General features: G+C 40.5%; 3 protein-coding genes across 3 annotated transcripts; 2 read left to right on the top strand and 1 right to left on the bottom strand.

Annotated features, from left to right (window-relative positions):
• Positions 1 to 2,492: 2,492 nt before the first annotated feature.
• On the top strand, positions 2,493 to 8,761 carry gtpbp10 (GTP-binding protein 10 (putative); the record flags this gene model as incomplete). Its single annotated transcript, XM_079227669.1, has 10 exons — positions 2,493 to 2,525; positions 3,324 to 3,517; positions 3,661 to 3,752; positions 3,981 to 4,125; positions 4,234 to 4,307; positions 4,451 to 4,503; positions 4,595 to 4,702; positions 4,821 to 4,898; positions 5,132 to 5,255; positions 7,015 to 8,761. 10 exons carry the CDS (start codon positions 2,493 to 2,495, stop codon positions 7,215 to 7,217), a joined length of 1,104 nt encoding a protein of 367 aa, XP_079083795.1. The 3' UTR covers positions 7,218 to 8,761.
• A 1,819-nt stretch (positions 8,762 to 10,580) lies between these two features.
• adam22 (ADAM metallopeptidase domain 22) lies at positions 10,581 to 60,716 on the bottom strand (the record flags this gene model as incomplete). Its single annotated transcript, XM_079227304.1, has 32 exons — positions 10,581 to 10,613; positions 10,740 to 10,863; positions 13,031 to 13,117; positions 14,142 to 14,208; positions 14,371 to 14,471; positions 14,914 to 15,114; positions 15,654 to 15,707; positions 15,883 to 15,973; positions 16,707 to 16,818; positions 17,211 to 17,379; positions 17,561 to 17,680; positions 17,774 to 17,879; positions 17,987 to 18,050; positions 18,133 to 18,183; positions 18,270 to 18,350; positions 18,913 to 19,005; positions 19,314 to 19,385; positions 19,668 to 19,767; positions 23,269 to 23,320; positions 23,437 to 23,527; positions 24,178 to 24,262; positions 24,354 to 24,520; positions 26,326 to 26,397; positions 26,655 to 26,729; positions 27,343 to 27,419; positions 27,507 to 27,573; positions 37,069 to 37,132; positions 41,035 to 41,117; positions 45,361 to 45,427; positions 57,040 to 57,116; positions 60,173 to 60,333; positions 60,620 to 60,716. The coding sequence occupies 32 exons, from the start codon at positions 60,714 to 60,716 to the stop codon at positions 10,581 to 10,583; spliced, it is 2,961 nt and encodes a 986-aa protein (XP_079083430.1).
• Positions 29,375 to 31,661, top strand: cldn12 (claudin 12; the record flags this gene model as incomplete). Its single annotated transcript, XM_079227914.1, has 2 exons — positions 29,375 to 29,593; positions 29,688 to 31,661. The coding sequence occupies 2 exons, from the start codon at positions 29,375 to 29,377 to the stop codon at positions 30,516 to 30,518; spliced, it is 1,050 nt and encodes a 349-aa protein (XP_079084040.1). The 3' UTR covers positions 30,519 to 31,661.
• Positions 60,717 to 60,948: the final 232 nt, after the last annotated feature.

Raw genomic sequence — 60,948 nt, forward strand, 5'->3', positions numbered from 1 at the left:
CTTTGGTCGTTGGGTTGTTTACCCTTTTCATTGAAAGCACTGGGATTCCACACATTGCCCTGCATCGAGAATGCTGTGCCCCTAGTTGGCAGGCTGATACTGGTATTTCCATGCTACTGGTCAATTTAACAAAGCCCACAGTCATAACAGTTATTTTTGCTTAAATTGTTAGTAATTTTAACTGCCCACCTATAAATCTGTGTGTAAAATAAAAGTATTTTAGTCTAAGTGAATTTTAGGAGATCCCATCTAATCCACAATAATTCAAATTTGAAATTAGACTGTTATTTGACTATTTTCCACCTTTAAACAGTATGGCAAGAATATGTATCATACAACTATAATTTAAATGACCAACTATTTGGCTGTGGGAGTTATAACGGCATACTGTGTCTCAATCAACAAATGGAACATTATTATGTATTCACACAGCAATAGTGTCTGTTTATGTTGTTACTCATGCCCTGAACATGCAGCTCTATCAGCCTGAGTTGGATTGTTACGTACATCAGTTACTGTTGTTGCATCAAGTGCCATAAATTTAGTGCATGATACCGGTGACTGTTAATACTGTTGTAGCACCATGTTATTTCACAATAAGATTTAATATATTTGAGATAATGGTGACAGTTGCAGGATACATTCATTTGCATAATTCTGTGTACTTGTGTTTTTTTTTATTTTGTGTTTACACAGTAATAGACAGTTGCATGACATATCATCGATCTGCTTGGGAGGAAACCCCAATACAATTGCATGGGACTGCCTGCAGGTCAGTTACAAAACTTCAAACCGGCTATACAATAAACCTGTGTGTGGTTGTTGCGGCAGTACTGCTGGAGAATGATAGCAGTCTGTTACCGCGTCATACAAATCATCCTTGATGTAAAAACCTCTCATCATGTACTCCTGACTCCTGAGGAGCGGTCCTTGCCGACTGCATCCAATAATGCACAAGGAGCACATGCGACAAGCAGCAATACCATCATTGCATAATTTAGGTCAAACGCACATTCACGGACACTCACTCGTCCAAAACATGTTCTCTTACCTCGTTGTGATGTATCTCTTTATGTCCCAGTTGCGTCCTGTTATCACGACCCACGGCTGCGTTTGTATAAATAGACAGACACCGGTGGGAGGAACTCTCCGGGCTCTTTCATGAGATAATAAGCCAACCTCTCTATCTCGTCATCTCACACAGACACACACACGCACACACACACAGATACACACTCACCTCTGTGCAGTTAAATCCGAGCCGACCTGGTTTATTCAGGTCTGACCAGCATGTAAATGCCGCCTCAGAAGAGATATTGTCTGCCGTGATAGCAGAGTGTGAGGGAGAGAGAAACCGGGTGTTTTTGTCGTCTCATGCGCATCTCTGCTACGGCAGGCGTGCGCACGTTCTCGGAAAGACGGAACATCAGAGCATCCTCACAGCGCTGTCTACACTCTGCTGTTCAATGAGTGGGCTTGACGGTGCAGAGTTTTATTGTTAAGAAATGCATTGCCCAAATCTAGTGATGCTCAGGACAATATTGTGTCTGCCCGTATTTAATGTATGCCCTGCTAGCTGATATGCTTTTCATCTCACAATATTAAAGTTAACAACACATGATGTTGCTGTTCTCAGAAGAGGTATGATGCTAAAGCTAAATACATTAATGACACCACCTGCTTCATCAGCCAGGTAATAGTAAATCAAAAGATTGACTGAACACGTGTTAAGATTCAGAGGTGAGTTTTCTACTCATGGAAATCTGTCAAACCTGCGTCGCTCATCTTAAAATAGTTATAGTGGTTGCAATGTTATTGCACCATGATGCAGTTGCATGATGATATTTTAAGGTTAATTTGAACTGAGTTGCCTATTTAAAATATTTTCATATCAAAGTGCTTTGAATGTTTTCATCATATACAGCCTCTTTGGGAAACTTACAAGTTTATGTTTGTGTACGTAAGTCATGTCGTTTGTTGAGGCTTTGTCCCAATGTCTCTTCATTAATTTACCTTGTGTTGTTTGCTGCAGTAAAGACACATTTCCACATTGTGGACCATTACGTTTGTAACTAACTTAACATTAGCAGTACGATATAGGAAAGAAAGTGCCAAGTGAACAAAATAACCTACCTTTTAGTTAATTTAGATATTTCACAACTCCTTTAAATCACTTGTATTTGTTGAGTAGCAGCTGATACACGCAATTTGTAGCCATATATTAAAAAAATGAAGGAAAAGTGCTGTTAATCTCGGTATTCTGAATTAGCAGGGGCTACAACCTCACGTTTTGGTATAAACTCTTTGTCTGTAGGCAAAAAAGGACCAGGGTCCCAGCAGCTGTCACACACCCCTGCGGAGTCCCGCCCCTTTATCTCATGGGCCAATGAACTGAGAGGAATCCACCGTTTCCGGTCCTTCACACAAACACATGTCGACTAGCAGTTAGCTCAGTCGGCAACACAAGAAAGTGGCAATAAACAGCATTGAAGATGGTCCAGTTGAGTAGAATTTGCTTTCGGAAAGTAAGTACTGAAGCGGACATCATTTTATTCTCATGAGAACATCTCAACACTGTCTGTTTTTTAAAACCGTGATGGTGACATTGGGTGACAAGCTAGCTAGCTGGTCAAAACATCAACACTGATCTCAGCTGGTGAACTCTTGATGTGATGAACGAGCGTTAATTTAACGACGTGTTCAAAGTGGTATGTCATGTAAAAGGCGTGCACAACTAGGATACATCTTTAAGCACAAAACATTATTTAATTTTATGAATAATAACATTTACACGTTTGTGTCATTACTGACATTTGGTTAAGTAATGATTTAACACATCCAAGTTTTCCATAACACAATTAGACGTCCTTTTAAATTGTAGTAGTTACCTATTGTTTTAAGGTCACCTAGGTTGAAAATCATATCTGTATTAAATGCAATGTTTGTATTTAACCTAGGCGAGCGACACCAGCTCTATTTTGGTGGGTATTAGTCTCCCAACCCTATAAGAGTGGGCTGACACGTATCCCACTGAGTTGAAGTTGTATGGTTTAAGCCTGTTGCAATTGTTTTTGCCTCCATTGTGTTCAAACACAGTAAAATTTAGGTTAGGTAATATAGGAAAAACATCTAAGACATTTTACTACAGAACCAATGACTGATGATGAAGATATTTATAGACAATGCTGCGTAATGAAGCACAAGCAATCATTGATTCACCATTGGATGGAGAGATGAAAAGAAAAACACATTATCAAATGTAGTCATTTATCTTTTTCCCAGTCTTCTCTCCATCGCTAACCACTCTTTTCTGCCTCCTGCAGTATGGTAACTTTGTGGATAACCTCCGTCTGTACGTCCGTGGAGGCAGTGGGGGCATGGGTCTACCCCGTCTTGGGGGAAGGGGCGGGAACGGGGGAGATGTTTGGGTGGTGGCTACAAAGAACATGACCTTGAAGAGGGTCAAGGACAAGTACCCCCAGAAACGATTTATAGGGGGAGCAGGAGCCAACAGCAGGTCAGAATATCTGTTATTATGAATGGTTATTGTTGGCTATCATCCACATGAGTTATTGTTTTACGTTTGTCTCACACATTATGTATAACGGATACTAAGCACTGTTTTGTGTATAAGTGTGTGTGCATTTTATTTATCCACAGTGTCCGAGCACTGAAAGGAGAGAAGGGGAAGGACGAGGAGATCTTGGCTCCCGTTGGTATCACAGTCACCACTGATGATGGCCAAATAGTTGGTATGCCAAACTTCTTTTGAAATACCTCCCCAATTGTGTGCAATGCATGGTCAGCATAGTCAGAGTTGCAGTTTATTTTCTTTGAGAAGTCTTTGAGGTTGTATGTTTATGGGTTTAAGTACATCATGTGGGGCATAGTATGTGGAGTATCTGTAATCAAATGGGAGAAGCATAGCCAACTGATGTTGAAGTAGAAACTCAAATCTTTTCAACCCCTCTTCCTCCAAGGTGACATGAATACTGAGGGTGACCGTCTGATGGTGGTGAAAGGAGGACCAGGAGGCTCCTTCCACTCTGCGTTTGAGCCCAGTAAGGGCCAGATCAAACACATAAGGCTGGACCTCAAACTTATCGCTGACCTGGGCTTTGTTGGGTGAGAGCAGAAACACACGTAAACGTGATGGTTCTTTTTAGTGGAGACTCGAATTGGCACAAATGTTTTTCTTAAATATCTGATATCTTGATGCTGATTCACCATCAGGTTCCCAAATGCAGGAAAGTCTTCTCTTCTGACTGCCATGTCTAATGCCACACCTCAGATTGCCAACTACGCTTGTGAGTAAATAATGCAACACACACGTGTATAAACTGTGATTTTGTGATCATATTTTTGCGTTTATTGCTGTCTGAATTGTGTTCTGGTATGCTGTGATATGTGTTTTTAAATCAGTGGCCTTTCTCAAATCTTTATTTCACAGTCACAACTTTGAAGCCAGAGATCGGTAAACTGATGTATGAAGATTACAAACAGGTATTGGAATGCATTTTAGTGTATTTTCCTTTAACTGTCCATTGAATTGGTTTCCCCTTATTGAGTGTGTTCTAATCTTTACTTTTGATAGATTTCTGTTGCTGATCTGCCAGGCCTGATCGAGGGAGCTCACATAAACAAAGGCATGGGTCACAAGTTCCTAAAACATGTTGAGAGGACCAAGCAACTTTTGTTTGTGGTACGTAGTCACAGAAAGTACATAAGCTGACACCAACAATATGCGTTTGATTGCAGTCAGAATACCTAGCTGATGATGTTGATGCAGTTTGATTTGGTTGTGCTTTGTCTGGCTGCAGGTAGATGTTTGTGGTTTCCAGCTGGCAAGTAAAACACCGTTTAGGTCGCCTTTTGAAGCTGTTCAACTTCTCACCAAGGTGAGAGTGATATCGGGAAAGACTCAAAATGTATCATATGATTTTCTCATTAAAGTTCTAATTTGAGCTGTTCATACATATATATATATATATATATATATATATATATATATATATATATATATATATATATATATATATATATATATATATATATATATATATATATATCTTACCATTCTTCTCTTTGACTTATTTACCTTCTCAATCTCTTCTCTCTCCGTGGCCTCAAGGAATTGGAGTTGTACAAAGAGGAGCTTGTATCGAAGCCTGCTTTACTGGTGGTGAACAAAATGGACCTGCCTGATGCTGAGGACAAGCTAGCAGAGCTGAAGGAGCAACTACAAAACCCAGATGGTAAATCTAATGCGTTCTTCACTATTTTATTCATTACCTTTTTATATAAGTTTTAACATATTTATGATGCAAATTAAATCATGTATTTAAAGATGGACTCTTTAACAGTAAACCATGTCTAAACCCCATGAACTCGCCTGCATTTAAGCAAAAGCTTTTTCAATTTGTATACACACACACACACACACACACACACACACACACACACACACACTTGGTTGACATCAGTACCAAGGTTAAAATGACCCATGATTTTGCTTCGCGTTTGACTTCTAAAACTTATTGCCAAATCATACTTAAGGTTCTCCCTGCAAAGAAAAAAAAAGTGTTTCTCTCATTCAGTCGCTTGCTCTTTTCAGAATAGATTTATAACCCAGAGAAATGTCCTTAATAACCTTTGTGCATATTGACATTCAATGGTACCCCAGGGTATGTAAAAAGGCAAAGAAAACACCTATCTGTCCTAAGCCCCGCCCACCAGATATGCATGCATTTCATACAGTAACCTATACAGGTACCAGTCATTCATTTCAAGCATCCTCCCGAGTCTAATCCGAGTGTGGTATAGCTGCAATTCTATGAGAATTACCCTCCTGTTTTCTTTGTAAACTTGTGAATTGCTTTTAGTATTTATATTGTGTTTCAAGGCTCTAGCTAACTACACTATCGTTTCAGAGAGAGCGAGAGAGAAAATGTATATAAACAGTGAAGCCTTTTTTTTATGATACATTCATGACATACACATTTTTTCTATTTTTATGGCAAACTACACTTTGACTTATTTTTCTGGGTTGTCCGTCCCATATTTGTGAACATGATATATCAGGAATGCCTCGAGGAAATACGTTACATTTGCACAAATGTTTATTAGGACTCAAGATTGTTTTTGGTAAATTTTGTGGTCAAAATTCAGGGTCACTGTGACCTCACATCCGTTTCATTCTGGGGAATCTGATATCTGCAGAGCGCCTGGAGAATATTTCATGACATAACATTTGGCACAATCGTCCACTTGGACTCAAGGGTTTTTAGTAGTGATGTGTCCTTTCGTGTCGAGGCTTCGATGCGCGTGTCGAGTAATCCAGGTAGATTTTGGTGAAGCGCGTATCGAGGCTTGTGTCGATGACGTATGTGGTGACGTTCGAAGCCTCGCGAGCCGGCCGTACCACGTGACTGATTCAGAAAATGGTTCGTGGGTTTGCCGTGCGATTTGAAGATATATATATATATATATATATATATATATATATATATATATATATATATATATATATATATTTATTTGTATTATTGTGGCAAATTTAAAGAAAACGTCATAGTATACTATGAAATTGTTTTGGCAAACTATAGTATATTTTTTATGACTTGGTAACTTTGCTATGACCTTTTTATGATTTTTCATAGTAAATTAACTTGTACTTGTGCCGTGCTTTTCTAGTGTTTCAAAAGCTTCAAAGCGCTCTTACACTCCATGTTATCGACTTATTCTACCACACGCAGGGAGCAATTCGGGGTTGTCTTGCCCAAGGACACACCGACATGGGCGAGCAGAGGGAAGCGTCGATCCTCTGATTAAAGGACAACCCGCTCTAACACTGAGCCACAGTTGCCCCCACATTCTTTTTTGTACCCATCAATTACATTTTAATGGCATACCATAATATGATAGAGTTCTTTTATTACATACTATTGTATAACGTATTACTTTTTATGTTGCAAGGAAGTAATACATATTGGACTATTGTTTTCCTTTCTGCAGAGTTCTCTCATCTGTTGCCTGATGACATGATACCGAAAAGCTGCATTACCTTCAGACACATTATTCCTGTCTCTGCATCCACTGGGTTTGGTGTCGACCGTTTGAAAAGGTGCATCCGGGAATCGCTTGATGAAGATGCAGCAGTGGTAACTAAAGCCATCCATCAAGACAGACTGCAGGCTCTGAGGGGCTACTCGCATTAGCATTTGTGATGTACACGGACAACATGCATTTCTTCGAGACCTACAGTGTACGATGCTGGATGACACAACATTAAAAGTAGTTGAACTTTAATGGCTGGTCAAAAGCATCCACTGAGAAACACTTGTGAAAACAAAAACTGCAAATAAGGCCCCATGGAGGACGTCGCAAACGGAGGGACTTCGCCTTTCTATTGTAATGCAAAACAATTAATAAGACCAGTTTTCTGAAGTTATTAGAAATGTCACCATAGACGGATGTGTTGATGAAAGTTTTATTTTATATTAAATATATTACAATACTGAATGATTAAAAGGAAAAAATATGGGGATTGATTTTTGCATCATCAGTCTGTACAGCATTCAGGCGAAATTAAAAAATAAAGATAAAAAAGACAGCAACTGCAGTATTTAGATTTGAACTAGTACATGTGGGTTCCTGCAGCAGAGTGCTGATGTGTCTGGCAGAATGGGACCACATGGTTGAGACTGGGTGGTACATGAATACATTCACGTCTCTGGCCAGGTAGAGCCGGACAGCTCATCTGAGGGGACGTTTTGCCAGAGTGGTCCGGTTATGATCCGTCAGTCCAACCGCGCGCAGGCAGACACAGCAGATATGTTCGGAGGATTGACTGCAGTCCACGTGGTCCCATCCTGAGCGGAGAGTCCTCAGAATGTCGTATAGTGCAATGTCGATAAGACCAGGAGAAATGTTTTGCTGTTGCACAGTATTATGATGTTAAAAATATTACTCGAAGCTCTGAGATGATGCTCTCCGCGAGCCTTGGTGTAGCCCAGGAAGATGACTGGGCCACGAGACACTGACAAATACTTTCAGAAGACCAGAGCAAATAAGAACGCTCTGGTAGAAGGCAAATCATGAGCCCATATAGATCTCACTTACAACATTACGTGTGTCCAAACCTTATATGATACAGATTAGCACATACCAGAGGGACGGCTGCTTCTATTGGCAAATGTGTTTAAAAAAAACGGTCTCCATTCAAACTCATCAACCCACATAATTACAATAATGCACTTAATTACTGTTTGAATTGTTGCTGTACATAACGCTGAGAAAAAAGTGAACATTACAAAGGTACTTAATAAAAAAAGATACTAGTAGCAACATTAGTCCAATACTGTGAAGATCTTATTAACTAAACAGTCCTAACGCACATGAATTACAAACGAATAAGTGCTCACACTGGAACAAAGACTGAACAGTAAAGAACAGTAAAATGACAAACAGGAGGCCTTAAGACAACCATTTCTACACAAGGTAGAACAGTGAGTTGTAACTGTACAAATTACTTGCTTTTGGGGAGTGAGATGGTAGTAGTTTTTTCCAAGAAAATCAACCTTAATAGCTACACTGGCATCACACTAGCACTAAAATCCCATTCTGAATCATTTTTTAACATCCTGCCAAAAAATTGCCCTAACTTTGTAGTCTGTGAAACAGAAACCAATTTAGACAACAGCAAATAGGTAATGAGGGGAACGAGTCTTTTAGTGACATGCTTGTTTCCCGTTATGGTCTCACAAATAGCCTGCCAGAGAAATAAAATCATTTGATTATAGAACTGTCATGCTGTTGGTCTTCACAAGCTCAAACAGCAAGCACTGTACAGCATAGTTAATCATTTACAAGGCTAAATATCTCAATCATTACAACTAAATCCAAAATGCACATTTCAATCAGTTTCCAGATTCCTCGCCCAAGTGAGGTCATCAACTGCACTCACGTTATTCTTATGCTCACATTCATGAGAGACTGAGACTTCATGTGCTGCCACAGTGAAAACGGGAGCACACTGGTCCCCAACAGCGAATGTAGAATCAAGGGGGAACTAACATCTTAATATTATCAATTTCGAATTTCCCAAAACCTCCATGAGTGAAAAGTGGCACGTCTACAACTACACCAAACACATCCCTGACATTTCACTCAGGAATATCACATAAAACTATTCAAGTTTTCCTAAATAATACTCATCAACAACCGCTTCCAGCATCATTCTTAATGTGCCACAATCAACAGTTTTATCAATACTTCCCCCAGTCATCACTGGATGTCTGTGTATTTCTCCCAGAAATGGATGGAAACTAGTGTTAAGATAATTTAAAAACACTTGTACATTCTGCTGTGGATGGAAAAAGCTATAGAGGTCACAGTCACACAGGAAAAAGCCAGAGGGAGGGGGAAAAAATGGCCGAAAAATAGAAACACAGACAGAAAACGACTGCGGGTTCTCCTACGCTTATCTACAGAGATCCGCTTCTGTCTACAACACAATACAACAGGAAGAGACTCTTTTCCTCTTTCAAAGTAAAAGCAGAAACATACTCTGTGTGTATTTTTACTGTACATATTTACACACGCACAAACATACTGAAGGGAGAAAGGGCAGGACGGGGTCAGGTTGGGTCCATGTCATGGGTTATGGGTAATAACTGGTGATACAATATGGGTTACCTATAGTAGAGAGAAAGCATCTAAGCCTCACTGCCCCCTCGCATGCTTTCTTCTCAGATTGGACAACTGTTCTTCTTGTCTTTTCATTAGGAGGAGGTTGCTGATAAACAGGGTTGTCTCATGCATACAGTGTTGGAGTTTCTACAGTGATTCACGTGCGTCAAATTGATCCAACAAATCCAGAGATGCAGTGTGATACGATGACCTGCTCCTGGCTCCACTGTTTCTTCTCGCTAGAAACAAGGAGAGGGGGGGGGAGGGGATGACGTCTATCAAGAGAAGACGTAAAGGTTGAGTAGATGTTTGAGGACAGGTACGGGGGTTAGAGTAGAGGGGGTTTCCAGTCCTATAGTTGAGGCCTGAGCAGACAGGAACAGCTCAGTCTGAGCTCCAGCTGGTCTGGAGTGGATGTGGAGATGGTTTCTCCGCCGGCATTCAGTCTGCATCGTCTTGTAGAGATCTGCTGAATGACGCCGCCTGGCAAGACAGCCTCGGTGATGCGTGTACACACTCACTCACACACACCTTTGTCGATTTCCACTCCAGTAGGGGGGCTCTCTCTCTCTCTCTCTCTCTTAAATCACTTAGAGTCAATTTTGTTTCATTTTTATGTTTTTCACTCATAGAAAATGAGAGACGCGTGTAGTTCCTTGAGGACTGGGTGGGCAAGAAGACTGTTATATTGAAGTCTCCCACAGCTGAGGAGATGAAGAAGAAGGGAGAAGCACAGAAAAGAGAAAGGGAGAAAATGAAAGAAAAGACTTTAGTCACTTGACTTTCTGTTTACATAGATTTGCTTCTTTAAATCATGATCTTCATCAGCAGTATTTTAGTAACCTTCGTTGTTCATAGTTTTGACTTTATAAAGCCATGAACACACTCCACTAGTCTTTCAGACCAGACGTTAACGGCCCAACCTGACAGACGAGGGTGTGACCGTAATTCATTTAAACCTCATGTAGTGTGTCATAGTAGAAGACAACTGATGCAGCATCTTGGCAACCAACTACAACTCTATAACCTATAGTCTGATTGATACTTGCCCTGGCGCTCTGCCTGTTGGCTTTCCTCTGGTCATCGGGGAGAGGGGGCATGGGGTACGGGTATCTCCTGCTGGATGCGATAGATCCTGTAGAGGAAGTGGGAGACTTGGCAGGGGATAGCGTCCTGAGGAAAAAGAGGAGGGGACATTATTAAAATATTGCCTCTTATGTTGGTTGGTCTGGTTGGTTTGGGATTCAGTTGGCCAAAGACACAGATGGATAATAAGGCGAAATTCAGGAACATTATGTTAGATTTGTGACTTTGGGCAACATCCTCCTCCAGCTGCTCAAACTATTCACCTTCCGACAGACCTCTGTACCTCTGCACGCAGTATGTACCTCTGCACACAGTATGTACCTCTGTACACAGCATGTACCTCTGTACACAGCATGTACCTCTGTACACAGCATGTACTTCTGTACACAGCATGTACCTCTGTACACAGCATGTACTTCTGTACACAGCATGTACTTCTGTACACAGCAGTACACGATTCCCTGCTGCGGTGTGGGCATCGTCACAGTTCCCTAACACTCACATGCTATATCCTGCCACAGCATTACTTTGTCTTCATCATTGGGCTCTGGCACACAAACAGACTATAATTTGGAGAAAATCACCTTTAGCCACTATTAAAAACACATGCTGCTAAAGGTAACTTCTGCTGAACTTCCGGTGTGTGGTCTTGAAAAATTGGTGTGTGCATGTTTAAATGAGGAATGCTGGGTGCAGTGAGTATGATGGGGTGACTGGGACGGCAGACCAGACCGGAGCTGGGTGAGAACGACAGACTGAGAGAATCAGAGGGACAGTTCCTGTCCGGTAGCCACAGAGAGCCTGCTCTATGTACATTTCTGGTTAACACCGCTACTGTGTGGTGATCAGGAATATCCGGATAGCTCAAAGTAGTGACGGGAGCGGATGGACCAAGTCCCTCAAGCATTTTTTTCTCACGATGAATTCCCACATTCAAAATTGTTTTCAATATTACTTAAGAGTTTCCTGCAAATAATGAAGTGATTCACTTAAATGCTTTGGCTAACATTTTCTAAGTAATGCAGCTTTTTTTAGGCATTGGCTCAATGGATGGCAGTCCACCACTTTGGTCAAGGCCATATATATATATATATATATATATATATATATATATATATATATATATATATATATATATATAAATAAAACACATTGGATAAATTAAGATTGGATAGATTAAGACAAATTGTATACACACATTCATGTCCTACAGACTTTGGTGATCCCCGGACCTTTCCTCTTTGGTTTACATTTGTGGTTTGAGTGAGAGGATCATTGGAATGATTGCCTGTACAAACATTAATGTCCAACTCATCAGGTAAACATTACATTTTGTCCAATTGGTTTATGACCAAATAGCTTAAAACTAGACTCAGTTGTTTTTTTTTGTATTTAGTGTTAATTAGCAAATGTTTGCTAAACTAAGATGGTAAACCTGGTAAACATAAATGCTTAACATCAGCATGTTAGTGTTGTGATTTTGAGCGTGATAACTTTAGCATTTAGCTTAATGCACCACGGTATAGGTGACATTTAGCTTGTAGAAGTGAAGAAACAGTCGGGACGTTAACGTGGGGACAAAGCGCTACAGAGCCAGGGCGCCAATGAGCTTCTTGTTTGTGTCAAGGAAACCTTGTGGTTTGTGATTATCTATTTGACCTCGGACACGATCAGAGTGGTGGCCTACATTTCGCCACAGAAGCACAGTGATGATGTCAGCGCAGCATCCTAAAATGTTTGGCCTCGCAGTGAATTCACACTGATGCGAACACACTTGAGGTCACTGGGCGAGGCAGGGCACACAGACACTTACTGACAGAACAACACGCAACATGCAGAGGCAACAAGAGACTGAGGGGGAGAAGCAAAGAAGGGCATAAGGAGAAATTAGGAATAACATGACAATATAATTGTCACAATAGCACAGGCAGTAAGAGCCATTATTCATTTTTTTGCTGAATGATTGGCTGGGAAAAAAAATCTGCAAAGTAAAGTGCAGTTTATCGAAAATGTATGAATGTCTTCACTGAAAATAAAAGCAAGAATGACGTAGAATACAATATATTATAATGTAAATCAGAAAACTTATTAAAATACTCAGCAGCAACCCCTTTTAGGAACTCCCAAATAATAACATGCCAGCTGCTGATAACAGAGATGTTACTTTTAAACCTTTCCTTGACTAAGCCACAAATCAAACCAAAAGTGAGGGGGTCTTTGGACAAGCGTGTGGGGTACAGGTCTGAGGTAATACCTAAGGTAAGGTCCTTGAGTGTCTCTATTCACATCTTCTACCCATTTAGTTACATCATATAATTCTTTGAAGCGAGGGGTTAAATACCTGTGGGAAGGGGAAGGGGGTGATGGGCACAACACAAGGAGGGGGAGAAGAGAGAAAAGGAAGGAAGGAAAAGAAATTGAAAAGGACGGAAGATCTCCAGAAATAAGCAAGTGTTGTGGGAGGAGGGAGAGAGGAAGAGGAAATATTTTAGGAAAGCAGAGCAGAGCAAAGATATCCTGAACAAACACCAAGATGCAATTGAGAAAATGGCGAGAGGATGGCGGACAGAGGATATGTGTGGGATTTCAGATAAAAACAGCACCATGGAAATCACAAACAGCTGTGTTGTGTGTTACAGGCTCAGTTGCATATTGATTACATGTCACGTCATTCCAAGCAGTTAGCAGTCATGCTTGCAGTATGACAATATAAACACAAGGATGTTCAAACCCACAAACCAACCAACCAACCAACGGGCCAGGCTAGGTGGCCACCGATGTACATTGTTTATTCACAGGAAACAGGTGAATACCGTATGAAAACACTTTACAGTTTTAAAGATGTAAAAGTGTGTTTCAGCCTCACAAGCCAAACAAGAGCAATGAGTTCAAGACAGCGTAATCCCACTGTCTTGTGATTTCCTAGCTTGCCGGGCTCAGTGCAACATACTCTTTATACCTCTCTCTATGTCTGATAAAACATTTGAGAAAAGTATTTCCTTCAGAGTTGATAGTTTTTTTTTTTACATCTACACCTTTAGCAGATAAGGGCAGTATTATTCTTTGTCAACAAATGAAATGCAAAAAACAAAACCAACAATAAATTCACTCTGCTGTAATGCTACAATTTCCCACTAGGATTAATGCAGGAACAGGTGAGTTTGTGGCTGAGTGCGCTAGACAAGGTAGTTGTGCTCAGAGTAGGACTACAATGTTTTCATGGTATTTGTTCACACTAGCTTAATCCTTGAAGGATCTATTTCTTTAAGGATCTATTTCCCACGAGAGATTCTCCTTCTCTGCACTTCCCATTACAATGTTTTTGACGTCACGACCTCATGACCAACTTGCCAGAAGGAACTTACTCTGTGGAGTTGGAGCGAGCACGGAACTTCTTTCCTTTAAGTTTCTTACGATTACCGCTCAGATTTCCTGGACAGAAACAGAACATAAACACACACTTTGAATAAAAGCATAAACAATGTAAAAATATGGGTGCGGTGTTTGATGGAAGAGAGTACATGTATCAGTAGGACAGCAATGTGTTTGTTTCCTCAAAACAAATGGATCTCTTGTGGTTCATTTGTGCGTTACCTTGCCATGAGTTGCTCCTCGGTCGCCCATTTTCACAGATGTCAGAGATGTGTTTGGCGTCTGGGATTCTCTCGCTCCACGAGTGGGATAGTCCATTAGATCTACACACACACACAATAGAATATCATCAGTTCATCGTCCTTATAAACAGCTACAATGCTGTTCTGTTCCTGTTGCATTGGAAGTGGAATACATTGAATATAAAGACACTACGCAGAAGATTGGTAACATTATGAGCTATTAAACTATTTCACGGCAGCTGAATGAGACATGATATGTGGTGAGGTATTTTCTCCTCAATTATCCATCGGCAAAACATTTTGATTCAACTTCAAAATGTTCACAGAAAGCGAAACATAATGAAAGCTATGATAGTAACAAAGCATGACATGAACACACCAAATTAGAGAACCCAAGACACACACACACACACACACACACACACACACACACACACACACACACACACACACACACACACACACACACACACACACACACACAATTGCCTGTTGATGAATGAGTGATAATGAGATGGCACACCTGAAGCCAAACAGTGAGATGTTCTGAGAAATGGATGGGAAGGAGGGGGTGAAGGACAGGGCGCAAATCTGCAGATGCGACAGGCAGGCTGACCTCTTCTTGGAGCTGCAGCCAGAGTTTGTACTGACACCTGGAGGCATGTCACTGTAAAAGGAATCTGCATCCCCAGGCTTCGTTACATAGTCACCTGGGGGCATTTGCCTGGAAATACATAAGAATACTTTTAGATACACAATCACAGTGAAAATGGGAGGAAAAAAATCCCCCTACAGATGGTCCTACAAAGTTGTAGATCACTAATGTTCAACAAATTACTTTTTAGTTGTATTTACTTTATTTGTTGAAACTAGTACTAGTTCTGTTTTGCAGAATGCATGTGCTCACATTTAATACTTTACATACATTTTGATGATAGTACTTTAGTAACTAACAATGCAATTGATACTTTTACTTAAGGGAAGTATTTGAGTACTTCTTCCACCACAGGTCTTTTTTAGCTCAACATGATATCTTTCTCTGACAGCTGATTTGTAACTGGGTTTAGGATTATTTAAGAGAAATAGGACTGTTGCAATCAAATACTATATATATATATATATATATATATATATATATATATATATATATATATATATATACTGTATGTATTTACATATTTACAGAACACTAACTGTCAAAATATGCCATGCAAAATGTACGTAAATGGATCACATTGAATATAAAGTGTGAAGTGAGCAAACCGGCAGAATCTTCGGTGAACTTCAGACTCAACATAGCATCTCTGCTTGTAGCTCCTGTGAAGAGAAGTATGAGCATCCTTAGTCCAACAATAATATAACTTTTGTTAAATGTATTTCATAATAAAAAGCAGTAATTCCCAACCGTGTGACTCTTCAAAATAAAGCAGCATCTAATTGTCAATTATTGTGTAATTCACAGGAAAGACCGGCTGGCTGCAGGGACACTCACTTGTAACCCCAGGCTGTAACAGCGAGTATAAGGGCGAGAACGAGGAAGGAGCCTGTGATGGCCCCGATGATGATGTTGGTACTGCTGATACCTGAGACAGAGGGAGAGTGGGGAGGCAAATGTGTGTTAATTGAATGTGTGTCTCTTGTTTCCCAAATCATGTGGACACAAGGGAATACACAAACCACAAAACACTGCAGCAGAACACAAAAACACTGTACACTTAGCAGGAAAAGTGTAGAAGGAGAACACGGGGGACAAAACTGAGAACAACCAAACTGCTGTCAGCCCTCAGCACTACTCTGAGGGGAACTTACAGGATACCATTACAGACTGCTGGATTTCTAACTGAATGGTTAGAATTAGCCGACTGAGGTGCAGCTGAAGTTGAGGAGAGAGAGGAAATGGACCAGGAAATGACATTAAAGACAGGACAAATACAATGAAAAGGAACTCAAATCTGACCTCAAGTCACCCCGTCAAAGACATCAGCCTGTCGACAAAGAATGAGTGTGAAAAGAATGACAAACGAAAAGAATGACATGCATGGTTCAGTGAATGCAAATGCAGCTGGTTTTAATGAGCAGACAGGAAACCCGACACACTAAAACAAAAAACAAAAGCTTCAAAATAAAATTTGTGAATGGGATCAGTGAAGGGGAGGGAGTTCAATAGAAGAATTGCAAATAATGAAGTGGTGTGGAAAGAGTTGAGAGGTATGGGTAGCAGAGAAGAACGGATATGGGGAAGGAGAAAAGGCCCAGAAAGGTGAGATGAAGAGAGGAAAGGATAGAGGCAGAAACAATGATTCTAACACCTTTTACCTGAGACTGAAGCAGTGGGTCCGACCACAAGATAACTGAGGGGAGACGTGGAGTTACAGTCTTCTCCTGCCCATCCCAGGTAACACACACACTTCAGCTCACTACTGCACACCTAGATAGAAAAAAAGAAAAGAAGAGAGAATAGTTAAAAACAAATTATGTTGGCGTTTTGAACTCTGAGGTCCCAGATTAAACCCTTGCAGTACATGTTGTGCTGTATAGCAAAGATAACCCGGTATTAGTTTTGGAAAGTCTTATTGTGATTCAGACCTTATTTTAACTAACTGTTAATAACCTAAGTCTTATGCTAACTCTCAAAAATATAAACACTTCGTTAAATACCCTTCGTTAATAAAATATTTGAAGAAATTATTAATTTCATATTTTACGTAATGGCTAAAATGGTTGCACACTGTTAATGTGTGTGAGTGTGTGTGTGTGTGTGTGTGTGTGTGTGTGTGTGTGTGTGTGTGTGTGTGTGTGTGTGTGTGAATATGTGTGTACCCCGTGTCCAGAACAGATGATCTTGTCAGTGGTCCCGGGACAGGTGCTGAAGTTGAACTGTTGGATGGGGAGACATTTGTGATTAAAACAAATGCTGTCTGTCCCGCAGGCGGTCCCATCCTCGACGTATCCCAGGTCAGTGTCTCCATCGATGACCACGTGAGCACCGCTGAACAACAAAGACAGCCGAGAGACTTGGTCAAATTTTATTGTAGTTGAACAGTAAATGTTGCCTTTTCTGTGCACAGTATCTTTAACACCTGAAAAGACAGAACTAGGGAACATAACTAGTCCCTAGTTGATTTGCGCTTGGAGCATTTAAAGATGTGTTCTTCCTCAATGATGTGTACCTGCAGTCGAGAGAAGCACTGTGCCGGGCTACTGAGAAAGAGGTCAGCCCTCCCTGCAGCTCTCCCAGTCGCGGAGCAGGGGAGATGTTGGAGCATAGCAGGTACCCGCAATGAACATCCCTAAAACACAAAGATGCAACCAAACATCACGGAGAGTAAAACAAGATGATCATAAAACTGCACAGGATTCCGTCAGAGAAAGGATTCACTCACTGTTTGTTACACTGGGTCCAGGTGTCCTTGTCCTTCCCACAGTTGCCTTTCTCTGTCCCTTCAATGTTTAACTTCTCGTAACAGAACTTGTCCGCCGCTGTGGCCTCTGAGGGAGACACGAAGAACATTAATATCTACAACTTAAGAAGTGTATCTCTACTAAGAGAGATGCATGTGTCTTTTGCAGATTTGTTGATTCAAAATTCTACTTACTCTCTCCCCAAATGTACTTGCACTGTCTGTCTTTGGTTTTGCACCTTCCATTGAAGCAGCGACCCTGCAGAGAGAAATATAGAGTCAGAAAAGTCAACTCAGCAGAGGGACAGACTGGTTAAATGTAAAGTATCTCAATATCTCACCTGGTCCTTTTCACATGTGTAGCCATCCATCTTGTGCACATTTTGTGGACACTGCAATTAACAAAGAAATCCTTAGATGTACTGTGATGCCCTGTGTATGTTTATCACTCTGAAAACTGAAGGAAGCTCATGCTCACCTGGCTGGAATTGCCTGTGCAGTTTTCTGGTATGTCGCAGCCGTTCACTGAATCTCTGCACATGACTCCCATGAACTCCATCTGTAAGAGCATCCAATACAGATCAAACAGACTCCAAGTGTTTGCAATGAAGTGTTTTTATCAGAGGAACAGAGCTTTAATCAAGAATTCTCTGCACCTCTGCACCTCTCCCTCTTTCTCTCTTTTCTCTTGACATCCCTACTATTAGTCCATTCTATGACGAGTCTGTGTACCCATCCACATCTAGGCTACAGTAATTTAATCATTCAATCATTTTGAGATATTTGAAAGCATTAAAAGGCTGCCATAACCATCTCAATTGCGGTCATCAATTGTAAAGAAAAGATTGAAGAGAAAATGTTTGGTTTATGGTCAAGAAAAAAGCAAAAACGTATTTTCACTTGTTCCAGGTGGCCTCTGATTTTAAAGTAGCATCAGTTTTTTTTTGTTAGCCGTTTCAAAAACCAGAGTACAATGAAAGTAAATCCAAGTGGAGATAGCCATATGAGGACCAAAAAAAGGCACATGGAGCTCCTCCTTGAGCTTGATGCCATGAGTAGTTGGTACCTCTAATTTACCCAAAGCTGCCCACCAGCGGAGGATGAAAGGTGTAGTTTTGTACCTGGCATTTGTTGCAGCAGAGTCCGTTGCTACACTTGGAGCCTTGGGTCAGAGTGCACATGCTGCAGCAGGCCTCCCCTTCTCTGGCACACTCCTAAACAGACAGACAGAAACGGCTCTCAGAGGCTAAGTTGTTTTATGTAACACATTATCTCATCAAACAGTATAATATATTCAAACAGAGGTCTCTCTGGACAAACTCTATAATTGTGCAATAGCTATAATCACTATGTATGTAGCGACTTGATTTCTCCAATGACATTAATTAATTACTTTAAATTACTTCGTATTAGTCTGACACAGAAGGTGGTCTTGTTGTTGGGTAATTAGCCCACCGCTTTGACTTTGGATGATTACCAAGTTAACCCTTTCGGGCAGTACATCTACATAACTGTCGCTTACCGCTGGGCTGCCACAGTCACACTCCTCTCCTGGCTCCATGAAGCCATTTCCACACACCGGAGGGTCCAAAAGCTGAGGGGAAGAAGGGCAGAATTCATTTTCAAACTACTAAGAGGACACATGTATGTATATGAGCATGGACGGATTAATAAACGGGCTCAAACAGGTTTTACTAACAGTTCTTGTTGAGAAGTCACAAATATAAACAAAATAATTACAAAGAGATGCAATTCTACCAAAAGCAGATGCAAAAATACCATCAAGACACAAAATGACCAAAACAAGATAAAAAAAATGTAAAAAACATTGGTCCGTCCATCTATATGACGATGCATTTGTGTGAGTGTGGCGTACCTTTAGAGGTTTGTTGAACAGACAGGCTCCTCCGCCGCTGTTTAGAAAGTTGTGGAACTCCTCCACGTTGCACTCGGAGAACCTCTTCGGCAGGTAAAAACTGTTCAACACATTATTATGCTGTTACCGTGGATACATTTCAGACGGCATCTTCAGATAATAATGGGACAAACAGGAGCTTGTTCGCCAAACACAGATTACAGGACAAAACACTGGAAAGAATAGAATTTTAAACATTTCTGCCCACACAAATTGACATTTCATACCTCACATTTAATTTCAGTGCCATGTCAGGCTTGTCATATCTAATAAAGTTTGTATTTCTTACACTGTACCATGAATATTTCAGATTTTACCATAGGTTTACCATACTCACAGTTCAGAGGAGATCCTTACTACAACATGGAGGCAGATATACTGTAGAGCTAAGATTGTGAGGATCACATGGAGAAATGTGGAAGATGTAGAATGGATTCTAAAATGCATTTATGAATTTGGCATGGAAATGAACTATTGTTGATGACTCACAAAAACCTGTATTATTGCATTATCATGTGATACTAAAATGATCACATCAATATTCAACACTTTTTTTTAACGAATTACACAGAACAGAAATCGAGCTCATCCAATCTTGAATGCTCATTGTGATTGCTTTGATTCATTTATGGTAAAACATATTTGTAAAAGTCCAGCTAGATGACACATTTACCAGAAGCCCAAACAACTTTGAAAGAAATTGAGCAAATTTGTCACAATCAAATGTCCTGTTTCCACTCTGATGCTTTTTATGACATCGTCCCAAAACTAAGCAGTATTTAAACATCATCTTACTGCTGCACCATCAGTCAGTGATGTCTAACTCGAGAGCCTCTGGCAATGTGGCTCATCAGGACTGGCACAGGAGACAATGCAATAATAGACATACTCTGTGAGAGATTGTCATGGTTTGATATGAAATGTGGATAAATGAAGCCACGTACAGTGATAAAGGTTGTATAAGGAGCCAGTAATGACGGTTTGATGATGGGTGAAACACACTACAATATTTCAGGTATATTTAATCGGGTTTAAAGTTCTCCCAACTCTCACAGAGATTTGCATTTTTTAATTCAAAATTTTTCACCAACGCTTACTCTCATCAAAATCTTGTAGTGTTTATCCCCTTTTAAACAGTAATACGGTGTTCAAGATGAAACGTGCTTGAATGATTCACTGGTCACCAGGAGAAGAACAATCATTGTCATGGGGACTAATATTATTAAATCAGCCATTTAGCAGCTATAACCCCAAAATGAATCATATCTTCAACTCTGCAACACTAACACTTTAACAGATGTTCTGTTCAATAATTCAACTATGCAATACTCTGTAATATGGTTTGCTCTGGCAATAATACTGTTTTTATCTCTATGCTATAAATGTAGCCTAATACTCTATATTATTATTATATACACTGTGGTTATGTATTGTAGTAAACGTTTATATTTCGTACTTCTATTTGTCCATATTTATTGCTGTTATATTCTAGAATAATGCACACATTTCTATATTTATTTATGTATTTCAAAAGATATTATTTGACTATAGTTTGTAGGTTAAAGTACATGAAGCACCTTGTGTTTCCAGAAAAAGATTCACAATTATTTATTTATTTCCTCATTCATTCCCAGTTAGTCTATCGCCTCCTAGTGGCATTTGGAGGCCAGACAGTGTCTGAATCACACTGAACCACAATCGAATTATTCAATGTAATGCTCTTTATAATCATATTTTTTCCAGGAAGATAACGGTAAAGAGATCAAAGTAAAAATAACTATATATATATATATATATATATATATATATATATATATATATATATATATATATATATATATATATATATTACAATTATAAATCCTAACTCAAACGTAATGATTACAAACAGATATGCTAAAAACAAACACACGCACACACGCACACACACACACACACACACACACACACACACACACACACACACACACAAACACACACACACACACACGCACACAGCAGCTAAACCCTGTGAGAAATGTGAGAACAGTTAGTAGTAGTAGTATCAGGTTAGATCAATCAGACATGCAGGTGCTAAGGAATCAAAAGAAATGTCCGTCAATGGACATGACTGAGGGTTGCTCATTGAATACAAGTGTCTGAAATACCATTGAGTATATTTGAGTGAATACAGATCTGGGCCAGGTCCATTCACAGGTGACAGTCTCATAAGAGCGCAGAGTCACCTGTCGTCTGTCATGTGACCACATGACATTATAGCAGCATTGTTATGATAACCAATAGAGCAGAACCTGGGCAGGAGTGTTAGGGAGTGCACTGCTGTTACAATGAAATGAGGTCGTCAAATATTGGCCTAAGATGAGAATGACATTGCAGACTGTTTCAATCGGTTAGAGATGGACAAACATAACTGATGAAAAGTCCTGACTTTCAAAGTGCAGGAGGGAGATGGAGCCTGTCAATAAATTTGAATAATTAAATCAATAGAATTTTCTTCGCTGATCAGACAGTGACATCCAAAAACGGAAGAATACACATGAAGTACATGTGAAATTGTACAAAATGATTATGAAAAATACAGCTAGCGTATAATAAAAGGACATCCAACTGTATTTGTTCATATCATTTGAATAAATAAGATAAGCTGGGGCCACAACAGCTGTCGTGCTGTTGGATGAGATGGGAAAGGTTGTGATGACTGACAACCCCTCCGAGGCAGCCGGTTGGTTCAAAACAGCACAGGCAACGTTCTAGCCAAGCTTCAGCTCACCTGCTGTCCCATTCGGGATAGAGGGGGAACGCGAGAAGTATTTAAGAAGAGGGGTATATATATATATATATATATTCACACATACACACAGGTCGCAGAGGCTTTTACAGACACAACACACAATCACATCCGTATGCTCACAGAAAGCCTCCACAGTACAAACACTGTCATGAAATACAAAACATATTCAGACTGATTTATCACCTGTTTTCTAATCTTAGCAAGCGACAGATTATATAACATAGTATTGCTGAGAGAAGCCCACTAAAGTTAAATAAACAAGCCATAAGAAAAATGCACATAGGCTGACACTTAGTGGTGAATTATCAAACTACAATGACACTCCAGTGGATGGAAATATTGATATCAGCATATTTACATTACATTACATTATTTACAGTACATCAAATTTGTATTAAAAAATGCAATAAAATGATCAAGATCTACATAATTTGTCTAACATACTTGTTACTGACATGGTTTGCGTGTGTGTGTGATCTTGTTTAGTGCTGATCGTCACTGTGCGTTTGTTTTAACTGTGACGCCGAAAAACAGGACTGAAGATGAAAAAGCTTTGAGCTAACTCTGGTACACCAAATGGTAACGTTTATGTTTAAAATTGTAAATGGTTCCTTACAAATAAAATAAACCTGCTGAAAGCAAACCCTTTCTAAGATAAAGAAATATGATTATGTTTCAACTGCTTTGATGGACAATGTTTTAATCACAGTCAGATTTTCTTGTCTGTTAAGTTATGAATTGATATGGGAATGTTCTGTAAAAGTCACTTACCCAACATCATCCATGATACAACCCGACCAACGATCATCACACTTGCACTCGCCTGGAAATGAAAAATAAACACACATCAACATCTTTCCATTGCATGGAAACGAGCCTTGAAATGAATGTGTGCTGGAAAGCAAGACAGAAAGGACTCATTCAGGTTTAACTGTGTACCATTGAGGATCCTCTTCTTGTCAGAGAAGATGCCAATGTTCTGTCCAAGAGACTGAGAGAGGGTTATGGCCATTTCATCTGTTTTCCCGTACTGATGAAGAGACAGGCAGACAGGAAGGAGAGACAGAGAACGAGGAGAGAAACACAGAATATCAGATAAATCTGAAAAAATAGATGGTGTTACAAAAGAGTTTCAAAGTAAACCAAAAGAAACATTGGATTCATTAATCAAAGGGAATAACAGATACTAAATGCCTATAAACTGAAACGGCTGAATATAACAGAAATAAGTGCACAGTATTGACAAGAAAAGAAAAAATACTTTTCATTTAATAACAGAAATAAGAGGTGTTGCTCTATGTGGAGAAAAGGATTCATGTCATTGCATCCTCTATCTCAGTGGTTCTCAAATGGGGGTACTATACCCTGGGGGTACTTAAAGGCCTTAAAGGGGGTACTTGAGATTTAAAAAATATATATTTAAAATTAGCATAAATGAAAAAATCCTTTAAAAATAGCTATTTCATAAATATTTAATAATATAGGTGTAAGTTATTACTCTATATTAAATCAGACACTGATGGCACAGAGCTGTGTATTACATAGTTTTTTCAACCAAAATGCTTTGTGCTGGTTAGGTGGTACTTGGGTGAAAAAAATTCCACAGAGGGTACATCATGGAAAAAAGGTTGAGAACCACTGCTCTACCTAATGGAAAGTGAACTGTAGTTGGAGGCTCACCTCATTGACTCCTCCCCCTTTAGTCAGGGAGCAAACTCCTCCCATATAGGAAGCTCCTCCCCAGCTGCTATGGAAACGATTCCCTCTGTTAAAATAAAGTAGAAAATAAAGTTATGTGTTAAATAAAAAAGATTCTGAGAGAACACAAGAACGTCATTTTAAGAATTCAGACTTACGAGAAGAGGTGAACAGAGTCGCATTTCTCCTTGATGAAGTCTTTCCGATACTTCATGAACTCCCTCAGGGTCACCATGGGGTCGTCGTCAATGTTGAACTTGTTGTCAGCTGACCACGTTTCCATTGCAACCAGGACAATCCGGGTATTTAGCTGTTCCTTGAAAATCTGGAGAATTAATAGTAGATTCAATATTAGTTGAGTTAGCTTTTGAAAGTCTTAAAGTGAAAATGCCCCAAACAATACTGCCATGGCGTGATTGATATTAAAAGTGTCACGCTTCATATTCATCAACATCCTCAGCTGTAAAAGCACCGTTCAAACAGTCTATCAGCCTCCCGCCACCAGACAGCAGCACACCAAAGGCAGCCAGACGAAGTCAATAAGGGTAACAGTCTGAAGGACATATTGTGTGAAGGGAGCAAACTGGCAAATAATAATGTTTGCTTTCATATAATTGAAATCTATTGGAGTACCAGGCAGGCAAACACTGGAGAAGAGGCCAAGAGAAAAGTATCTTTGTATAAACTGAATGCCAGTGGTATCCAAACAAGGCTGATCCCAATCCAACCCTTATACCCTCACCCTATAACTCCACTTCAGTTTGTGCAGATTAAGAGCCATCCTCATCCTACTTTCGCCTCTCTACATTTGAGTCTCAGCGGTGATCTTTGAAAAAGCAAAAAGATCATTTAACACTACTGTTAAATGATCAGTACTGCTTCCTAATCTGAACACAAATAGTAGCCAGTAATGACATGTCTTTACTCAATCGGTGTAATGGGAAAACATTGTTGCAATATGTATTGATGCTTCTCCACACATTTGTGCATTTCCCTTTTGATTGTGGTTTACAAAAAGAGAAGGAATATGTCACTCTCCGCTTACTGGTTTAGGAAATACGGTCAGAATTTCAGAGATGGGTTGAATTCTCTCTTCTTTTCTTTTTTTATTGTGCAGAGGATGTACTATTTTTCATCCAGATGGTAAGATAAGTCTTTTCGTTATTCTGGAAATGAGTAAGTTAACAACTTTTTGAGTTTTTCCAAATATCACAGGTGATTTATTTTCCAGAAAATGGGAGGCTTGGTTTAAAAATCACAGGATGAGCATTAAAGATAAATAAAAGGAGCTATCACTTTCCCCCTAACTAAATGTAATTGTTCATGTCATGAGATGGTAACTGAGAAAACCAGATCCATGAAAATGTCCTGTTTCTGTTCAGTCAAGTCCATTTTGTATTATTGTCTCATGACACTTTTCCTTTAGAGCAGGTGCAAACTGTACTCTTTAATTTGAAGAAGCCCAATATTCCCCCCTGAGCAATCAGTTGGACTGGCCATCTGCCTCGGCCGGTTGATTCTGTATATTTAGACCCACGACAACTTAAGTAATTGCTATAATGTTTATCATGCTGCTACAGTGAATGTGGCCTCAGTGCTGTATATTTATACCCATTGTAAGTTATTTGTGATTGCTATAACAGTCATCATATCTGATGCCACTGTGAATGCCTCAGTGCTGTGGCAGGATGGTATTCACTGGGGAAAAAAAGGCAACTATACTCTCACATGGAAATCAATGTGTACGTCCCAAACAGTCTGCTTCATATGATCTTCTTCAAGGACACGACAAAAAAGCCTGACCTTTCCCCAGCTTACCCAGCCTATCGGCTTACAGGCATGACCCTGTGGCAGGTCAGATTTCAGTAGCGCAGCAAACAAATGTGGCTACAAATAATGAAACTTTGAAATATCTGCCTCAGTACTGTTGGGATGTCACTGCGGTTTCAGTCCTCTGAAAACTCATGACTGGCTGGTTAATGGTTGCACGCAGCACATTATGGGCCAGGAGAGGTTTTAAAGGGAGAGTGAGGTTGGTTAAATGAGAAATCAGTTCAATGTGCGCTCAGCTGAAATACCCGGAAGTGCTTGTGGCAAGCTTTCCAAGAAGAGGATCAATACAATTCTTACCATGTCAGCCATATTGACCACTGACTTCGCATAGTTATTTGTGTGTCCAACGGAAAGCCGATGCTTCTTGTACTGAAGAGAGAGAGAGACCGAGTGAGGGACAGAGAGGAAACAATTAATTTTGAGCCATTTAAATGTGCAAAAAGCACATTTGATCACTCCAAATATCACCACTATTGTGTATAAAACATAATTCTGTCACAGGGGATTTTAGTCAGGGCCATTTGGTTCTAAACTGTCTGGTTTAAGCACAATGAAGGAGTTATATAATTAACAATTTTACGGTATACAGTCCACCATAATTGTACAACCAAACCTTATCGACTTACCATTAAATGGTCATTGATCACCATCAACTCAATGTATTTGGTCTCATCCTCTACTTTGTGTGACACATGTGGAGCCTGAGAAGAAACAATAGAAACAAACCAGTTTCATCATAAAAATAGACACCGTTTTCTCAGTTTTCTTCAACCAAGACGTTTTTACATCAATGACAATTTTAGAACAGCACACACAATAAGCACAAAGATCAACTCTTGGCTCATGTGTTACCAAGAAAAGAAACGACAATCAATAAGGATGAACTTTGCAAATCTGAACCAGGTTTGTCTTTATTCCAAATAAAGATGAGAGCAGCTCTGAGGGCTGAGGGACCGACAGCTGCAGACATCTGACTGTCTGAGAAAACACGAGGAAGCAGCAAACTCATAAGGTAAATATTTCATGAAAAAAAAGAAGGAGAGAGAAGGGTGGGGAGCTGTTGTGTGGGAGGAGAGTGAGGAAACAGCGCTCTCTTTATCTTCATGAATTTACATAAAACATACGGGCAGGGAAACAGCAGGAGAATCAGGTTTGAACAAACAGCACCCAGTGCATAATTATCTCTCTATCTCACACTCACATAAACAAACATACTCATGTGCACATCATAAAGTGAAGTCAACGTGTGTATATCAGCATCCATCTGCTAATGATGATTATGTTCTTACAAATATGTCTGCAGAGGAGCCATACCTGTCTCTTTTTTCTCCTGTGAACAACTCTTGACCCGGGAAATGGAGGACTGGGAAAAGGCGGCTCTGGGAAATCACCTAGAAAACAGAAATATCAATAAATGAAAATATATGTCACTACTTTTATGAATATGAATCATACATTAACTTCAGTTATCATCTTACCATTGAAGAGATCATTAAATCCCTCATGCCTTGCAGATTTATATATCATGTGAATGCGGACGTCTCCCTGAAAGACACAAAAAGCAGAATTTCATCAGTGAGACAGATCCCTGCCAAGAGACTGTTACGGGGGTCACGCAACTATGTGCCAGTTCACCTGAAGTAGTGTCTAAAAGTATATCCATGCTGCCTGTTTGATTATGTCTCATCGGTATTGATGACCCTATGTTGATTTGATTGATATTCTTTTTTTATAATGCACTCACTCACAAATAATTGGACAGAAACACAATACAAACAAACATCAAAGAGGATTTGGACAGAATATTGTTTGACCTCTCCCACCTCACAAAATACGTTGCAGCTACTGGACCAGAATACAAATAGCAGACCAACTTCTATGTTTTGCAATGCATGGATTCATATATTTTAAACCTATTCTTGGACATTTGTACTGTATTTGCTCACCTGATTATTGCATCTAATTTACTTTTTGCATTTTTAAGTCAAATGTGATTGTAATGCTCTGCACGCATGCGCTAACCACTTGTGAGACACAACTGAGGGCATAACATACTACGCGAGGGGAAAGGGTCTGGTTTTGTTTGGACCAGGTTTGTAGGACACCGGGCTGAAATGGCAGCGGTTTCGATCTAAACACGACCCACCTGCTGTAATTAAACGGTATGTGTTCATGTTTAATGTAGTTGTCGTGTTTGAACGGCACGGGGAGGGTTTCTGGACGCAACAGGTTGTTGTAATGCTACCGTATTAGCAGCGAGCTAACCAAGTGGGCTAATTTAACGCTCAGTCAGCCGATAAGTTAAACACCTTGTGGTTATTAGCTAGTTCAGATGTTCACGGGAGGTTTTAGCGAGCGAATATGTTGATATATGCATCTATTAATCTGGTCATAGCGTGACGTGTCTCCAGTTAGGGATTAGTCAACGGGCTAAAAGAGCTAACGTGAGCTAACTTCTCGTTATTATAAGTTAGCTTAGCTCACTAGTTGATGAAACCTTCCAGACAGGCGTCGTCTGGTAAACGGTTAAATGTCTTTATAACTTCTTAAATACCCTTTTAGTTCGGTTATCGTCTTATGTTAATCACACAATTGGATTTCAATATAATATCAGGTGTAAGTATAAGTATATGTCATGGTCTTCTTAGTCAGTGCATTATCACACAGTTATTTTGGGACGATGCATCGGCCTCTGTAGCTAAGGTACCATGATGACTGTACATGACAGTACATTACATGATTTAAATCAAGATGAAAATACAAAGCAACTAAAAATAGAAATCAGTAAAACTTAAATACACTCACTGGTAACCAGTGAAGAAAAGCCAGGACAGTGGCGATAGGAGTTTCTCAATATAAAGTGTTCACACAGCCATGGTCAGTTACTGTCTCATGCTGCCCCATAAAGATCCCTTATGCATCTAATTCAACTGCTCATTGTTTAGCTGCTTAGTCTGTGTAATGCACTGCAGTATAGACACTCTTGCCCTGCAAGCTCAGCTTCCAATGCATTCCCACTTTGTTTGCTAATGAAACGAGAGCATTGTTTCTCGGGGACAGCAGATATTGGGTCAACTACACTGTGGTGCATTTCAATATACAGGGGGGTTGCCCATAGCTAGGTCAGTCTGTGGCATAGTTAACTTATTTCAGTAGTAATGGGGCCATTAGGAGAAGCTTGTTTAACTATGCCTTTTTCCTATGATCTGGAGTTCGGTGTAAAGAATGACAGTCACATTATGGCCCCATTGCCTTCCACTAACCAGTCACTCTCTGTCTGACTTACTCTCTTTATCCGTTTTGAACAGGAAGTCTCCTCGTGGCCTCAGTTCCTGTCAGCGCCACCATGTCGTGCCGGGACATCCACGCCACCAACGCTTTTGCCTTCATCGTTGCCTTTGTTTGTGTGGGTGGGATTGCTGTGGCAGCATTAATCCCACAGTGGCGTGTAACGAGACTCGTCACTTTCAATCGTAATGCCAAGAATATCAGCGTGTATGATGGGCTGTGGGCTAAATGTGTAAAACAGGATGGCTATTCAGGATGTTACTACTATGATTCAGAGGTATTACTTTTTATATTTGCTCTCCTCTGCTCATGCTTTTTCTTTTCCTGTCCTAAATGGTCCTAACAGAAGTCATGTCTTCTCATGTTTCCAGTGGTACTCCAAAGTGGACCAGCTGGATCTGCGGCTTCTGCAGTTCTGTCTGCCTACAGGCCTGCTGTTTGGCTCTCTAGCCTTGCTTCTGTGCATAGCAGGAATGTGTAAGACTTGCTGCTGCTCAGACAAGCCTGAACCGGACATTAAGACCATCAGATTCCTGGTCAACAATGCAGGCTGTCACCTGGTGGCAGGGACGTTCTTGTTCCTAGGCGGAGCTATCGCCATTGCACCATCAGTGTGGTTCCTGTTCCGCACCAAGGAAATGAACATCAGATATGATAACATTTTCTCTAATGGCTTTGCTGTGTATGTATCTATAGGTTGCTCTGGAGGACTTATGCTGGCTGCCCTACTGATGTTCATGTGGTACTGTATGTGTAAGAAGTTGCCTTCACCCTTCTGGTTGCCCCTGCCCTCTATGCCTACCTCGCTGTCCACCCAGCCTCTCACTGCCAACGGATATCCTCCTTCCCCAGTTTATGGTCCTCAGCCCTTCCCACCGCAGCCCTTCCCTCCCACAGTTATCGACGCCCAGCCTTATGTGACGTCCCAGGGCTACACGCACAGTGTGATTGCCCCTGCACCAACACAGGTGTACGTGTCTCAGATTTCTGCTCCAGATGGGTATGGTTCAGAGGTGGGAGGGACCCAGGCCTACAGCTACGCTCCCTCACAGAGCTATGCTCCTTCGCAGAGCTATGCTCCATCGCAGAGCTATGCTCCATCTCAGGGCTATGCATCCACCTACGCAGGTCACCGCTACTCCTCCCGCTCACGGATGTCTGCCATAGAGATCGACATTCCCGTGCTGACACAGGGGCAGTAAGAGAAAAGCTGCTGATAACGTCAGCACATTAAAGGCGTCTATCCATGAAGTATATTACAGCTATTTACAGCCCTTGGGGCGATTCAGTCAGTATAGGTCTGTAAATAGCTGACTATGGAAGATGAAACCCAGTCAAAAGAACCCTGGGGTTATGAAGGATGAGTTTTTCCTATAAGCGAAGAGCACTATATCACTGGTGCAAACAACACTGTATTCAGCGTATAGAAAAAATACATGAAGACATCTTAACCAACTAGCCTTTTTCACTGTTTTACCAGCAGAGCATGACCACAAACAATGGCTCTTAACTGGTTTGTTAAAGTTGCCATACTTGATACAAGCAAATTGTTACTAGCATTTGGTGTGTGGCTGAATATAAATTCCCATTCTTGCTTTTAGATTAAAGAAGCCTTGATGATAGCTGCCAAAAAGCTACTGACTGCTAGTCAGTGATTATTCTGTTACATTTGTTTATGTTGGACACATTCATACTCAAATTAATTGTCACTTTAGTCTGTGTAAAGCTTTCATAGAAGTCTAATGTTATCAATACTGTACATTACTTAAGATTCTGTGGTTCTAAATGAACAACTACTAACTGACTCACCTGTTAATATCTTTTGTGTTTGTTATGTCACATTGCCCCTGTGAGGAGCAGCTGTTGAAGTTTTTAATGCACTAATTGTAAGAATACTGTGCCAGTTTACACTGCCTTTGTTCACTGACTTTGTTATAGCCTTGAGTGTTTTCGTATTAACGTATTACTTAACCATTTATTGCAGCATACTTTTCCAAAGTGTTAATTTCAACAACAAAAAAAGACAATAAGAAATTTGCTGATTTTGATCACTGGAATTACATTTTAATTATGAACAGTAAGAAGAGTGTTCATCTGCACTCAACATGTCTGCTGATAATTAAAACTATTGCCAATTTAGCTGGAAGTGTAATGTTGTTCAGTGGTGGTAGACAGTTTTACTTTTGCATAATGAGCACTGATCAACAATTCTTCAAAGTCTAATGTGTTCACCTTACGTCAAATGTTTTTCTACACATCTTTTTATTTTATTAAAACAAATCAAAATATATCTGTGCCTGTTTATATGCTGGTGTAACAATAATAAAGCAAAACTAGACACATGATAGATCTCCTCGTAGTGAAATAATTGATTTGAGTAATTTGTCCATCCTCATTCAACTGACAAAGGACTAGGAGGAGAAACTAAGCAACATTTAAGTCGGACTGGATTACAAACTGGAGAAGGGAGCCAGCTCATATCTGCTCAATGGCTTGTGAGGTTCTGGTTTCCCAGAAATGTATCACAATAAAATGCTATACCTCCTTCTGTAATCTATGCATGATGACTTCATTCACTGAGGGATATTGCATTTATCCATGTGTCAGTGCACCAGTAAGGTCAAGGCTACATTTACAGATGTACACCTTTAACTCCACATCTCCAGCAGCTAAAGTGAAGCAAACATATTTTCATACTAAGGAAGGCCAAGTTACCAAATGTAGTGCACAAATTCACAATTTAAAATTACAACATAGACCTACATGCAGCTAATGATTACTTGCATCATCAATTCCTTCAGAGATCATACAGCTTTGCCTCTTTGGCGTTGGAGCAAGATTTTAGTTTACCCTTTGTATTGAAATGTGCACTTTACTCAGATAATTAAAAACTCATTGGCAGTTGTCCTGTGGGTAAATATTTAGGTTTTCATATCAGACTCTAGAATAAAACTATATCCAATTAAAAACAGTGAGTACTCAGGTTAAAATTAATCTTTTAGCACTGCAGTGTTTTGTCTTATCTTTGATGTAGTCCTAGCGGACTGAACATCTGAATTAACAGCCACCAGCCTAAACTGCAGCAGACATAATTGGAGCCAACTCCTGCTTTGATGTCACACTTTCATGTTGACTGAGAATTTAGCGTCTGATGATTAATAAGACCATATGACATAGATGCATTTGTATTATTTGTAGCATATGCACAGTGCATTCATCCTAAATTAACTGTTGTAATAAAGCTCTGGACCAGTGTCTCCCATCTTAAAAATACAACCACAGCATATAGACCCGGCAGGGAGTGTGTAGTGATGGAGATTAAGGGTGTAAACACAGATGGCTTTCATATGTCGTGCTACAAAGAGATGGGGTGGAGCCTAGGTTGCCAGGGGAGATGGTACCTCAGACACAGACTACTGGCTCATGAATATAAAGCAGGGAGGGGTGACATGATTTCCATTACTGCTCTCCGTCTGCATGTGTGAATGAACTGGTCCAGGTTTAGTAACATCAAGTTGGCTTGAGGCCACAGGGAGACCCCCTTTTTAAAAATCCCATCAGCTCTAGCTCATTCTGAGATTCATTCCCAGCTTGAGCTAGAATAAAAAAATCCTCTTCTTGGCACCTAATGCGAACACCCCCCCGCTCTGCAACCTGCCACTACCCCCACCAACACACCCCTTACTTCATCCTTTACTTCATCCTTCACTCCCCCACCCCCTCATCCTCAGTTATCCTCCCAGATTTGGGAAAATATTTAACAGCAATGTAGCAATGATAACAAAATATTTAAAATCACAGAACACCTTCAAATTCTCACATTTAAGAACAATTTAATATTTCTTTTAGTCCAGATTGAAACTATTTGAAGGATTAAGATGCCTTTTTCTCCAGGCATTCATGGTGATCTCTTAATATCCATCAGGTTAAAATTCCCTTTGTCCAATACACGAGCAACACTAATGACATTCCCATCAGCCTCAGCTGTATTTTGTTTTTAGTGCTGATTAGCAAACTTTAGTAGGTACATTGTAATCATCATAGTAAACTATTTAAGAAAACTAATATTAAAAAACTGCAAGTTAAACTTGACAAATAGAAAGCAACATGTATTTATTAAGATTGATTTTTGTTTTGAAGTTGTTTCTGAAGCTGTTTTACCACCATTCAAAATTAATTTATAAGATGAGGATTTATCCTCCATTTCCCTTGTGCATTGCATTGTGGGAGAATAGTTTCCATCAACACCACATATGACTATTTAGTATTAGTATGCACACTGTCTGGTGTGAGTACACTTAACCAGTGTGAACACACTACATCCAAAACTCCTGCTTAGAATTAGAATATAGTACAGATTTGGGACAAGCTGCTAGTTTTGTTGTTTGATAAATGACTTAAGCCATTAATTGATTATCAAAATACTGCTTTGTTTTTGTTTTCTTAGCCTTCATAGTTTAAATGTGCCGCTAGACTAAATTCACACTTTCTGCAATATCAACAAAACACAGCACTATGCTTTTCTCAGTCCTCACTGAAAGTGAATAGTCAGAGCTGTTGGTGGGACTGGGAAGGTGTCCAAAAAACAAGAGAGCTAAACATATGATGTTTTCTGTAAATGCAAGTCAGCATCACACATACTCAAGTTCTATGCATGTTCACTCTCACCCACACACTTGCACACTAAAGACTGCAAGATTTACATGTAGCCTTGTAGCTCCCCTTCTCTCTCTTTCTTTCTTTTCTATTTTCATTTTATGCTATTGCGGGTCGGCAGGCTGGCCGGTCCTCCCTTCTCTCTCATCTTAATTACAATTAAATGATGAGAGAGAAGAAAAGGCAATTTGGTATACCCTCTCTCTCTCTACCACAGAGAGACAGAATAGTGTTGAGAAATAGAGAAAAGGGAGAGCGGGCCGGCCTACCGACCGGCAATAGTATTGGTAGAGAGAGAGAGAAGGCATGGCAGTGTTGAAAAAAAGAGAGAAGGGAAAAGGGAGAGTATTGGTAGAGAGATGCTCACACCTAGTCTCCTTGTTCAGAACAATATTACACATTCAAACCAGTTCAGCTGCAGAAGGTGACATGACCAACTGGTTCAGGACACACTTAGTTAATGTCCTGCATAACTTTTTCTGCCTTGGCAGAGGAAGATCAGATGGATTAACATATGGTTGACAAGGGCCATGCCAACTCTCTATCCATCTCAACACTGCCAGTGGCTGCCATGTTTCTTTTTCCTATCACTTTCATCTAGATCATAACAGCTGGAATTAGTGATACATAAAAGGCAAAAAGCCTTTGCATTTAATACGCTGACTGATAAGTGGCTGTTTCAGGTTATTACAAGAACATGAGCAAACAGCCTTTCAAAAAGAGCCTTCTAAAATCCACTCGGAAAGCACAGTATTTTGTGTGTGCCTCTGTGCGTGTGTGTTGGTACACAGGGTACATAAGGAGCACTTAGGCTTTTGCAGCAAACATCTGTGTGACAAAAAAAAGATTGGACGGCTTACAGACCAAGCAGACAAAGAGACAACAAGATATTTAGAGAGTGAATGAAATAGAGAAAGAGATCAACCGAGAGGAGCCCAGAGATGTAGAGAGGGAGAGACGGTCACGGTGGACCATCGCCCGCAGGGAGCAGACATCCAGAGTGCTGACAACCTGACAGCCATTGCTGTGCACAGGGGAAGCTCTGTCCCCGGCATTGTCATGCAGATAGGCTTTCCTCACCTAAAATGCCAAAACCATCACTAGCAATGGAGCTACGTGACAAATATATTTCTTAAACCACCTCAGTACTTCTACTACGGTATAGACAATTATGTGTTATTTAATTTACAGTATCGAAGAAGTCTAGATTCTTTGAGGCTTGTTGAGTTCTGGTATTTTACAACTAAAGGTCACATAACAAGAGCATATGTCTCCAATATGCAGAGGTGGAACAAGTATTTCAATCCTTTACTGGAGCAAAAGTTGTAATACCACAATTATAAATTATACAATAATATCTAAGTAGCATTTTTAAATCTGCTACTGCAAAATAACTAAAGCAGTCAGATAAATGCTGTGAAGGATGAAAGAGAAAGCAATATTTAGGCTTGTAGCTTAAAAGTTCTTCTAATTAGAGCAATCAATTTGAAATGTACATAAACATTTGTATGTGTGCTCCAAAATATATCTTGCTTCATTTTTTATAATTGATATGCAGCAGTGTTTTTGGCCTGACGCACAGAAAAACTAAACTGCAGAATCTCTTCCCATCTTTATGTGCATTTTACATCACTGGGCATGTGTATATGACCAAAAAAAGGCTCCCAAGATGCTGTATCTCTGAAGACGAGTGCTGCAGCAATATTCTGAGTTAAGATCTCTCTCTCTCTCCTCTCTCTCTCTCTTTCTCTCTACCGCTCTCTCTCTCTCATCACTTGAATAATTCAGTCTCTCCAGAAAACACTGGAGAGGAATGACGGAGGCAGAGACGAAGAAGAGGCCAGATGAGGAGGGAGTCAAAGGAGAAGTGGAAGAGACGAGAAAGCCATGACGTGAAATAAACATAGGGGGCTGAAGCATTGTCGTTAATCCTTCTTTCTATTCTTTTTCTTATTTTATCAATCTTTCCCATTCTGAATATTCAATTGCTTTAACTTAAATTGTCTTTCCATATTGTATAACTGTGATATCGTAACTAACATTACAAACCAAAGAGTTCCTCTTGTTTTGTAGTTTTTCTGCAGGAGATACAATGACAAACAATCAACCTACCCTTAATTTACTAACATATTTAGTTTTTTGCTAAGCTCATCAAGCCTTATATTTGCTCTTTACATCCGTCCATCGTCTTCATTTCCTCTCCTATCCATTCTTTCAACACCATTGGCACTAAAACGATCATATGGGAATGAATCTTAAGTAGCTGTGTGCCAGGCCGCCACTACCAACACACATAAGTGCACATACACACAGACACAAACCCCTGACCTCTCTTATCTTGTCTCCTTTCGTCCCTTACTGATTAACACCAGAAACACACTTCTTCTGGACGTTTTAATTAGAGCAGAAAGAACACGCACACACAGTATCAGCGGCTTGTCCTTTCACTCTCATGCTCAAGGCGTCTTTAGACAATCTCAGATCTGTCCTTTCGTTGTGGCCATAATGCCTGTAATTGTTATTATCTAATTGGCTGTAGACTGTTCTGCTCTGTTGGCTTTGTTACCCAGCAAATCTCTCTGTCCTGGGACCTGCGGGCCACACTCACGGCTCATTAAGAAAAAGTCGCGACAACTGGTGTGTGATCTGTAACTGACTCTGATTTAGTCCAAACCTCCTCTCAGGACTATAAATGACCAGCATGAATCCTGTAATACCAGGAAAACTATTCTCACCAGTTATGTACCGCACACACAGTCTAAAGTAGAAATCATAATTTGAATATATAGCCACAAATTTGTGTTTAGAAGGAAAACCAATACACAAGATCGTTGTAGAAACCAGCCTAACAAAGCCTAAACATTGACGACTAAAGGATAACTTCCGTTATTATAAAAGCCATCAGGACGTTTATGGATTATTCAATTTTGAATGAAATATTGATGCAACAATATTCTGATCATGGAATAATCAACAGGGCTGAGAGGCAGCTGGACATGACAAGATGAAGAGATGGAAGAAGGGAAAATTGATCGTCAAGTGGAACCAGCACCAACTCCTACAGAGTGCATGTGCATTTCTGTGTAGAGTACTTACATTGTTGTTGCCCTGTCCTCCAGGTTCAATCATGTAGGTGTGATTGCCATCAAAAAACATCCCACTGAAATATAGAGAGAGAGGAAAGCACATATCAACACCAGTTGTTGTTTTATTCATCACTAAATGGAACAATGCATCTGAATTCAACGACTCTATCGCACCATTAGTGTAATAGACAAACCATTTCCGTGCTTGACCGGGGGCTTTTATTGTATTATTATCATTTGTCAGGGTAATAACTGTAATGCACTCCTACAAGGTGCAGCTTTGGACAGAATCCTCTGCTGTCCTGCTTTATTTGGCCCATGTACTGCTTCGGAAAGGTGGAAGCTAAAGTGAAACAAAAGGCCATCCAATCATCTCAGAGATTCCCCCGCACGCAGCAGCTTAAAGGTCACCCAAGGATTATATCTCTAGAACAATACCTAAGAGTTTAAACTGCTTGACCAATGACTAAGACACGTTTGAAATGAGTGCATGTTAGCAGAACATTGGTGCAAATCATGATGGTTCTCTCTCACATTTATTGGAAAATGTAATGACTTCATATGCACTTAACATCTCTGAATACATTCATCACATAAAGGTATGAGAGAAAGAGGTTATAACACATATACACACATAATTTCGACCATGCAATCATTTTAAAAAGTCAGAGATCAATTTCTCATTTAGCAGTCGAGTGAAGGTCCTTTCGTCTCTGCCCACCTGCGTGTGCGTGAACACGGTAATGGACGTCGTCCATGAATGAACTCTATCTGAAGCATTTAGGAGATTGGTCGGGTCAAACTGTAAAGTCATGAAGGTAAGCCGTCAGTCATACTCTTCGCACTGCCTTTGTTCTACCTCTTTTTGGCCTTCAACACAGAAATCACCTTCAGCACGCACTCTTTGTCCAGGTCCAACATTACACTGACAGCAAATTACACACACACACACACTCCCACACACACACACACACACACACACACACACACACACACACACACACACACACAAAGAGAAGGCAACACAGATCAAAATGTGTATTACTTTACAAACCGTTTGGTCTGTTTGTGTTCTACTGAGTGTTCTATTTCCTCTGTATTGTTTTGTATGTCCGTTCATTATATTTTGTCATTGAGAAATTGAATACTATATATCATATATTTTACATAAAGAAATGTGAAATGCAACACTTATTTAAGTTCACAAAATAAATGTGATGCTGAATTTATCTGCCTTATGTTATACATATTTCTTGGACACCAAAATCAAACACTCATTCTGCTGAGACAACAAGGGAACATTCACATTTCTTCCACTGTTTTCTAAACTTTAAACGATCTGAAAACCTATTTTCTCAATCAGCTTTTTGCAATTAGTAATGAGATCAAACATGAACACACCATCTTTATGGGTGGGACTACGCTGGAAAATTATATCACACACGTATGTCCTCCAATCAAGATTTAGCAACATTTGAATCTAAAACTGATGACAGTTGCCATTTCATCAAACCACAACCGTAATGTACTATGAGGGTAAGACTCTTCATAAATACCTTTGATTGTATCTCATTTAATGATGCATATTCATGTTATAGACTAGAAAAATACTTAAAGCAGCTATAATCAATATTTCTTATAATAATCTATCAAATCACGTGAAAGGGATCGCTCATAGTAATGAACCTACAGAGAATTAGCACCTGCATCTGCAGCTTCCCTCGCATTTAGTCCGTCCACAAGTTTTCTGTTTTGGTTCACTTTCAAACTTTTATTTAACACTTCATCATTTTTGCACTAGTGGCAACAGAGGAGGCCAGTTGTTCTGAATTAAAAGCAGATTTTAACCAGCTCAACATTTGAACTTTTCTGGGATATGATGTAATTTGCATTTGCTTTTCAGTCACAAATGTAGGATGCTCTAAACAGGAACCTGAGTCCATGGTTAACTGTCTGCTGAGAGCACTATCCTGCTGTATACCGTTAATACCCTATTGTAGTGCAGAGTCAAGTTTCTCTGTTCGTGTGTGTGTGTGTTTCTTCCCCTATCTGCGAGCGTATGTGTGTGTGTGTGTGTGTGTGTGTGTGTGTGTGTGTGTGTGTGTGTGTGTGTGTGTGTGTATATGTGTAAAAGAAAGCGAGACAGAGAGAGAAAGAGGAGAGAGCAGGATGTATATTACAGTAAACACCTGACTCAGCAAAAGGGAAATACTCTGCCTCTAATGTCTAACCCTCCGACACCACTGTGCACTCCCTGAACTCCCTCGCTCTAACTATCTCACTCTCACTCTCTCTCTCTCACACACACACACACACACACACACACACACACACACACACACACACACACACACACTTGTCTATATTGTTTTTATATTCACGTTAAGACTGAAACCCTCAAAACCTGAGATTTCAATCAAATAAATCCTACTTCTATTAGGAGTATTCTTCACCATCAAACTAATTATTGTAAACATGAGTTTATGGATCGCTAGTTTCACATCTTCATTTCGTAAATTATGGTCCCATTTAGAGCAAAATAGATGATAAAGCTGGGTATGCTTTAGGGCGTTGCTAACTTGAGATTGACAGGATTTGAGATTGACAGGATTTGAGATTGACAGGACTCCGGTTTGGGGGTTGTCCGTATTTTTGTTTTACAACTTAAACACTTTCAAAGTGCATTTTCAGTTCATGGGAGTAAATTGGAACAATTTAGGTCCCTAAAAATGTCTTATGTTTGGTTGTACAACAACCAGCTCCATCCTTTCATGTTACTTCTGGTTCCAAAAAGCTAAGATGCGGCGGCCAAAAACCAAGATGCGGCACTAAATAATTTCCTGTGCTGACACATTTCCCAACATGATCCCACAATCACATGAAATATGCAAACATTATTAAAAGCCCAAGCTTAATTTAGCTTATTCAGCAAGTATCAATCTCATTTTGACCACTTGCCTTCAATTAGATTAATTTATTTCTCTGCACTGATTATTTTGGTTTGGACGTTATGTTAAAAGAGGATTCACTGGACTGAATCAAGCTCTGATGAGGCGTAATGGATCGAGAATAAAAGGGATAAAGTGATGAAATAGTGTGTACACAATGTGCCGATGAAAGCAAAATACTTCATAAAGCTTAGATCTCTAACCTTTGCAACTAAATTCAGACCATTACAAAGTTATACCCACTACACGTAGCTCTCTCTTTTCTTAGAGAAATTATTGTTATGCAATATGAAAATGTCTGGTCAAAACAACTAACAACACCCATGAATACAAGGCTTCCCATTAACGAATGAGCAATTCATCAATTAAACTGACAAGAAGTTTTTTCTTTACAGCAATAATGCTATACATTCTGCTTTAATTACTTAAAAAATAAATAATACAAATAATGTTTAAAAAAGAAAAGAAAATATACCAAACAATGTGTTAAATGTCTGAGGTTTGGTGTGGGGTTTTTTCATCTCACAGTATGTTCACAGTTTTGGGAAAATGCTGTTTCCTTTCAGCAAACGTATGGAGGCAACTGTGAAAATCCGTATTTTATGTGCATGATTATTCCTAGGTGCCAATTTATACAAGTTTTGAATTAATCGCATCCAATGACATTCAGTAACACAGTACACAATTTTGCATCTCTTCTTTACAACACACTGTAACACAAAAACTCATATACAGCGTACAAGCATTCCTCCCAGCACGCCTCGTTTCTGACCCATCTCTCTGCTTTAGAGATGCGCAAACTCTAAAAATACCAACGTTCAGAAGAGATGACAAGACGCCTGAGCAGCATCTGTCAGTGCGAATGATAACCTGCATCGCGAAAAATGCAGAGAGACGGGCTGGCTAAAACTAATTACATTGACCTAATGAATAAATGGGAGCGTGGCCGATTACCTGGACACACAGAAGCAGCAATGTTGGCTGAGAAACATGCACACATTATAAATTCATATACTATTTGTACTTACTACAATCCGTGACAGGTTGAGACGGCCACAAAGGAGTGAGGGATGTCTCTGACCTTCCCCTGGTAGTAGCAGTGCTCTCCTCCCTAAGAGAAAAACACAAACACTCACAGATTAAGATACGAAAACATGGTTGCCTCCTAAAATGTCTCATCCACTCCAACAGAGACCAAAACGTCTCACTTGCTGCTTTCATTACCACATTCCATCAGGAAATTAGTTCAGAGTGATCAATCACACAGAATAAGTTTGCTAACAAGTATAAGTATGACTTGTGTAGTGTGTGCGTGTACTGCATGTGCATGTGTGTGTTTGTTTGTGTGGTACATACACACACTTTGAGATGAACCCATTCACATTCCTCCATCCCAACTTCTACACACAATAGGAAGCCACAGCATCAGTCACAAGTTTTTCCATCTTGTCATAACTCTGTCTTCGCTCTCTATCTTTGTCTGTCTGTTTGTCTATATGTGTGTGTGGGTGTGGTCTATGTGTGTGTGTGTGTGTGTGTGTGTGTGTGTGTGTGTGTGTGTGTGTGTGTGTGTGTGTGTGTGTGTGTGTGTGTGTGTGTGTGTGTGTGTGTGTTTCTTCCCCTATCTGCGAGCGTATAAACACAGATTTATTTTCTATAGACGTGTATGATGTCAAAGTGTCTAAGTGCTCGGCGGGCTATCTCTTCCTGGTCCATTTCTCGCTGCCTAACAGCCATTAGGCAGGAAGCCGGTCTCCCTGAGGAAACGCAGCTTTTATCAGAGGATCAATTTCTGCCCTCCAGTTTGGTGCTATGCACCGCACCGCACCGCTTCGTCCACTTCTACCTCCTGCTCTCTCTGTGGACTTCAAACCCCATCCCCGGCTTTTGGGTTTGTGTGAGGATGCATGTATATATGTTTGTTGTGGTTAAACTACATGACCGAAAGTAAGTGAAAACCTGAACTACAGGCGTAATGGTGATTGATGCCTTTCAACCAGATTTGGATTAGGGCTACGTTTAAAATTAGGGCTTTGTGCAGGCTAGCCAAAATCTTCCATTCTAAACACGGGACAAAACTTTCTTTATGGACTTCATCATGAAGATATTATCATGCTGAAACGGGAAAGAGTGTACCCCAAAATGTTGGAAGCACATTATGTCTAAATATTATTGCATTTAGTTAAGAGTTCTTTTATAAGGAATGTTTAGACATTTTTAAGAAATACACTTTCTTGCTGAGAGTTAGATGGGACAATGGATGCAACTCATGTGTGTGTGTTAAGCAGCTGTTAGCTAAGCTTAGCATAGAGACTGGAAACTGTCAGCCTGATCTGTCCAAAGGCAACCAAATGTGCCTACCAGACCCCCGAAAGCTCACTAATAATATATTACATCTTATTTGGAGTCTTGTCATCACTCCAGTAACTGTGGACCGCTGAGTCCCAATGTATCTAGTCTTAATGCAAAGCTGAGCTAACCATCTCCGTGGCTTTATATGAATACAGACGACTCTCAGAAGGAGATTATATTTGTGTATTTCACAAAATGCCAAACTATTCCTTTAAGATTTCCCTTAATTGTAACTGAGGGGCAAGGCGAGCCCAAACCATAAAGAATAAAAAACAACGTTGTGTGGACAGATGTGGCAACATAACTTTAATAATGCTCTTTTCCTTAAAAAGCTATTTCAGGTTTACAGGAATTAGAGTTACACATAATTACCAGTCAATGTTTAGAGCTGATCCTGGTCCTCATAGATGTAGAGAAATACAATTATGTAATCTGCATAAACTGTTATTACTGTCATTATTGGAGTTAAATTGCATTAGTCAGATCAATCAGATTGTTGCTGTTTTTCTTCTTCTTTTTGAGTTTTGTTTCTTTCTGCTCTCTCTCTCTCAGTCCCAGTTATGTCACTCTTAGCATTCTTCTCTCTATTTTCACATCCAAGATGCACGGCCAGAATCAACCAAAAGTAGAGGGAACATGAATTGAATATTCTGACACAGAGATGAAACATATGGGTTGCAACGAGATAAGTTCTACAAATTAGGTAGATAAACCTAATTGGAGCTACAGATGAAGAGAGAGAGAGAGGTTGGGTAAAGAAACGTGGGGCGAATGTGTGATGGAGAGACAGTGAGGGCTATTTATAAGAGGTGCTGTGCTCTACTAGCCCAGCGCCTCTCCTCCCCCTGTCGCCCTGAACCTTCTGCTCCACTTCTCATCAAAGCAAGAAACACCCAAAACCCAGCCAGTGCCATGGGTACATCCTCAGTGTGTGTGTGTGTGTGTGTGTGTGTGTGTGTGTGTGTGAAAAGGTGGAGGCCTGACAGTTGGTAAACAAGTAGGACACTTTGTCCTCTGAAAGTTTGGCAATTAGAGAAAGACATTATACAGATATATATCATATTTTACTATTCATGAGACAGAAAGTGTGTACATACGTAAGTGTACATGAGTTTATTTGTGCATGCCATACTATTTATAGAGGTACTGATGTACTTCATCAATACTTTTGGGTGGATCATTGTGAGCAGTGCTGAAGATTAATGAGCAGGATTGCTCATTGCAGTTTTCATATTAAGGCCAATAGACTCACTCTATGAACACACACTTAAAGTACTCCATAACAAAACCAATTATTATTACATCATCATATTGTTTCCAGTATTGAAGTTTTACATGGTATATATGGTGTTTATGTAGGTTGATTCTAACTTCCCTATACTGTTTGATACTTACATGGTTATATTCAATTACATTTTTTAGGAAAAAGGTTGTGATGAATGGCATTATATTTATTTATAAATTGTAACTTTACTATTTATAATACTGTATAGTAATGTCTTTCGGCTGGTATTTGCTCGTCCGTTTTAAATAACGAGGATACTGCGGGCGTAAATGAGCTGTTATGCTAATCTCTGCATATTTACATTTTTAATGATTGATGAATGATTTGTAGCCTGCGCACAACAAAACTAATTTTAAAAAAATGGTTTCCTGCCCTGTATTCATTGCAGTAAATTAACTATGTACAGAAAGCAAGAACTGCCACATGCCACAGCTACTACCTGTATCACCGCAGTACCACAAGAACAGAGAGGATTCTGAGGTGGACCTTTCTGAAGAGCTGCTGTGTTACACTGGCTTTTGACCTCTACTGTGTGTGACAAACAGCAGCTTGTCTCATATTAACCTTCCTGAACAGCAGCCATTATTAAAGTGGAAGGAAAGAGCCTCTTGTTCTATAGACGGAAAGCATTACAACAGAAGACAGAGTTCATTGTGGATCTTCATCTACCAGGTGAATTAATTCACAGAAAGGATGCTTTGTAATAAGTTCCATCATTACAAGTGACTAGATCCCACTATATGTGGTGTAGTGATTTGGATCCCTCTCTGTAAAGTATCTAATATCACACTAATCTGCTTCTTAGCTGAATAAATCCTGACCATTATAATCCCCTCACTTAAGTGATATAACATGACGCCTCAGTAGGTGTCCTGTAACTGAAGTCCAGATTTTAGAGGATTATTAAAGCAATCTTAATTTCATGTCAGTGGAAGGTTTAGGCCACTTTGGCCCCCTGAACAAAGACTGGATGGGCTGTGATTGTTATGTGTGTACAAAGTAGCATTAACCAATTAAATGCTCAGGAAGGGAGAATAACCTGTGGGAATGTTTGATTATTTTCATCCACGTTTTGTCCAGTCACCTATTTATACATCCAGCAGAAAAGGAGCAACATCAGCATTCACTTGGAGGTGTGTTTCTGTTAAAAACATGTCATTCAAATACTCTCTAGCTCAGCAATATGGCTTTTAGCTGCTAAATGCTCCACTGTATTAGTTGCTAACTTTGTCTGTCTGAGCAGGTAATGAACAGAAATGTGGCCAATACTAATGTGATGGAAAACAAGCATTAGCATAAGCTCAAAGATGTTAAAATGCCTCATAGAGACGAGTGATAATTCTTCGTGGGTTTTCCATTACACATAGTCATTTGATCCATTGTTGATCTACAAAATATTGATTACAGCAGCTTGAAGAATGTGTTCAAACTGTACAGATTGTATTTGAACCTGGCTGAGATCTGATTAGATTTAAAAGCGAAAATCCAATGGCATTTTGAATTGAGTGTGTTGTGCATGCATTTACAGCTTGTGTTAAAATGCTCTCATCCTTATCCACATAACCAGAAACAGTTTGCGTGGTAACACCAAGGGCAAATGGGTTCTTAATGTCAAGATCACAGCACCAAAAAACACTGTACTTTCCTTCTGACTGAAAATTGTTTAATAATGGAAGAGTGAGTGAGCAAAGAGGAGAGATGATTTGCAGAATCTTACACTGGTGACGACAGTCTTCCCTTTCTCTGACAAATGCCTCTCCACGTACCCTGATGACAGCAGATCACTGGGAACAGAGAGGAAATACAAAAAGATAATTCAAGTTAGAAAATTTGTGATTTTTATTCAAGTGTCACACAGATATGCAAGCATGCTTGCATTTTATAGGATGATTGTATTCGGTCTTGGCAGCACAAAGCTTCAGAGCATCAGCCCGGCTAATTAAGACCAGCGTACAGGGACAAGGCTATTTCCAGCACATAAACTCACACAAACACAATTATACAAATCCAGCCTTCTAGCAAATGGCTGGTGTGTGTATGTGTGTGTCTGTGTGTGTGTGTGTATCCGAGGAATGAAGGACAAATGAAGATCAGTAAGTAGTAAAACAAGTGACACAGGCAGAATAGAAAAGAGGCAAGAAATAAATTGAGAGAGCAAGGAAGAGAAAGAGTGGCATAAATAAGAGGAAATCAGTCTGTGTGTGCTTTCTCAGCAGAGCTGGGCCCAAGAATCCCAACGGAGAAACACACTGCAGGTCCAACCGAGACAGAGATGTATGAGCTGTGTTGCACACAAGGCACAGGCACGCGCACACGCACACGCACACGCACACACACACACACACACACACACACACACACACACGCACACACACACACACACGGCATTGAATGGGGTTTCTTCAGACTATTTTAAGCTCTCAATTAGGTGACCTGAGCAAGGACACACATACTCGCATACATAAACACAAAGCAGTGTAGCAGTGGTTTTTTATTACATTAAATTTACATTCAGTGAGCGGTGCCAGGGCCAACAGTTATCTGAGGCTTGTATACACACAAACATACACACACACAATGCATATTATGCTAAGAATCATTAAAGCCAACATTGTACCAAATAAAGCAGTATAGAAATCAAACAATAGGTTAAAATCAGCATAACAAATATATATTTATCAGATAAAACTATACATTTGGTGATTTAAGGGCCTTGAAAAATGTTCCAAAGCAACTAAGTTACTGCCAAGGCTGCTGTGTCTATCAGTCAGAGTAATATAAATGATATAAAGATGTGCAACCAGTATATGCAGTATCTGAACAGGCCACTAGCTGCACTGAACCAAAGAGACATCAATCAACTCCAACTTCCTGTCAACATCGACATGAATTTTCACCTTGTTCACCAACCAAACACACCAACTATGTTCAATCTTTTTCACTGTCAATTTTTCAGTGTCACATAAGCCGTTTGAAAGTTTTGATGTTACTGCATTAATTAAGATAGATAAAATGAATTAAATTGAAAAAGCATATTGTACAAATAAAAACTTGTCAATTACCCTCCTTTTCACAGTAAATATGTTAGGAGATGACATCTTGTGTTATATTTGTGTTGATGAGATTCACTGAAGAAAAGAAGACACATTCAACACTGCTGAATCATTTAGTGGATATACAGGAAATGAATCAGCAAGTATTTTAATAGTTAGTGCTTTAATAAATATAAAACACATTTGATGATTCCGGGCTCTTATGAACGGCGACAATAAGATTAATAAGAAATAGTTTTGCGTTTGAAGGCAGACACATCACATGTTTTTCAAATATTTTTTTTTTTCAGGAAGTAAAAGTTTTCCAAAGCTGATAAACCGCATATTATTCAAGTGAAACTCCTGACATCAGCATGCACACCCACGCAAAGGAGGCTGCCTTCTAAGTTGACTAATGGGCAGTTTTCTACAGCAATAAAACAAAATGCAGGTAAAGAGGAGAGGAGAGTGAGGTAAAATGGAAAGAGGGAGAGAATGGCTGTCAAGGAGGGAATGATGAGACAGGGGAAAGGAAAGAGCCGGTGAAAGTTAAATGAGGGTGTGACTACATAGATCAGTCCTAAGAGAAATCCCATCATGCAATACCGGAACGCTCCCTCGTGAAAAAACCCTGTAAAACAAGCAACCCCGCATTGTACACACTTCACACCATCCAACCTCAGATCACACTTCACTGCAGACTTTCAACAACGTCTTGCAAATTAAACACGCCATGACTCCTGAGACGCAAGTAATATTTTATCAACATTTTTGCATCAAAAAGAATCGCTGTCAAAATATTCACACGCTCTTGTGATGAAGTCGTTCTGTGAGTGCATGAGAGTCCCTGGGTCACAGGCACGCGCTGTTAGCCTTTGTTCTGCTGGGATGTGTGTTTAAGATTCAGAGCTTGCGATCTTTATCCGGCCCCACGCTGAGCCCAGACAGGGGAAGCAAGCGAGGAGCATACTGAGGCAGCAAGGCCGCCACACGGGCCTCTAATGGAGGACGCTGATAACAGATTTCAGCTTTAATTGTTATGGGATTTAAATAATTTATTTGACAGACAAAGGCGTAGACCCAGCCTCGAGCCCATCCCCCACGCTGACACACACACGCGCGCACATGCACACACACACAAAGACTACCCCCCCCCCCCCCCCCTCTTATTTCTGTTAGCATGTGTACATACTATGTATAAATGCATAACTGTGAGAGACCTCTTAGAATCTGTGTGTCTCCCTCTCTCTCCCTCTCTCTGCCTCCCTCTCTCCCTCCCTCCCTCCCTCCCTCTGCAAACCTTCAACATAAATGATGATCAGAGGGAGGCTGTTTGTAAAACGAAGTGAAGACTTCATTAACAAGAATAAACAGAAAAATGCGATGAGGGAAAACAGAAATATAAGCAGTTCATAAATGTAATAAATTATCACATCATTACAAGAGCTTAAAGTAACAGATTTGTGGTGGCACAAGTGGTCTATCTCATGTCAGACATATTTGTGTGCTATCTGGCACCTAGAGGTGTCAGACCAGATGTGTGGCTGAAACGGAGATGACGGGAACAGCACACACATCTCCTGCTCATTCAGTGTCTGTTGCTCTCATTATCTCAGCTCATTGCTTTTCTAAATGGTCTGCGCATCCGCCGCTGTACTGGAGGAGAGTTTTTTTGGCTCTGTCGCCGCGGCAACAACTGTTTAAGAGCTGGCGTCCAGCTGTCAATCAGGCCTGGAGGAGATTTCAGAGATGGATTTGCAAACGCTCCACTTTCAGCTTACAATATTTCATAACCAATCTAGAACCGACATTTACATAGTAATCACATCCCTCTCTTGCTCTCTCTACACTTCACACACACACACACACACACACACACACACACACAGATGCACGCGCGCACACACACACAAAGAAATCTAAGAGCACTGACGCTGCTTCAGCTGGGAAAATGTTGCTCTGAAAATGTTGCTCTGACATATTCAACTTTAATAAGTTCACGGAAGTAAGAACTGACAGAAGCAGTGAGAAGTCCGTCTGGTTGTCAGTCCCATCAGACTTCTTCTTTCCTTTTAAAGTATTTTGTTCTAAATTTGCTCTGGGTGAAAAATCTGCTGTGGCAACCCAGTTTGATCTCCTGAAGTAAATCATGCACACACACCAAGTTTACGTGTGGCCTAAAATTCCTCTCACGATCTGTGTCGCCAGGCACCGCCGTGACACTGGGATGAAAAACAGCACAAAAAGGACAGATTGGCAGTGTGTGTGTGTGTGAGTGAGAGAGAGAGAGAGAGAGAGAGAGAGAGAGAGAGAGAGGGAGAGAATTGGCACAAGTGTTAGAGCAGCATGCTTTTCATTGCTTTCAGGCATAGTGCCTTTCAAAGACTCTTCTCAAAACACCCAAAGCACACAAATATAAGCATGCAATTAAGCTAATTTGATAAGATGCATCCATACGTCCACACACATCTGCACACAAACACTGTTGTCATCAAATGGACTACATATATGGATTTTTTTTGCCATTTAACACAGTAATAAACGGGCACCGGCAGACAAAGGACTGAACATGTGCTGTGTCAGGCGTCAGTAATGAGAATGGGGGAGCGCTGAGGAAATAGATGGGAGAAGTGCGTCAGAGAAAATATGGAGAGGGGGGTGTTGAGATGGAAAGGTGGATAAGAGAAATAAGGAAGGAGATGGAAGCAGGCAAAAGAGTGTGTGTGTGGGGTGTGGGGGGGTTTCTCTTTGGGGAAAGCTGGAAAGCTGCAGCTGCTTTCACCTGCCCACCACCCCCTTCTCTAGCCTCGTCCTCCCTCCCACTCAGGCCTCATTAAAGGTCTCCAGGCTATAATTCATTCACTTCACCAATCACTTATCAGATATCCACCGGCACACTCACTGGGATCCTACCTCTTATTGCACAGGGAATACGAACGCTCACAAAAAGAAATATTGGGACAAAAAAAAGGCAGAATCTAACAGGAAGCTTGTATTCCCGCTCTCTGCGATCCTCATTCCATTATGCAGTTAGGTTTTAAGCACGCGACACACAGGCCCAATAGAGTTGACTCCTGAATTATGCAGTGGCCGGGGATGTTGTAGTCACAAAGGAGAACATGCACATCTGTATCTGTGACATGTGGATTGTTGGTCAACTCCACGCCACATTAACAGGGTCAACAGTGACAGACCTTTGGAGGCGCCATGTAATTATGACTTGTTTACTTGTTAAGTTCAACAGCTGATAAGATATCCCTAACATGATCATGTGTTTGTCTGTGGGTAAAATTTGCTCTCCATCTATCCACTGAATCAATCAGGCTTTGCGCAGTGGTTAAATAGTTAATCTCTTGATGGTAAACCATCATTCCGATTGATTTTTATTTAGCATGAGGAAAAGGAGTAATCTATAAGAGACAATAGTCTTGAGAGAGGCATTAGTATCTCTTCCTGCTGAGAGAACAACAGTCTCTCCTTCTGTCCCTGTCTTCAGCAAGTATCGGCTCCTGGATCTCTCTTTGTCTCCACTAATCCTGCAAACTGCGTCGAGACGGCTCAACCGAAGAGGGGGGGGGGGAGGACATAAATGAATATAAGGAGAGAGGGAGAGGGAGGAGGAATGATGGAGCATAAAAGAGGAGGCCGGTAATTCAACGTGAACACAAACCCTTCACATTTGTGAGGATGGTGATGTTCACCACTTTTGTTCAAACTGAAATATCTCTATTACTGGATGGATTGCCATGACATTTTGTACAGACATTAATTTTGCCCAGGTGATGAATCCACATGACATGAATCCCTGACGTTTCCTCAGATTGCTCATAAGAACTGGATATATGAGTTTTGTACTCCGGCTTGATTTGAATAATGTGACCCTATTAAACACTGTTTATCTGGCCTCAAAAATCCCAAAAGAACTCCTGCAGACCATGGCCTCTGAAGTGTGACATGTCTTTACTAAGTAACACAACCTAAAAAAAAATACAAACGATTCACACACTGTTACTGCAAACATCCATGCTGCTATTTGTTCTTTTGAATTAACCCTGCTCGCCTAATCTGTATCCACCTTCCTGACACACGGCACAAACTCACACAAACATGCACTCACTCCCTTATATTACCAGGAGAGACTATACACACTTATTCTGGTTGTGACGCTGAGCCACTTAGCAAACACAATCTGTAATATACTGTTTGTGAGCATTGCATTTTCTCACAGACAGACTCACAAACATAATTCCCAATGTGATAGATAGAACTATGTGCTGAAGCGTGTGTGTGTGTGTGTGTGTGTGTGTGTGTGTGTGTGTGTGTGTGTGTGTGTGTGTCAGCCAACGCACAGATCGGAGAAAGAAGCACAGCCTGAGGCGAAAGCAAAGAACAGAAGAAAGTAGGGGATGGAGAAGGAGAAGGAAAGGTAGCAGGGACTATTTTCTTTTCAGGGTACTCCTTTCAAGTATACCTACCTCCCTTGAGCATGCACACACACTGACACACACACTCTATCACTCCCTATCTCCTGCACTTACTTAACCCACCCACCAAGACTCAAGGATGCATGAAGGACATGTCTCTCTGTCCTCTTCTTTCTCTCCATCCTTAACTCTCTCTCTCTCTCTCTCTCTCTCTCTCTCTCTCTCTCTCTCTCTCTCTCTCTCTCTCTCTCTCTCTCCCTCTTTCTTTCTCTCTCATTAAGCCCGCAGTAAATCAGATCACGCTTCTCTGCAATAAATTACAGAACTAGGAATGGAGGAAGGGAGATAGAGATGGAGGTGGAAACGGCGGAGAAGAGTGTTTGGTTGTATCAATGTCAGGATGAAGGGAGCGAGACACGGGTGGATGATAAATAATCTTGGAGTGGGACATGAGAAAGACTTAAATCATACATGTGATATGTAAGGCTGCATGCACATGTAATGCACATGTAAGTACAAGCGACAAACACATAAATACACACATGCACACATGCACACGCGCACACGCGCACACAGCGCAGGGATGCACACAGATGACACCACAGCATCAGCACCATTCACGGTCCGAGGCTGCCGCATGCAACACACGTTTTAGACGGCCAACGGCCAAAATCCACTCAAAGTCTTGAAGTCAACATGGACGTGAAATCAGTTGGATGGCATCTTGATGCACTTATTTGTCCTGCAAGTTGATGAGAGCTTATTGTTGGGTAAAAAAATATTTTTAAGAACCAGAAACTCCTCCCACTATGCAGCTCAAAAACAAGTGATTATATATATATATATATATATATATATATATATATATATATATATATATATATATATATATATTTTAGTCGTCATAGTTACTGAAATAAAAATGGCGATCATGTTGTGCAAAGTATAAATAAAAAAATATAAATATAAACAATATAAATAAATAATAATTAAAACCAATCCGCTAATGTTCTGATACAACACACAGTAAACTAGCATTCAATATCTGCGGCTTGTGTGGTGGTGTTGGATCATGTCACCTCTTACAAAATGTGGATGTCCACCGGGATTTAAAAAATGCCGCTTAAGGTAAACACTAGGTTGTTAAACCTGCAAAAAGAGAATAATTAATAATAAGTCTCCTTTATTGAATCTCCTTTTTGTTTGTATTTTTGACTTACACAGAGACACACATGGAAGTATGCAAGTGGCGCAATACACAGTCCTTCACGCTGTTGCTGAGCTTATCTAATGACAGTGTATAAATGTGGCAACGAAGGAAAAGGAAAAGACTAGTCAACATGGATGAAACAATCCATGGTTTAAAATGTGTTTTGAGAGAAGAAAAAAATCAGCTTTGCAAATGTGGTTAGCCTTCAAAGATACAAAAAATGCTTTTGGTGAATAACAATGCATGTAAACATAACGTTGTTTGAAAGTCAATTTGACATCAAAAGGGGATTCTTGTTTGAGCTTTTGAGCTCACAAAAGCGAGAAGTTACTCATTCTTACTGACGGATTACATGTGTGGTCACACTACCACTGTGTCATTGAGGATGCACCCACACTTATCAAAGCAGTAGCTTGGTGTCGTGAAAGTAAGGATGCAACGAATCAAGGCAAAAGGGTGCTAGATAGAGCACTTTAAAAAGGTTATCCAGCCTTGTTGCCTCTAATTAAAACAACACTTAACGTGCCTCTTCTGCACCTGAGGCCCAGCAAGACGACCCTCACAAAGACTCTGCAGCAGCATTTCACATCATATTGACGACTGCAATGGTAGGAACCACACACACACACACACGTACACACATTCTGCCTATGAACAGACGCACCAACACATATGTGCACATTCATCAAACTATTGAACCATGCGATGTTTGGTTAGCTCCTTGTCAAACAGGCAGTTAGGGGGACTACATGGTTATATCAGTGATGTATCCCCTTCAGCCCCCTTTCCACTAACACTGCCTCCTTTCACAAAAATGAATAATGCATTTAGCATTGCCTGCAACTGACCCTCAGCATTTGCATAAATTATTTCTCTGACACAACAAAGTGGTAGAAATAATAATACACTGAGTATCTGTCAGTGTCAACATGGCACACGAGGAGAGGGAGAAACCCTCTTCTCTTAATGCTGCTGCAGCGGATTATTTCATAACACTGTAAAGGTCCATCGTTTTTTCTCTACAGCTGCACGAACGCATTGTCACACATACATAACCTACATACTGTAGGAATATAAAATCACAAAGACACTTCCCCTCTGCTCACTCCCTCACTATTTCTCACACAGACACAGAACCACTCTTAGCACAGTAAAGCTTCTATCTTCCATCTTGTCATCATTTGTTATCGGAAACTATGCAGTTTATGGAATATATGTTTTGAATACATAAGATAGAATACTGGGCTTTCTAATGAATGTGGTGAATATATGATAACAGTAGCTGATAGGAACGAGCCTGGTCAATGGTTTGGTTCAACAACACAATTAATTCCTGCCTGGGCAGGAATTCAATAGCATCATTTAATTAACTCTCAATAGATTTGTATCGTCACATTGTGATCAAATCATGTTAAACTGTTGCAAAAACAAGCAAGTTGTGGTTGTGATTTAAAAAGTATTGACGTTTACTATAATTTTGAGTGACATTACAAATTTGATAAAAAACGTATATTTATATTTTACAGATCTGACGATTAAATCATCCCAGTGAGTCAACTAAATTGTATGAGTGTTAGTCGATTGATAATTTCTTTGGTTGAGGACAGCCCTAATGTCGTCTGAAAGTTTCCCTTTCAATTCACGATGGACAAACCGGAAACCACCCGCACGTGTGCCTCTTTAATCTTAAAGCAACATCTATTATTCAGCAAGAGCAGGTGGGACGGGAGGGGCAAATGGGTAGTAGGGGCATGGCAATCAAAGGTGTGTGTGTGTGTGTGTGTGTGTGTGTGTGTGTGTGTGTGTGTGTGTGTGTGTGTGTATGTGTATGTGTATGTGTATATGTGTGTGTGTGTGTGTGTGTGTGTGTGTGTGTGTGTGTGTGTGTGTGTGTGTGTGTGTGTGTGTGTGTGTGTGTGTGTGTGTGTGTGTGTGGAGGGAGATTTAAAAAAGAGACAACCCCCATCCTGTGCACATTTTCAGCAAAATCAAGCCCATGAATGGTAAATAGTCGCTAGACAAAGACAGCGGGGGAGGAAAGACCCCATGACCTACCAACCCCCTCCTGACTTTCTCTCTATAGACTGCCACACTTCAGATGGTTGACTCATGTCACTACAACATTTTGCTACTGATAGAACCAGGGCTCTCAAGTTTTTAAGACAGGTAAGAGTGACACATCCTCCTCCCTCCTCCTCCAAAAAGCACATGTTTCAAGTTCATAAGACATATAAGAAACAAACGCCTCCACACCTATTATTCACAGTCTATATGCAAACATTAACCTCAAGGCAAAGACTCTGAGAAGGCTATTCAGAGATAATGATAATATTAATAATAATGATAATAAGTACTGCAGCAGTTGAGACACAACCAACAACTAGAGCTGAACAACTTTTGTTTGCTCATGGCAACAATTAAAGACAAAACACTGCACAGCAGCAGAGTCAATCATTGATCAAAATTAGAACTAGGAGGCCAAAAGAAAACTGTTCAGCTAAAAAAAAACTCCCACTCCTGCACCCACACACACATCAACTGGGTTTAATCTGTCTGGCATGAAAGCTATCTGTAAACAAAATCAGTGTAGCTGTCAAGCGGGGGATTGGCTCACAGAGGAGTGTGGTAGAGGACGATGATGATGAGAGGAGGGCCGCAAGAAGAGGAATCTGGGATGTACTCATTCAGACACAGAGGGAAACTGGAGATCTGCCTCATGAGAGAACTTAAACAATGCCAATCACCATATACACAGGGCTCCAACTATTTTCATGTTTGAATTATCTGTTAATTGTTATAACAATATAATTGTATTTGTCACAATTTCTTGTTTTGTCTAATAAAGAGTCCCAAACTCCAAGACCAAGATATGCAATGCTATAAAAAAAGAAAAAAGAAGAGCAGCAGATAATCACAATTGAGAAGTTGGATCCAGAAGTTGCTTGATTAATCGCTTAATTTATTTTTAAATTGATTCAGATACATTTTCTATCAATTGACCGATCAATTAATTGACTAATTGTTTAATTTCTTAATATCACAGTTTCCTATAACATCAGTTTGCTTTTTTTACCCGACCGACATTCCAAAACCTAAAGATATTCAGTTTATGATCAAATATAACAAAGAACAGCAGCAAATCCTCACACATGAGAAGCTGCTAGGAGATATTTGATATTGTGGTTTGTTAGTTTTTTTCTGGTTCATTGTTTCAAAAAGTACAAAGATTTTTAGAGAAGACAGTTGAATGTCACACGGTATAATGCTCTATTGCACTGATCCCAGTTTCTCATTCATATTCAGAACCACACGTGTCAAACTGTTGCCCAGGGCTGTCTGGATGGAGGCTACTTCACTCTGTGGAAAGCTGCACAGGATTTCATTAAGTTTCCTTTCCATCAACATGATGAGGGACCTTCAGCGTCACAGTTTAGAAATTATGGAAAAAGGATGCTGTAAGCACACAATGTCACACACATGAATAATGACTCAATGTCAATGACTCGGCATCAAACCAAGTGCTGATGAAAGTGTATGTATACATGCATGTGGGACAGCTTGTGCATACATGTCCGTTTGTGTGTGCGGAGACACATTTCTATTCATGACTGGTTGATGTGTCACGCAGTGAGCTGCAGGCTTCACAGAAACATATCCTCTAAACGTGGGAATTCCTGTGATGTAACGTTTCTCTCAGTAGGGGAGTGACTTCCGCTGTGAAGAGCAGGCAGGCAGCATCACTCTATGTGTGTTCGCGGCTTTCGGTTTGGGGGCTAAACGAGGCAAACAAGCCACGGTCTCAAAGAGGGAAACCGAAACAAAACAAACACAGAAAGGTTTAGAGAGAAAGAAGCCAAAAGGGGGGATTTTGTTGAGGTTGAGGCAGCGAGAAAGAGAGAGAGAGAAACAGGGAGAGAGGGAGAGAGACAGAAAGAGAGAGAGAGAGAGAGAGAAGCTGGGAGAGACAAAATAAGGAGAGAGAGTTGCTTGTTTTCCATCAGCAGTGCTGTGATCAATATCAATGTCTGACAGGGCAGTGCTCCGGCCTTTACCGTAAATCACTTCCTATTATGATGGAACCTCTAAATCATACACACACACACACACACACACACACACACACACACACATACACACACACACACACATACACACACACACACACACACACACACACACACACACACACACACACACACAATAACTGACCTGCTGCAAACATACACACACACACACACATACATACGCACATAGATACATTCGTTCATACAAATGCCCTCTTCAGCACTCACCAGTACTAGATATTTATAACCGAAGAGCACGTTACCAAAAACAGGCAACAAACAGCAATACGAGAGCAGGAAAATAATTACTCTGTCCAGCAGAACCATAATGGCCAACGTAAGCTGAAATACTGAGTCAGTACTCGATTAACATAATATGTGCTTACTGATTTACAGTAAACAAGTGTTGCTCAGGCCCGAGAGAATGACATAAGACTCCTGCCGGGATCATTTTAACAAGCATGTGAATGTGTATGAACATTTAGGGAATAAAAATGAATCCATCCTCATTTAATAAAACAATATTTTGTGATTTTCAACTAAGCCATAGCATTTTTTTATTTAAAGCTACCAACAGATCTGCAATGAAGACGTCAACCAGACGGTTATAACAATTGATTGGTAGTTAGCTCGTCACATCGACAGATTTAAGAATCCAATACTCACTGGTTCAGTTCCACATCCAAGAGGAATTTCCTGCCAAACGCGTCGACTTGAAAGCTGGCTTGGGCCACATGGTTCACCTAAAAAGATAAAGACCATTCATTATCATATTCATGCGTCAATTCATCATGATTTGCATGGATCAATTCTCCTCTACATTGATGGATGACTGCATTGTCTTTTTCAGCACCAATCACCAGTGAGAATAAGGCGGTTTTAATTAAGCCATCAAGGTCTGTCTTCTTCTGAATTTTAATTTCTGCAAAGGATCTCTCGCAACACTTGAGCCACGAATCAGAAATATAGTTACACATACTTATGTAAACATGCAAAACATATTTTTATCTGGGTGACCGTTCATTTCTATGTTTACCAGACTGTGTTTGTAACAGTTTCACTGAAGCATATTTTTTCTGGCAGCAATGATGTGTATACACACAAACGGACAAAGGAACACTGTTTTCTGACTGCATGTGCTGTGTGTGATTGATTTGGCTGGAGGAGGGTCTGATTCATTCCCAGCTCTGGACACATATGGTACAGGCTTCACTGCACACCCTTGGCCAAGGAGAACTCCAAGCAATCATTCCTGTGCAGATCCAGGGGTGTCCCAGAGCCGACTTAAAACACAGTACACCCTCCCCCAGACCCGGCCCGTGGGCTACCGTCATTACAAACCAACGAGAGCAGGTGGGGTGTGTGCGTCTTTTTAATTTCCATTTGAGGAGGTGCCTCTGTGCTCACCCAAGGATGACCTGAGCCTCTGAGGTCCCCATTGACCACAGACTATTGTCTGTAGGTGTGTGTTTGTGCGTGGTCAATGCATTTATGAGCGGGTAGAAGGGTGTGTGGGTGAGCGTGCACAAAGGGCAATCCCTTTCCAAGGCACACTTGTGATGAAATCTAATCCGGCAGATTGGATCCATGATGGGAGGAGGTACCAGTAATTGTATTTAATGAAAGTACATCCCAGCTTGACTGAGCTGGGCCAATATTCTGAAACCACCACAGTGACTCTTCTTACATTGATTTCTGAGTTATAGCAGGCCTGACTTTCCACTCACGACTGTTAAAGTATGACTGTAAGTGCTATCAATGCACTGCACGCAGACTGAGAGGCGGGAAGGCAAACATGCAAACCAACACACTCCGAACCCACTTGAAGAGTTTGTTTTGCCACCAAATCAACATAGGCACTTTGCTGAACTCCACACTGCTTATTCTGTGGTGAAACTGAAAATAGGCAATGCAACAGAAGTCTATAAATAACCTGCTGGGTGTCGCACATTTTCAGAACTATTTGACAGATTTGTTTTTAGGCTGTTGGTCTAAAAACAGCCAAATACCTGATCAAACTTTGTGCACGAATGATTGCGGGCTAGATTCAACTCTCTCTGGAGAATAAGAGACTCAGAACATCAGAAATCAAATCAAAGAAGCACCTGTCTCCTCCTAGCCTGGATCTAATCCTGACTTGCAATGTTTATTCTTATAGCTTAATCAGAACGTTGAGGATGCTACTGATGTTGATTCAATATATTTTTCAGAGTAAGATAAACACATCTCCTGAGCTGTAAACTTAGGAATTACACGTGTATCATAGCTGGGTTCAGAGAAGGAAATTGACTTCAAATATGAGGTTTCAGGCATGATATGACATGATTTGAGCAAATATTTTTCTCTGCAGGAGTTTTTTCTCCACTTTAAACTCCAGTTCACATGAAGACTGTGTTAAGCGAGAAACCTGCGATTGAGGTTAGCATCGGCTTCAAAAGGAAAATATTAAAATGACATGGCAGATGGTTCCGGTTAGCTTGTTAACCCATCAGGCTGCAGCTCCGTTTGAGGTGTGAGAGAGACAAAGGGTTAACACCTCCCTGCCTGCTGCCATCTGTAGCCCTCTCCACTCTCTGAGCCCTGAATAGGATAGCCTACACAAACCTAAGCCGCACAAATTAAAAACGCATGACAGCCTTGCACACTGCTAATTGACTCATCTGAAATGTTGCTTCACAGAATTAAGTCAGTGAACTCAGTTACAGTGATTATGAGTATTGCTGCACAGTATCAGTCATAACAAATGGCTCTGGTCGTCTTTCGTGTCAAACAGAGTTGTGTTGCACAAGATCGTTTGGAAATAATCAGAAATCTGTTGGTGATGATCTAAACTTTAGATAATCACCAACAGCTTGCTGCATACTTTTGAGGTGAATTTAGTGCATTTAGTGTCCAAAACCGCTGCAAAACAAAGTTCTGCATGCGTTGCAGGCTTTACAACCTTTTACATTTTTGCTTGTTGTAAACACATTGCAAAATAATGTGAAATAACCGTGAACATATGTATATGTGTATATCTTTATTTAAATTAATGAATTATCTTGGGAATCAATCCATTTGGGAACATAGTTTTGGCTAATACAGAATTGCGAACAGTGTACCAAGGCAGGTTATTTAACACTTAAATAAACTTTAAAGTCACTGCCCCTTGGTGGGTGGACTATAATGGCGACACAGTTTCGGCTCTCCTATACCGATGTATCTGTGATAAACTGAATTCTGCTGATAAAATCATACACACATACACAGATATTTCAATCAAGCTGTGACAGTTAACCTCTGGTGACTTTCATTCATGACTGAAGTGAAAGATGCTGCTGAATGGAACATGAGCTGGTATAGGTGAGGCAGCAACCCAGCTGGACACATGGATGAAAGTTAACCCTAAATAATTAATCATCCTTGTTGGCTAGATGACTACAGCTGATTTGCTTCAGTAAATGTGCAGTGTTGGCAGAGTAACAACCGAGGACCAATCCCCTGTGCTGAAAATGCAATATCAGTTTAAAGATAGAGTGATCCGTTTTGTTTTTGCATATGAAGACCTGTGTAGCACCTGCAGACATCTAATTAGTGTGGCCTGTTCCTGCCTAAACGTTTCAGGTTTCTTGTGTTTTGCTTGTAATGAACAATTATTAACTTCCCCTCTGAAAACAAGGGCAGAGGAGGAGATGAATCAATGCAACATATAAACACGCAGTAAACAGAGCAGCACACACACACACACACACACACACACGCACACACACGCACACACACACGCGCGCGCACACAGCCTGACAACACTAAAACACCGTACCTGTGTGGAGCCGGAGCTGGCTTTCACCCTGGTGCTGAGCTCATCCTCTGTGATCTGGCTGTGGTTGTGCCGACTGTAGAGCAGGCGGAGAGGCACCGTGTCCTCCTTCCCGACAAACCTGCCTGCATCACGAAGAGCCTTCAAGCTCGACAAGGCGTCTCCTGCAGAGAGAGGAACACACCGATTTCATTGCGCGCCTGTCGCTCCGTGCGGGAAACGGACACAGAGACACATTCATCCCAAACACCGCCATCTGAACTGTCGACTGGTCCTTTTTCCTTTGATAACACGAAACAGCTACAGGCTACATGCATATTTTAGATGGAGAACACGAAGTAGCCGAAGCTATTATACAAAAAAAACAAAAACAAACAAAGGCCTATTAATGGGGATGTAACGCTTTGTTTGCAGGATCCTTTATGTAATATCTAAAATAGCATCAGTTACCTTTTGGGGCTTTAGGGCTGCTCTGATGACCGACGTGCATCAATCCACAGACGCACAAAAGGGAAATCCACCATCGCGGGCGCATCATCAGCATCATCCCCTCTCGCTCTTGTTGGAAATTATAAAACAATGCGGTATTCCAGGAGCAGGCTCTCGGGGTCCTGCCTTCGCTAGGGGAGCTTGAAGCCTGGACTGGTGGTCTGGTTAGCGCAGTCCCTCTGGTTAGGGGCCATCAGGGTCCTGACGAGTCTGAACGCCGAGCGCGTCTGAGCGCACCGACACCCCGCGGATCAGCAGCACGGAGGAGGCGTGGAGGAGAGAGACAGGGA

This window comes from Taurulus bubalis (genome assembly GCF_910589615.1).
Source record: "Taurulus bubalis genome assembly, chromosome: 12".
In the NCBI taxonomy this organism is placed as follows: Eukaryota; Metazoa; Chordata; class Actinopteri; order Perciformes; family Cottidae; genus Taurulus; species Taurulus bubalis.